The 62,988-nt window shown below is 41.3% G+C and overlaps 1 long non-coding RNA gene across 1 annotated transcript; it reads right to left on the bottom strand.

Annotated features, from left to right (window-relative positions):
• Positions 1-22,906: 22,906 nt before the first annotated feature.
• On the bottom strand, positions 22,907-60,617 carry LOC134737721 (uncharacterized). The gene is made up of 3 exons (XR_010122909.1): positions 60,162-60,617; positions 27,765-27,815; positions 22,907-27,245 (listed from the first exon to the last, which is right to left on the bottom strand). It is a non-coding gene; the product is annotated as an uncharacterized LOC134737721 (long non-coding RNA).
• Between the last annotated feature and the right edge of the window lie 2,371 nt (positions 60,618-62,988).

Genomic DNA, 62,988 nt, shown 5'->3' on the forward strand with positions numbered 1-62,988 from the left:
TTGGGACTCTGTCAAAGGGTTATACAAGCCAACTTGAAGGGATTTCTACAGGCCATGTAAAAATGAGACAGTTTGAGCATGAAATATTTGTATATGTGTCTATTTTTAACTCTTAATAACCTCATCACTGTACAAGAAAGGCAGGATGAGTGCTTGATTTCCCTTCCCTTTATTATCAGTTTTCAGGACAAATTGATATGCTACCAATCTCTAAAGCAACAAAAATTGAACCTGTAGGGTAGTCAAAAAGCTCATGCTGGAAAATTCCACCTAATAAAGATAAAAATTAGAAAAACAGTACTTGCAGCCCTTAATGAAACAAAGAAGGGATCATGGAAATATATATCAATGCTGTTGAGACCACAGGGTAAGAAAATGAGATTGAGCATGAAATATGTCCAGTACATCTATCAGCCTGTCTTTGTGCTCTGGCTATTTCTGAGCCAGCCATCTGCGTACAAGTGTAGCCTGACAGCACTCTGCTTCAGATCCATTGGATATCTCTAAAATTTGCTCTGGGACTTACCCTGGCACTACTATCAGGATGCTCTCACAAACCTGATTGGGCAGCCCTTCAGCAGTTGTGAACATGACATGGTGAATAAACACTCTCTTCCTTGTCTCAGGGCAGACTATTTCCAATGTGTTCTATGCCTAGATCCTCAAAAAGAACCCCCAAAAAATTGAGCTGTGGTGTCCCATGGTCATAAGCTCTCTAATGCAGCCTTCAATTGTTTTTTCCTCCTTCCTTGTTTTACTTTTCCTGGTTCCCTGTCTCTTGTTCCTGGAGATCAACAGAAGTGATATGTCTACATATCTTTACATACCTATGCTATTCTGCCTTGGGGCGGGGATCAGGGACCTAGTCAAATCAAAGGGAAGTGTGTAACACATGAATCAGACTGAAAGCACTTTAATTTTATATATATATGTACATATATATACGTATACGTATGTACATATATACGTATATGTATACGTATACATATATACGTATACATACATATATATACGTATATATATATACGTATATACGTATATATATTTAAAGCTTTAGATCTGCTACTTTACATTAAATGTGAGAATTAATGGAACAAGTTAAACATCCCACTAAGAAACAATCAGCCGGTTCCAGAATGTGGGAAATTTAACAGGATTAGTGAGTTTGCTTGAAAAATAAATGACAAAAAGTCAGGGGGTGGTGGTAAGTATGAAAATTTCTGTTCCTGGGTTGAAGTACCTTGAGGCCAACTCAGAATTGTGTCAATAACTGTAATAGGTGAATACCCACACTTATCCCTTGAGAGGCATCAGCCCCTAAATCAATGAGGAATGTGGAGCTAAGATTTGAGAGTACTGCAATGAGGTCATCTGCAGCAGCTCTTTGCGGGGTCAGTGGCAGGTGTTTGTTGTTTCCACTGGGCACAGCAAGATTCCAGCTTTGCCTGGTGAGGGGTCTGCTGCTGAATAACCTAACAACCTGTGGAATTTGGGCACTTTCAAAGGGCTGGGGTGATAACAATGGAGACTTGAGAGGGCTAAACCACACTGTTGACTCTTCAAAACATTTGGTAAACTTTTAAGCTGTCTAGGGTAGGAAACCAAAAAGCAAGTCAAAAACCTTTGAGAAACAATTCCGTTTTCCTGGAGTTTTGCTATGTCAGCGCTCCGTTAAACAAGGTTGTTGGGTGGGGGAAGGTGTTGGCTTATAAATATAAACCAGAAGTAGAATATTAGTAAAACTGCTCCTGGAAGACAGGTCAATATAAAATAAGCTGAAGTACAGAAATGAAACGGGAACTTAACTGGCAATTGTGTTAGAGACGTGGTACACAGCATAGCGATCTACCATTTATCTAATTGGAATCCAAGGAAGAGCGAGAATATAGAGTGGAAAAATAGAAGTACCAGCCCAGAATTTTCTGAAAGTGATGAAAGAAATCAATCCACAAATTCAAAAAGCTCAGAAAACCCCCACAGAGGATAAATGCAAAGAAAACCACACCCAGACAACAGTAGTAAAACTACTGAAAACCAGAGACAAAGAGAATATATTAAAAGCACAGAGGGAGGACCAGGGGGTCATTATCTTCAAAGAAGTAGTGGTAAAGCCGACAGTGAAATGGCATTTTTAACATGTTGAAAGAAAAAATCCTAACTGCTATATACAAAAGATCCTCTTTTAATATTCCCGTGTTCTTACATTTAAAAGTTGGAAAAAGATATACCATTGCAAATACTAACCAAAAGAAAGTTGGTGCATCTTTGATAGTAAGAGTTGGCCCTCCATATCTGTGGGTTCTACATCTGTGATTCAATCAACTGCAGCTCAAAAATATTTGAAATTTTTCTAAAGAAATACAGCATAACCATTATACATTGCATTGTATTAGGTATTAAATCTAAAGTATATGAGAGAATGTGTATACGTTATTTGCAAATACTGTGTTATATAAAGGACTCCCATCTACAGATTTTGTGTACTTGGCGGTCTTGAAGCCAAGTATATCCCCTGTGAATATCGAAGGGTGATTGTATTAGACAAAGTAGACCTCAAGGCAAGAAGCATTATTAGAGATAGAAAGTGATTTTTAATGAAAAAGGTTGCATATAGTTTCCTTCTGTAACAAATTACCACAAACTTAATGGCTTAAAACAACGCAGATGTATTATCTTACAGTTCTGCAGTTCAGAAATCTGAAATGGGTCTCACTGGGCTTATGTCAATAGGGCTGCATATTTTTCTGGAAGCTCTAGGGGACAAGCTGTTACCTTGCCCTTTCCAGCTTCTAGAGGCCGCCCACATTTCTTGGCTCATGCCCCTCTTTCTCCACCTTCAAAGCCAGCAACATTGGGTAGAGTTATTTTCACACTGCTCGCTCTCTGGTTCTCTCTCCTGCCTCCTTTTTTCCACTTTGAAGGACCCTTGTGATTATATTGGGCCCACCTGAAAACTCAGGATAATCAGTCTATTTTGAGGTGAGCTGATTAGCAATCTAGTTCTGTCTGCTATCTTAATTTCCTTTTCCCATGTAACCTGAAATTCTACAGATTCAAATATAGACATTTTTGGATGTCCATTATTCTACAGAGATCAGTCCAAAAGGCGACAGGAATATGTAGCAATTCTAATTTTATATTCAAAATATAATCAAGTGGAAGTTGACAGAACTAAAAGGAGAAAAGAGTCATCTATAATCATACTGGAAGACAATACACCTCTCATATTAGCTGATGGCATGAACAGACAATATCACGAAGAACATAGCAAAGGTGACAGACTTGATCTAATTGGGATACATGAAACACTAACCAACAATGACAAAATATAATTTCATTTTATGCTCTATAAACCATTTACCAAAATTGAACACATAAAGGACCATAAAGCCCTAATACATTACAAAGAGTAGAAATCAAAATGAGTGCATTCTCTGAAAACAGTGGGATTAAGCTAGAAATCAATAAAGCCATAAAGATTACTAGGAAATCTCTTAACTGCTTAGAAATCATGTAGTTGTCTGGGCATAGTGGCTCACACCTGTAATCCCAGCACTTTGTGAGGCTGAGGCAGGAAGATCACTCGAGCCCAGGAATTCAAGACCATCCTGGGCAAACTAGACCCCTGATTCTACAAAAGTATAATTTTAAAAAGTCAGCTGGGCATGGTGGTGCATGCCTGTGGTCCTTGCTGCTTGAGAGGCTGAGGCAGGCAGATCGCTTGAGCTTGGGAGGTCAAAGCTGCAGTGGGCCATGATTATGCCACTGCACTCCAGCCTGGACAACAGAGTAAGACCCTGTCTCAAAGAAAGAAATTATGTAGTATACTTCTCAATTACCTATGAGACACAAAAGAAAACGTAAATTAGAAATATTTAAGGAATTCATCCGAGGCTAAGATTGGAGATAATGTATAGAGTTAAAAGCAATTACTAGAAAAGAGGCTGAAAATCAATAATTACAAATCAAATACAAATAAAGTTGGAGGGAAACATTAACACCAAAAATCAATGAAATAGTAAATAAAAATACAATAGAAATAAGTCAACAAAACCACAGATTGGGGCTTTGAAAAGAAACAAAATTGTTAAGTCTCTAGCAAGAATAATAAGGAGAAAACACAAATTATACACAGCAGTAGTGAAAAAGCAAAAAAGTTGGTAATAGGGCTGGGTGTGGTGGCTCATGCCTGTAATCCCAGCACTTTAGGAGGCTGAGGTGGGTGGATCATCTGAGGCCTGGAGTTCAAGACCAGCCCCACCAACATGGCGAAACCCCATCTCTAATAAAAGAAAAAATACAAAATTAGCCGGGCATGCTGGCGTGTGCCTGTAGTCCCAGCTACTTGGGAGGCTGACAAGCTGAATTTAAAATTTATTGATGACTATAAGAGACCACAAATAGCCAAGGCAACCTTCACAAAGGATGTTAGATGACTTACATCACCAGAGATCAAGACTTTTAAAGCTACGTTAGTGAAGACATATGTAGGATAAACAAAGGGACCAGTGGAATATAGAAAGATCCAAACAGACCCCAAATAAAGTCACACCAGAATTGACCTTTGTTGTCAAAGGTAAAGTTGCAATACAGGGAGTAGGGAGGGACAAGATTATTTATGTTAATAAATTGTACTATTTAGTTAGGTATCTCTTAGAATAATACAGGTTTTTTTTTTTTTTTAACTCCGATGCATTATAGACATAAAATTATTAACACTTTAAGGAAAACATAGGAGAATATTCTTCCAAACTTAGGATAAATGCTAAAAACATTGACCATACAAGCAAAGATTAAATTAGCCTATATTAATCATAATAACTATTTATTGCACATGTACCCCTTAACCTAAAATAAAAGATGAAGAAGAAAATATAAAATAAAATTTGAAGAAAATGTTAAAACAAAAATGAAACCATACCAGTACTAGAAGAAAAATGGGTGAATTCCTCTTTAACCTAGGCAAAGGAAAGGCTTCTCTGGCTCCCAATCTGGATTTAATTAGTCCTAAAGTTTGTATGGAATCACAAAATACCTCAAATAGCCAAAACAATCCTGAGCAAAGAGAACAAAGCTGGAGATATCACACTACCAGATGTCAAAATATCCTGCAAGGCTGTAGTAACCAAAACAGCATTATACTGGCATAAAAATAGACACATAGGGCAATGGAACAGAATAGCGAACACAGAAATTAATCCAAATACCTATAACCAACTGATTTTTGACAAATGTGCCAACAACACTCTTTAGGAAAAGGATAGTCTCTTTAAAAAAATAGTTCTGTGTAAACTAGATTATCCATATGCAAAAGGCTGAAACTAGACCCACACCTCTCACCCTATGTAAAAATCAACTCAAAATGGATTAAGAACCTAAATGTAAGACCCCAAATGACAAAGCTAGGCAAAGAAAACATGAGGGAAAACACTTCAGGATATTGGTCTAGCAGAGTAAAACGTAGGATATAAGTCTGGGAAAACTGAATAACACCTCAAAAGCACAGGCATCAAAAGCAAAAGTAAATGGGATTGTATCTAACTAAAATGCTGTTGTACAGCAAAGAAAGCAATCAGTGGAGTGAAAAGACAACCCACAGAATGGGAAAAATATTTGCAAACTGGTCATCTGACAGGAGATTAATATCCAGAATATACAGGAAACTAAAACATCTCAATATCAAGAAAACAATCTGATTTTAAAATGGTCAAATAATCTGAACAGACATTTCTCACAAAGAGATTTAAATATGTCCAACAGATAAATAAAATGTTGGCCATCAATAATCTTTAAGGAAATGCAAATCAAAACCACAGGGAGTTATCATCTCACCCCAGTTAGGATGGCTCGTATCAGAAAGGTAAAAAATAAAAATGCTGGTGAGAATGCAGAGAAAAGGGAACTCTTATACACTGTTGGTAGGAATGCAAACTAGTACGACCACGGTGGAGAACAGTATAGAGGTCCCTCAGAAAACTAAAATAGAACTACCGTATGATTCAGCAATTCCACTACTGGATATTTATCCAAAGGAAAGGAAATTATTACATTGGAGAGACATCTGCACCCCCATGTTTATTGCAGCACTGTTCATAATAGCAAATATATGGAATCAACCTACATGTTCAACAACAGAAAATGTGGTATAGATATACTATGGAATATTATTCAGCCACAACAAAGAATGAAATCCTGTTATTCACAGCAACATAGATGGAACTGAAGGACATTATGTTATGTGAAGTAAACCAGGAACAGAAAGTTAATCACTCTATGTTCTCACTACTCTGTGGAAGCTAAAAAAAAAAAAAAAAGTTGATCTTATAGAAGTAAAAAAATAACAGAGGATACTAGAGGCTGGGAAGGGTAAGGGAAAGGGAGATATAAGGAGATATTTATAAAAGGACACAAAATTACAGCTAGATGGAATAAATTCTGGTGTTCTATATCACTGTAGGATGACTATAGTTAAAAACATATCGTATAGTTTCAGACAGCTAGAAGGAGTTTATTAAATGTTCCCAGTACAAAGAAATGATAAATGTGTGTTATGATGGAGATACTAATTACCCTGATCTGATTATCATACATTATATGTATTAAAACATCACTGTGTACCTCATGAATATGTATAATTATTATCTGTCAATTAAAAAATAAAATAAAATAAATTTTAAAAGAAGAATACATTTGACTAAATAAAAATAAATTTTGCATGGCCAAAAATACAAGCAATTTAAATAGAAATCTAGAAACTGAGAGAAAATGTTTACAACATAAAGGGCTAGTAATATTTCTAATATAAAAAGAAGTCAAAAACTGAGGGAATTAAAAAACAAAAACCAATGGAAAAAAATGACAAAAGATCTTAACAGATAATTCACTCACACACACACACAATACAGAAGTGGTCCTTAAACATAGAAAAAGATGTTCAACTTCATTTACAATAAAATAAGATAAATGCAAATGAAAAATACACTGAGTTAATATTTGTGATCCTGTGAACTGGCAAAACTAAGGAGTGTAACAATACATTCTTAGGCCAAACTCTGGGGAAATTGGTTCTCTTACACTTTACTGGTGGGAATGCAAGTTGTAACAATCCCTCTAAAAGGGAATTTGGCAATATTATAGAATTACATATGTGTTTACTTTTTATCCCAGCAATACAACTTTCAGGAATTTATCCTGAAAATACAACTCCCACAATATTAATGTACACATGCACTAGGTTATTTATTTCACTATTGTTTGCAGTTGTAAAATATTGGAAACAAATGTTTATCTATAAGAATGTCTGAAAAGTAAAGCAAGATAGTGGAGTAGGACTCTTCATTTATTCCCCACCCCCAACAGAGACATCAATTTGAACAACTATTCAACTATTCAAGCACAAAAATGACTTCTCAAGAGCCAAGAAAAACAGGTGGGAGATCATAGTATCTGGTTTTGACATAATAATAAGAAAACATACATTGAAGAGGGTAGAAAGGGCAGTTTCACATTGTCCACATTACTCCTACCACAGTCCCAGAAGCATGACATGGAGAGACACTGTCTACTTGAGGGAAAAAGAGAGAGGTAAGCATAAGACTTTGCCTTGGAACTCAGTATCAGGACTGCCACAGTAAAACACCCCCATGAGGGAGAACCTCATAGCCCCTGACTCCATGTCGGTGCTCATGGACAGAGCCTCTAGACCCTGCCTGGTGCCAGGTGGGAATCCATGTCCCCAACAAGATAGAATCAAGTTCTAGCCAATACCATCACTGGCTGACTACAGGGGCCTCAGGCTCTGAATAACCCTCAGACTTTAGGGTTAGTTGTATGCAGACTTTAGAAGCTGTGGACCTTGGGTGTACCCTAGTAATGCAGTCGGCTCAGCTGTTGAGGGCTTCTGGTGCCATCCAGCTCTGCATCAACCTTGGCAGCCATGGGATTCCAGCCATGGTAGTCCTGGTCTTAGGAAGCCTCCTAGCACTTCAACAGCTGAAGCAATCGTGGGCTTAAGGACCTCATTAATAGACCTGCCTTCTGTCTCTGGATAAGCTAACTGCTGAAGGACACTCTCAAAAACAAGTCCAGTTGCAAGGACTGCATTAGGTATCCACTTCAGTGTGAAAACATGAATGCACAGCCACAAGGAAGAAGAATCAAGGAAACGTGATGTCATTAAGTGGACAAAATAAGATGCCATTGACTGACCTTTAAGAGATGGAAATGGAAGAATTGCCTGATAAACAATTTAAAATAGTTGTTTTAAGGAAGCTTAGCAAACTTATAGAGAATACAGAGAAATCAGAAATGTATCAGAAAATCTTTACAGAGGGATTGGAATAATAAGAAATAAACAGCAATCTTGGAGTAAAAATATAATGCACAAAATGAAAAAGGCAATAGAGAGCATCAACAGCTTTGATGCAATAAAGAACATCTACAGGATTGATCAAGTAGAAGACAGGATCTGTTAATTCAAATACAGATTATTTGAATATATATAGTCAAAGGAGAGAAAAGAAAGAAGAATGAAGAACGCTTATGGAATAACATCAAAAGAGCAAGTGTATCAATGTTCAAGAGGTACTTCCTCAAACCTTGAAAAGGAGAAAGGGGTAGAAAACTTAAGTAAAAGCTGTCCTTCAGAAATGAGGGAGAAATGAAGACTCTTTCAGACAAACAATAGCTGAGGAAGTTTATCACCATTAGACCTATCTTACAAGAAATGCTAAAAAGAGTTCATCAAGCTGAAAGAAAAGGACATTAATGAGTATCACAGAAACATAACTGAAATTATATAACTCACTGGTAAAAGTAAGTACACAGTCAAATTCTGAATACTCTAATAATGTAATGGCAGTGTGTAAATCATTTATCTTTAGTATGAAGGTTAAAAGACAAATGTATTAATAATAACCACAATAATTTGTTAAGGAATATGCAATATTAAAAGATACATATTAACATCAAAAATTCAAAATATGAGGGCAGTGGAGTTAAAAGTGTAGAATTTTTTTCTTTTTAGTGATCAAAGTTATGTTGTTATTTATTTGAAAAACTTGTTATGTTTTTTGTAAGCCACATGATAACCACAGAGCAAAAACCTATAGTAGATACATTAAAAATAAAAACCAAGGAATCAAAACATACTACTAGAAAAAAATCACTTAGCCACAAAGGGAAACAGTAAGAGGAAAAGAAAGGAAGATAGTAGCTACAAAACAATAGATGACAATTAAAAAAATGTCAGTACTAAGTTCTTAACTATTAAAATTTCCTTGGATGTAGATAGATTATTCACCAATTAAAAGACAGAGTGGCTGAATGGATAAGAAAAAAGACCCAACTATATGCTGCCTACACATGACTCACTTCACGTGTAAGGACACACATAAACTGAAAATGAAGGGATGAAAAAAGATATTCCATGCAAATAGAAACCAGAAGAGAGAAGTAGCAGCTACATTTACATCAGATAAAATAGACTTTATGTCAAAAACTGTAAAAAGGGATAGAAGGTCATTGTATAATGAAAAAGGGGTTAATTCAGCAAGAGGCTGTAACAATTGTAAACATGCGTGCACCCAACATGGGAGCACAAAAATATATAAAGCAAATATAAATAGATGCAAAGAGATAGACTGTAATACTGTAATAATAGGGGATTTCAACACTCCTCTTTTCACAATGGACAGGCCATTCAGACAGAAAATCAACAAAGAAACATTAGATTTAAATTGCACTCTCAAGCAGATGGACCAAATAGGCATTTACAGAGCATTCCATTCAGCAGCTACAGAATACACCTTCTTTTAACTGCACATGAAAGATTCTCCAGGAAAGATCATGGGGTATGCCAAAAGTCTTAACAAACTTAAGAAGATTGAAATCGTGGCAAATGTCTTTTCTGACCACAGTGGTTTAGAACTAGAAATCAATAACAGGAGAATCCTCAGAAATTTTACAAATACATGGAGATTAAACAGCATGTTCCTCAACAGCCAATGGGTCAATGAAGAAATTAAAAGGGAAATTATTTATTTATTTTATTATTATTATTATTATTATTATTTTGAGAGGGAGTCTCGCTCTGTCGCCCAGGCTGGAGTGCAGTGGTGCAATCTTGGCTCACTGCAACCTCTGCCTCTAAAAGGGAAATTTAAAAATGTCTAAACGTAAATGAAAATGAAAACAGAACATACCAAAGCCTATGGGACTCTGCAAAAGCAGTTCTAAGCGGGAAGTTTATAGCAGTAAATACCTACACCAAAAAAAAGCAAGGTCTCAAGTAAACAATCTAACATTGCACCTCAAGGAACTAGAAAAACAAGAACAAACTAAGCCCAAAATTAGCAGAAAAAAGGAATAACAAAGATCAGAGCAGAAATAGAGGTTAAAAAATACAAAAGCAACAAAATGAAGAGTTTTTTTAAAAGATAAAACTGACAAAACTTTAACTAGACTAAGAAAGAGAGAATACCCAACTAAACAAAATCAGAGATTACAAAAAGGAGGCATAACAACTGATGTCACAGAAATACAAAGAATTATAAGAGACTAGTATGAACAATTATCTATCAACCAACTGGAAAGCCCAGAAGAAATGGATAATTTCCTGGACACATAACAACCTACCAAGATTGAACATGAAGAAACAGAAAATCTGAACAGACCAATAGCGAGTAAAGAGATTGCATAAAAAGTCTCCCATCAAAGAAAAGCATTTGCTGCTGAATTCTACCAAACATTTAAACAAAAATTAGTACCAATTGTACTCAAACTATTTCACACAATTGAAGAGGAAAAACTTCTTTCGAACTCATTCTATTAAGGCCAGCATTGTCCCGATACCAAAATCAGACAAGGATAGAATAAAAAAAGAAAACTACAGGTCAATATCCTGATGAACACTGACGCAAAAATTCCCAACAAAATACTGGCAAACCAAATTCAAAAGCACATTAAAAAGATCATGATCAAGTAAGATTCATGCAAGAGAGATGCAAAGATGGTTTAACATATGCAAATCAATAAATATGATACATCGCATTAAAAGATTGAAGGTCAAAATCTACATGATCATTTCAATAGATGCAGAAAAAGCGTGCAAAATTTAACATTCCTTCATGATAAAAACTCTCAACAAATTAGGTATAGAAGAATGTACCTCATCACAATAAAGGTCATATACCACAAACCTACAGCTAACAGCATACTGAATGGGAAAAGTTTAAAATGTTTCCTCTAAGATCTAGAAGAAGACAAAAATACGTACTTTCACTACTTCTATTCATCATAATACTGGAAATCCTAGCCAGAGTAATTAGGCAAGAGAAAGCAATAAAGGCACCAAAATTGCAAAGAAGGAAATTAAGTTGTCCCTGTTTGCAGATGACATGATCTCATATATAGAAAACCCTAAATATTTCACTTAAAAAAACTGTTAGAACTAACAAATTCAGTAAAGTCACATGATACAAAATCAACTTACAAAAATCAGTAGTATTTCTGTGCACTATTAGTGAGCCATCTGAAAAAGAAATCAAGAAAACAATCCCATTTATAATAGCTACAAAAGTGCTTAGGAATAAATTTAACCAAGGAAGTGAAAGACCTCTACAATAAAAACTACAGAACATTGATTAAAGAAATTGAAGAAGACACAAATATGTGAAAGATATACTGTGTTTAATGAATTGGAATAACTAATATTGTTGAATTGTTCATACTACCCAAAGTGACCTACAGACTCAGTGCAATCCCTGTCAAAATACCAATGACATTCTTCACAGAAATAGAAAAATCAATCCAAAAATTGATGTGGAACCACAATAGACCTTAAATAGCCAAAGCATCTTGACAGAAAAAAAAAAAAAAGCTGGAGGCATCACACTATCTTACTTCAAAGTATATTACAAAGCTATAATAGCCAAAAACTCATGGTACTGGCATAAAAACAGACACACAGAACAGAGAGCCCAGCCAACTGATTTTTGGCAAAGATTCTAAGAACACAACTTGGAGAAGGGACGTTCTCTTCAATAAATGGGGTTGGGAAAACTGGATATTCACATGTGGAAGATGAAATGAGACCCTTATCTCCACCGTATAAAAAATAAAAAATGGATTAAAGACTTACATGTCAGATCTAAAATTATGAAACTATTAGAAGAAAACACAGGGGAAATTCCTTATGACATTGGTCTGTGCAAGGATGTTTCGGATAAGACCTTAAAAGCACAGGCAATGAAAGCAAAAATAGACAAATGGGCTTACATCAAACTAAAAAGCTTCTGTATAGCAAAGGATACAATCAACAGAGTTCAGAGACAACCTGTGGAAATGGGAGAAAATACTTATAAACTATACATATGACAAGTGGCTAATATTCAAAATACACAAAGATCTCAACAACAAAAAACAAATAGCCCATTTAAAAAATGGGCAAAGGATCTGAATAAACATTTCTCAAAGAAGACATACAAGGTCCAACAGATGTATGAAAAAATACTCAGCATCACTAATTATCAAATTATCAGGGAAATGCAAATCAAAACCACAAAGTGATATCACCTCACCCCAATTAAAATGACCATTATCAAAAAGACAAAGGATAACAAGTGTTGATGAGGATGAGGAGAAAAGTGACTGCTTAAAAACAGTTAGTGGGAGTGTAAAACGGTACAGCTTTATGTAAAATAGTATGTATGTTCATATCCAAAGGAGACGAAATCAGTATGTTAAAAAAATCTGCCCTTCTTGTTGATCACAGCATTGTTCACGATAGCCAAGATATGGAATTAACCTAAGTGCCCATCAGTGGATGCATGGATAAAGAAAATGTGGTATATATGTGGAATGGAATACTATTTAGCCATAAAAACTGAAATTTATGACAACATGGATAAACCTGGTAGACATCAAGTTAAGTGAAATAACAAGCACAGGAAGACAAATACCTCATAATTTTGTTCATATGTGGAATCTAAAAATGGTGATCTCATAGAAGTAGAGAGTAAAATGGCAGTTACCAGAGCCTGGGGAAGTTAGGGTAAGGTAGTTTGGGGACATGTTGGTCAAAGGATACATAATTACAATTAGATAGAAGGAATAAATATCAAGAGCTCTGTCGTACAGCAAGGTATATTGTATTCTTGAAAAATGTAAAGAGAGCAATGTTATGTGCTATCACCACAAAAATGATGACCGTGTAGCAAAAAGCACACCTAACCCTCAGATCCTTGCTTCTAGAAGCATTTTCCACTAAAAGGAATTAGATACTTCCACTTTGGCTCTGACGGACTAATAGGATTCAGAATTATCCTCCCATCGTAAATTTTAAAAATGCATGCAGTATAGGAAATGATTATTTTCTGACATTAGACAACTGGAAATACTAGATGTAATTCTGGAGAGAGGAGGAACAAAGAAGGTAAGCCTTAAAGTCTACTATGCTTTCTGCCTGGGGGCAAATAACACTGCAGCTCAGTAAAGTGGAGCTCAAATAGAGCCTGACAATCTTACTAATTGAAGAGCATAGATTCAAAAGGCTGAGGGAGCTAAAATTTGTAGGGTGGAGTTTGATAAAGGGTGGGGGACTAGTCAGAGAAATAGTTGTATATATTTGCATAGGCATCTGCTTGAGTCTTTGGTTGAGTACCAGTCTGCTCATGTGTAGGGTGAAATCCCATGAGGTGGGCAGGAATAGCTTCCAAGGAAAGAACAATCACTGGAAAACTATGAGAAAAAAAAATTAACAAAGAGCTAGAAATCATTCAAGATCCCTTCATCTATAGTAAGAAGACCTCATTGACTAAATGGAGTGTTCACTAGAGACTCCAGAAGGGCCACACCTTAGCAGTGGGGCTAAATTAGCCCTAAATTAAAGGTAAATATACATCTTCTGTACAAAAGGTTAAAAGAGCTTCAAAACAGCTAAATCCACAAGTTACATAATTGGTTGCCAGAAAAAGTACAACACTCTTTGAAGACGTACTTCAAAATTCAGCACTCTACAACCTAACCTTACAATGTTCAACAACAAATAAAAAGTTATTAGCCATTATGTGAATAAGAAAAATGTTATAACCAGGAGAAAAATCACTTACTAGAAACAGACACAAAAATGAAAGGAATGATGGAAATAGCAAACAGAGATGATAAAACAGATGTGATAAATATACTTTAACTGTTTAAGGATATAAAGGAAAACATAAACACAATGAGTAGAGAAATAGAAGAGATATAAAAGACCAAGGTGAAACTTTTACAGATTAAAAAAAATACAAGATCTGAAATGAAAATTTCTCTGGATTGTTTTAATGTCAGAATAGACCCTACAAAAGAAAATATCAATGAATTATAAGGAACAGGATATATCTAAAATCAAGTTTAGAGGAAAAGAAAAATGAGTGGGCTTGTAGATTAATATCAAGAGGTCTAATACAAGAGTGGAGTCCCCACAAGCTAAGATGAAGTAAAGCTTTTTGAAGAATTGGCCAAAAATTTCTCAAATTTGATGAATAGTACATAATCTCACAGATCCAAGAAGTTCAATCAACCCTAACTAGAATAAACACACACATATGTTGCACAAAAGTACATCATAAAATTGCTGGATGACCAAAAAAGAAAAAAATTTTTTTAAATTTTAAAGCAGTTGCTGTATCTTAGAGTAGGCGGAGACACATTACATAAAAAGAAAGATAAGAATTTACAGCAATGAGATAATGAAATGACATGTTTAAAGGCCTAAAGGAAAACAACTGTCAAACTAGAATTCTAAAGCCAGTAAAAATGTCCTGAAAAATTAAGGTCAAAGGAAAAAAAAACTCTTTTTTTTTTGACAAACAAAAACTTAAAGAGTTCATCAACGAGATCTGCACTGAAATACATGTTAAAGGAAGTTCTTCCAACTGAAATAAAATCATATCAGATCAGATACATTTAGATCTATATGAAGGTATAAAGAACATCAGAAATAGTAAATATGTGGGTAAAATGTCTTTATTTTTTCATTGCTTTAAAAGATAGCTATTTGAAGCAAAAATAATGTAGGATTTTTAATAGGTAAAGGTAAAATATATGACAACAATAGTGCGAAGAATTGAAAAGGGAAATGGATATATACTTTTGTAATGGTCTTATATAGTAAGTGGTAAAATACAGTAAAGTTAAATTATAATAAGGAAAAGATATTGAAGCCTAGTGTGAAATGTCCAATATGGTGGCCAGTAGCCACAACTGACTAAATTTAAATTTTAATTAATGAAAATGAAATAAAATTAATTATTCACTTTTTCAGTTGCACCAACTACATATCAAATGCTCAGTAGTCACATGTGGCTACCATATTTGAGAGCATAAATATAGAACATTTCCATCATTACTGAAAATTCTACTGGACCTCACTGCTCTTGAATAACTACCAATAAAGAAAACATAACAAATAAGTCCAATAGTTGACTATTGGATATAGATGAAATAATAATTTAAAAAACATTCCATTCAAAATAAGGCAAGAAGTGAGGAGGAAAGGAACTAAGATGAAACAAACAGAAAACAAATAGCATGATGAGAGATTTAAAACTATCATATGAGTAATTACAAACACTCTAACCAAAAAGAGGTTGTCATACTGACTAAAAATGCAAGACCCAATTATATTCTGTGTACAAGAAACCTATTATACTTAAAAAGAGGTTAAAAGTAAAATAAATGAAATTATATGTCATAGAAACACTAAACAGAAGAAATATGGAGTGGCTATGTTGATTTCAGATGAAGTCAATATTGGGACAAGGAATGTTACAAAGGATAAAGAGAGACCTTTCAAAATGATAAAGTGGTCTGTTTATCAGGAAGACATAATAATCTGGAATGTATAAGCCCCCAACAACAGAGCCTCAAATATACATGAATCTAAAGCTGATAGAACTGAAAAGAGAAACCAACAAAGCCACAATTACAGTTGGATATTTTAATACTTCTTTTTCAGCAATTAACAGAACATTAGAAAATACATAAGGATATAGAGGACATGATCGACGCTATTACCATGCAAACCTAATTGACACTCCACCCAACAACAGCAGAATACACATTCACAAAGATAAACCATATGCTGGGCCACAGAGCAAGTGTCAATACATTTAAAAGGTTAGAAATCATGCATTATGTGTTCTCTGATTGTAACAGTATTAAATTAGAAATCAATAGCAGAAGATATATTTAAAATCCCCAAATATTCAATAATTTTAAGATGTACTTCTAAATAACCCATGGGTGAAAGAAGAAATTACAAGGACAACTAGGAAATATTTTGAAATGAATGAAAATCAAAACAGCCATAACAAAATTTGTGGGATTACAGCCCTACTTGGAGTGAAATTCATGTTTTAAAATGCTTATTTTATTAAAATAAAATCTAAAATCAGTTATCTAAGCTTCTATCTTAAGAACTTAGAAAAAGAAGAGCAAATTAAGCCCCAGATAAATGAAGAGAACAGAAATAAACAACACAACAACACAAAAACCTTACAATTAATAAAGAAAATCAATGAAACCAAGGCTATTTCTTTAAAAGGACACAGGACTCCTTGGAGAAATAGTTGGTTTCAGGTCTGTAAGTAGAGAACCGCTTAAAACAGCTTGTGCCAGAAAGCAAGGAGGAACTTAAAGAATTGGAAGACATACTAACAGGACACTAGAGCCAGCTTGAAAGGGGATCCGTCTGGCCGAATTAGGGACAGATTGAGCATCAAAATAAATGATAGTTAAGGATTATAACCTCAATTACATAAGAATTCATTATTCCATATGGATATAAACAAATAAATAGCGCTGAAGGACAGTTCCAACTAACAGATGTAGAATGAATGGACTTGTAATATCACCACTGGGAAACCATCAAGATAATAATTAATACAGGAAAGGTTCATCAATGGACGTTAAACTAGTGGGTTAAAGCTTGGGAATTAAGAATATTTGCAGACCCAAACTCCTTTCCCACAAGTATTTTCTAAAGAAGAATATAGTACAATTTTAGTGGATGACCCTTTTAACCAAGTTAACTTTACCAGTAATGAGTCACTTCAGCGTCATGTGCTTTCTACTACAAACCACTGAAGAGAACACATCAATTCTGTGGTATCCATGTCCAAAATGTAAATCCTGAACCTAATAATGAAGAAACATCACACAAACCCAAAATGAGGGATAATTTACAAAACAACTATCTTGCATTCTTCAAGAATGTCAATTTCATGACATACAAAGAAAGATTGAAAAACTATCCAGATCAAAGGAAACCAAAGAGGCACAACTCAACGCAATGCTATAACGCACATGATTGGGAAATTAGCAAAATCAGAATTAACTCTGTAGATTAGATCAGGAGTTGGCAAACTATAGCTTGTGGGACCAAACCAGGTCAATGCTTGTTTTTGCAAATGTTTTTTTTGGAACACAGCCACACCCATTGATTTATGCATCATCTGTGGCTACTTTCACACTACAACAGTAGAATTCAGTAGTTGTAACACAAACTGTATGTACTTTAAAAGCTAAAATATTTACTATTTGACCCTATGTAGAAAGTTTTCCAGCCTTTGGATGAGATCATTTTATAGTACACTGATTTTCCTGATTTTGTTGATTTTACTGTGGTTATAAAAGAAAGTTTCCTTTTAAGAACATAAACTAAATTTAGAATATATACATATATATAGTTTTGTGTATATATTTATATATTTTTGTTGGATGTATAGGTCAGTAATAAATATTAGAGCCAATTTTATAAGAAGATGATTTCATCAATGAGAACACTGAATTCTTTACATTGTTTGGCCTTCATATTATTAATATATATGACACATTCATTCATATAGTAACACTTGAAAAAGTCTTCTGAAGATTTTCATCGTCCCTACCCTTGATTGAGAATTAGTAAATTAGAACCATTTAAAAACAAGATGCCTCCAAACTTGTAACTGTTATTGTCCAGTATGTTAATCCTAAATCTTTGAAATGTTCATGTAGGGGGAAAGATACAAATTAATTTTAGACTTTAAGTTAAATGTGCATGCTAAAATATAAGGTAAACATCTGTTTCTGCTAATATAGTTAATTAAATGTCTGGAGAAAACCTCCCAGTCTAGAACAAATAAAATGCTATTTAAAGTATTAAAGTTATTTTTAAATATACATCGATGAGCTGACAGTAAAATAGGAATATTCTCAAAGGCCAGAAACAAATATACTCTAGCACTGGAGCCATCAATCTTGATGGCCTAGAACCTCTGTTATTTGAGGCCACTGATATGAAGGGAGCAGGAGACAAAACCTTATGTTTGATGAGGTAAGTAAGATCACTCAACTCACATACAGTAGGACATCTTAAAGATAATGCCCTGGAAAGATGAACTAGAGAAGAATCCTTCCCCTCTAGAAGATTCTGCAGTAGGGGAGCAAGTAAGAAGTAATGGGAAGGGGATATGAGTACACAAGTCTGTCTTCAGAAGATTGGCTGGAAACAAAAGCAAATATCTGGCAATATACTTAGCTCAATGCCTGAATGAATTGCCATAGATAGGGTTCCAAGAAAGATGAGTTCACAATCCAAAACTAAACAGTGCATAATAAATAAGCCATTATGAATAGGAATCAGCATAAATTAAAAGCCATAGAATTAAAGCCTCAAAGACACTGGGTGTGAAATTATAATTATAAAATGAAAATGTTTTATATGTTTAAGTATGTTAAAACATGTTTAACAACATGTTTATTTTACGAAACTATTTAAATCTATGTTTAAATAATTTTTTTAAATATTTTTAAAAGTCAAGACATTAAAATATGAAGAGTGAGCAAGAGACATCAAAACATATCTGGCATATATGAAAAAGAATTAACTAGAATTTCTCCAAAATAAAAACAAAATTAGGATTTCAGTGGGTGGGCTGTAACTGGCTATTTTCAGATTTAAAAGTTTGTGGGTACAGCAGAAATTTATTGGTCGGTGAAAATGGTAAATTTGATAGCAGATCCAAGCATGTACAATTACAAACAGCTAATCAGGTGACCTAGACTTTCATAGCTCTTACCTCTGTTGTACCAACACCGATCTCTCAACTCACATGTATAGTTTTATCGGAGGTTTCTTCTGACTTGCTGATGGAGGAAGCAAAAACCCAGGCCTGATTCACAAACAGGTCAGCTTGACACATTGATACAAGCCTAAAAATGCACTGCTGCCGTATTTCAAGCCCACTCGGTGGTGGACATAAAGGATAGCAGTGAGGGAAAATACTCCAAGTGGACAGATTTTTGAGCTCTGCATTTGGCCATTCACTTTGAACAGAGATAGTAGCAGCCAACAGAATGAACTTTAAGACAGTGGCAAGTGGCTAGGCTAGTGGATCAGAGGCCTGAAAGGAGAAAGATCAGAAAATTGGAGACAAAGAGGTCTGGGAAAGAGATCACAAATGGACTTGTAGGAGTGGGCACACAGTAAGTAAATCTATGTGTTTCACATTAATGCCCACCAGAGAACACTCACCAGACAGGAAAAAGTCATCTATCAAGTGGACAAGTTACCTTGTCTTTTGCCTGTGGGCCAGGCTGTCTTCACTCATCCCTGTGTTGGCACAGTGTGTCCATAAATAGAGACATAATAGTAGCAGGAATGGGGTTTACACATGGGCCAGGCAGCGTGAGTTCTCCATCACCAAGGCTGATCTTGCTTCTTCCTCTGTGGCCCTGGAGTCAGTGCAGAGTGATGTGAAGCCGTCAACTATGACTGTTCCAGAAAGAAACTAGATACCACTTGGCAGCACTGAAGATACCATTAGTTGGTTATATTGGCCCCTTCTACCATGGGAAGAACAGCGTCACATCCTTACTGGAAATGGCACCTACTCCAAGTATGGGTTTGCCTTACATGCACTGTGAGTGCCTTCTCCAGCACCACCTTCTAAGAACATACAAAAGTCTCATCTATTAACAATAAATCCTACAGAGCATCACCTCAGTCCAAGAGACCCATTTTATGAACAGGGAGATGTGACAATGGGTGCATGACCATTTCATTGGTTTTAAGTTCTCCTTACACAGAAGTATCTAGCTTAATAGAATGGTGGAATGGCCTATTCAAGGCTCAGCAATTGTACTAGCATGACGGGCTGGGATGCTTTCTTCCAAGAGGTGGAATATGCACTAAACTGAGCCACAACCAATATGGAGTTTGGTCCCCAACAGCTAGATGCAGGGGCATGAGAAGAAGCTCAGTTTAATGTCCTCACATAATTCCCAGAAATCTATTTGCAGAATTTTTGCCTTTCATCTCAGGTTATAAGAACATTTCTCACCCTCTACTTTCTGCAAGTTAAATTCGGAGCAACTACCCGTAACTGATAAGGAACCAGATGTTTTATAGCCCTGTAAAATCAAAGTTACACTCCCTGAGAGAGCTCGATGAAGGTCAACTGGGCTTATTAAAGAAATTGTTCAGAAAGATAACAATCATTTTGACATTTTCCAAGTTTTGGATAAATAATTTTTAACACATGTCATAGAAGGAGTGTTTGCAAAAGGAAAGGCTATTCAGCATGAGAAGAAAAGATTGGTGGGGATGATGATTGTCTTAAGATATTGGACTAACTGTCATGTGGAAGAATTTTGTTTATTGCTTCAGAAGGCAAAATCAAGAAGGTTAAAAAGGCCAGTTTTGACTCAACACAAAGAAGAGCTATTTAACTGCCTAGACCAGCACTGTCTAACGGAGTTAGAAGACACACCTCACATATGTAACTTTAAATTTTCTGGTAGCCACAGTAAAAAGGTGAAAAAGAAAAACAGATAAAATTAATTTTAACAACAATCTTATTTAGCCAATCAAAAATATTATTAGTTCAACATGTCATTAATACAAAAATATTAATGAGATATTTTACATTCTTTTCTTTATACTACATCTTTGAAATCCTATGTGTATTTTACATTTGTGGCACAGCCCAATTTGGACTTCCACATTCCAAGTGCTCAGTAGTCACATGACTTGTGCATATCAGTTGGTGGTGGTCTAGATGGTCTCAGATAGCATGAGGATCCCATCAGTCAGATACCGTTGAAGCCAAGTTCAATAACCACTGATCAAGGCTGTTTTGAAGGAATGTTCAGGCACTGGTTAGTTAGGACAGTTACCAGGACTCCCCTCCCCTTACCCATCTCCACCTTTTATAGCAAAAGCAGGAAGAACATAATTCCACCTGATAGCATCCATCCCTTCGGCCCCCATCCACCCAAATGATAGCAGCAAGGGCGAATACACCTCCTGGAGAGATTAGCAGTTTTCCAGGAGTCTTCTAGCTTTTAGTGTGTCTGGGGGATTTTTACAACAACCCACAATTAAACTCTGCATTGAAAAGCAGGGGGAAGAAAGGCATCTATTGCCTCTTAGCTGAGCAGCCTATGAAGTGAAGTACCTCCTTGTTAACAAATGCCATGCCTGGATTTCCTCTCACCTGAGAACGCTTGCTATCACTGCAGTTGGAGAAAGGTAAGGGTTTGCCATTTTGCTAGAGTCAATAACTTTGAGTAATCTGCATCACATTTGTGGTTGAGCAAAGTAGTAACCTTCCTCTGAATTTGTTGCTTCTCTAAGTAAAAGAAGCTTTCAAAATTAGTGGAAAAGATTGTGTAGTTTTATCCAAATATCTAAAGACAAGCTAAAACCAGGGTGGACATTTTATTTCATGTAAATGATTGATGACATTCTTCTGGGTCAATTGAGCTAGTGGGAAGCCAGGTGTCTTGGACATCTTTTTAAGAAATGAGTGGACTTGAATGAGCATGTTGTGTGCACCCACCTGACCAGCATATGTGCATCCTGAATGTGAATCATGATTTTTTCTCCTGGGTGGAGCTGCAGGAAAAGATTTCATTCTGAATGAAAGAGGAACTGGACCATTTTTAACTTGTGAGTCACATGATGAGAGGAATTGCCAAAAACAGTTTTGATTGAATAATGTTCTCCTAATTGTGCACCTGCACCTGATCTCTAAGAAGAGCAATTCAGGACAAAGGGCAAAATGCCCAATGCAAAATAATGCATAAGGTAATAAGAACCTCTTCATGGCTATCCTGTGTCGGTTAAATAACATGGTTTGAAAACTGAATTAGGTTGTTTGTGAGGTTGGGCAGTGAATGAGGTCAATCGAGTAAGGTCCAAAAAATTCCAAATCCATTTGGGAGCCTTAAGCCTGTTGGATGCCTCCCCTTATAACCCTGATTTTTAGCAGACTGGTGAACAGGATTTTCAATGTATTTCTGTCATAAAACACAAAGAATGTAAATGGAAATATGGGAGTGTGGCCTCAACTGCTTTAACTTTGCCTGAGGCAATTTAATATGGACCAACTTCAAAAGATTAGGAAGCTTTAGTTTTCAACATTATCTTACATTGTCAACATTATCTTGGCTAAATGTTTTGATGCTGCGTCTGGTGTCTTTCATGTGACTGGAGCTGTGGATGTAGATGCAGCAATCTGTGCAGGGCAGCTTTTCTGTATTTCCACCCATCCCTTCCTCAAGATAGCAGGAGGGCTCTGACAAGGAAAACCAAACACGTGGGGTTGACGCTGTGTTTGAAAACCCTCTTGAGTTGAGATGTGTAAAGCATGTGCTTAGCCAGAGCCAAACATCTGCTTGATTCTCACTCCTCGCTGTCACCCGGTGTCTTGTTTACAATGTGCTGCCATAACTCACTTGGTGTGTAGGGTCATTCCTACCACTTCATTCCTTGCATGTCCGATCACCATCACTGCTGGCTGAAACATAGTCCCTGCAAAGGCTTAAATAAGTCTTTTCTAAGGGCTGAAGAAGTGCTCTTGAGTTATTAGATATTTTTGAAGAGAGGTTTTCTTCATGTTCTTGCTGTTTAAATTGTTTGGCCCTTGAGTCATCAGTTCTTTTGTCATATGAGTGGAATGGATAAGTTTACTAAGACTTGGCAAGGAAGAAAACCTGTGGGGAATTAGAGGCTGAATTCCTAATAATTAAGAACAATTTTTAACGTTTATTTTAAGTTGAGGGGTACATGTACAGGTTTGTTACATAGGTAAGCTTGTGTCATGTGGGTTTCTTGTACAGATTATTTCATCACCCAGGTATTAAGCGTAGTACCCATTAGTTATTTTGTGAGGATGAAGAGAACAAAAATTATTTAAAAGACCCAGCCAAGGCATTATTTTAGGGGCTTGTCACACACTTGTCACTCACTAGTTTAGATGATCAAATCCACGTTTGCTAAATTTAAGCAAAAATTAAAATATACAAAATCTAACAAAATTATCCTGGACATTGACTAAGAATAAAAGCCGGTCACCTGCAGTGTTGGCATAAGGGAATGGTTGGGGGGTGAGCAGCGCTATGGCCCCTCTCCTTGGAGAAGTGCAGTGGCTTTAGCTGCAAGCTCCAGCCCTGGTCCAGCCTGTTAATATCATCAGAGACCGTTAGGTTGGCCCTGCACATTCAAACCATGTGGCCCCGCCTTTGACTGCTTCATAGAATATGAGACCACCCAGCTCTCATCAGAAAATTAACCCCAAGCACTCTGGTATCCAGGTTTTATGAAAGGTTCAGTTGTGAAAAATATTCTCAAAGTGTGCTTCCTGGACCACAAGTTGGGCATCGCCTGGAAGACCCAGTCCAGACACACTGAATCAAATCTGCGTTTAACAAGACCCCAGTGATTCTTGAGCACCGTGATGCTTGGGGCAGAAGCTCTGAGGATTTACAGTCCTCCATTTCAACCCTCACTGTGCACTTGCTTGGGGCCTGTGCCTCTGGGGAGGCAGTATGAGAAGGAAGCAGAGAAAACGACCCATGTATTCTGTTGAAATATGGAAAGGGCTGTGCCCTGTATCACCAAGTAATGTTTTAAGTGAGAAATTGCTCTCTGATATGGGTGTCAAGAGAGGGCCTTGTGGATACTGTGTATCTTACAATTGGTTACTTCCATCATTTTGCCTTGGCTTGTAGAGAGCTCAAACTGAATACAGAGCCCAGCAGCTGTTCACAGGCACGTGACATTCATTTTCCTTCTTGTTCAACTTGCCAGCTCCCCTTTCCCTCTATTTACTGCCCACACACCCAGCTCTTGTACTTAATTCTCTTTCTCCTTAATGTTTTTCGGTAACTACCTTCCATATTTTTTGTAAAGCAAGTGGGGAAATATATTAATATATTAATGCCATTAATGAAAACTAGTGGTCGTCTCTGATGGTGATGATGGTGATGTGTCCTCAAGTGATAAAAGAAGCTTTTGTGAGATTTCTCAAAGAACCACATGCTAAATTTCTCAGCCCCAGCCTTTGGCCTTCACGTCCACCCTGACAGCAGCTGCTGGGAGTCAGGTGTGAATATGCCATGTGCACCAGTAGGTTGTGGTCATTAGTCCTTTTGTCATCAGAAGGGGAAGAGAGACTCCAACTCTGAGAGCTGGTGGTTTTTGCCTGTGTATGTATTGCTTGAATTAAGTTCTTTATTTTAGTTTAGTACACTGCTGTGTTCTCAATATATGTGACTTCATCCTCGCAAAACTGTGGGGCTGTGTGTCTCCATTTTGTAAATGGCGGAAGTGAGGTGTTTGCTTGCCCAGGTTCCCGCAGTGGCATGGTGGATGCATCAAGGCAAAGCCAGTGACCTTAGTGATCTTAGTTCTCTCACTGAACTGACACAGAGGAAAGAGATCAGAGAGCTTCCTTGAGCCTGAGGCCATGGATAATAATGATCAATTAGACATGAAGTTTCAGAAAGAAAACAGAGACATCTTGAAATCCTTAGTATCAAACGTTCAGATGAAATGAGCATATTAAATGCCTCAAGAATCCCATTCACTGGGCCCAGGATTTTTTCTCTTAGTCATCTTTCTAAAGAAGTAATCTAAAATGTGACAAAAAATTTTGGGAACAGGAATAATCATTGCTGTGCTACTTAAAAAATTAAAATAACATTTGTAAAGGAGGCAAAACTCAATGGCTTACAACAAAAAGCTTTATTCTCATGCTCATGGGTGAGCACAAGAGCCATGGCTTGGCTGATGGGGCAGGATGTGGATGGCTCAACTTCAGCCTAACCTTCAGCTGGACTTGACTCTGAGCTCAATTCTGGGTTCAGTTTTGCTCCACAGCTGTCTGGCCACATTCTTCTCCCAGTGGATCAGCCATGCACTGGAGGGCAAGCTAAACCTCACAGCCCTGTGCCAATCCTCCCCTCACAAGACTGCTGACATCCCATGCTCTTTGTAAGCACAGGAACAAGGGAAAAACCCACAGGGCAGGGAAGTAGACTCCACTCATAATGGGAGACAGAGGCAAGTATATATTTGATGAGTGATCATAGAAATAACAACTGTGATCTAGATTTGCTTTGCATTGGCACACATTGTTCTTCAGTAGAGTACCGTGGAAGGGGCTTATTGGTACAACAGCATGGCACACGATTTTGCAATCAGGCAGCCCAGACTTTGAGTTCTTGCTCTGCTATTAATATTGACTAGCTGTGCTCATATGTATGTTCCTTACCTGCCACTAAGTCATAGTTTCCTCAGTTGCTAAATTGAGTTGTTGTGAGGATTAAATGAGAAAACATGTGGAGCTCTTAGCAAAATGATGGGTTCTTAGGAAGCAGCCAATAAGTAATCATAACAGTTAATATTAGTGGTAGCTGTTGGAAAGATATTTGAGATTCAGGGACGAATGAAAATCACTGTAAATCGAGAACCCTACCCTTATTTAAACTATCAATCTCTTTTTATTGAACAGTTTCAAATTTATTTTTGATAAACAATTTTAATATAGTCAAACATTTATTAGAAGCAGAAAAATCATTGTAGAGCACTTGAATTATATTTAAAAGTTTAGTGGTCTAAACTAGCAATCTAAGATGATTGTGAAATAAAGGCATTTAAAATCCTCCTACTTGCTTATGGGAACTACCATACCAGTCAGGATAAGCTAAGCCACGCTGAGCTAACAAATGGCCTGCAGATCTTGGTGCTTTACACTACTAGCAAATGCTTCTTTTACGCTTCTGCTGCCTGTCCACTGGGGGTCAGCAGAGGCTGTCTTCTCTGTCAGCATCACTCTAGGATGCCGGCCACCCAGCAGCCTCTCTGTGCCACTCAGCAGAGGGAGAAGAGACCTAGGGAGCCATGTGCTGGCTCTTGATGCTTCTCTTTGGAAGTGACACCATCACTTTCACAGATGTTTCATTGGCCAGAGAAAGTCAGCTATGGCTGGCTCAATAGAGCCAGTAAGTCTAATCCTCCTGAAGCAGAAGCTCTGCAGAGAGAGGAACCAAATATGCTGAACATAATACAGTAGACAAGAGAATGTGTGTGACTCTGAAACCATTAAGGGAGTAAAAGGAAAAAAGAAGGAAAGAAAAAAATGTGGAAAAAGAAACATGGCCATTAGAAATCACAACTTAAGGAAGTATCAAGTAATCAAAGCTAATGAGCACTCAATAAATATAAAGAAACTAAACTCACAAAACAGACTTTTATATTGGATGATAAAACAAAATTCAAATATATATACACTTTACAACAGAAACACATAACATGAAATGACAAGAAAATTTGAACATTAAAAGAAGAAATGTATACATCCCAGATCAAGAATCAGCAAAAAGGAAGTGTTACTGTATTACCAATTAAAATAAGCAACCAGCTTTTTCCCAAGAAAATACACACTTCACCTATATTCTCAAAATTGTTGGCAAAAAGTTAATCATAGTTGTGGTAGGCAGAATAATGATCCCTAAAAGGATGCTGACACCATAATCCCCAGCAAAGAAGCCCACGGCATCAGGACTAAATAAAAATGTTAGCCAGGAAGACATGGGAATTTAAAATGCGCATTATCATACAGTATATTATGAAATAAATGAAGGAAAAAACTCAGAATTACAAAGAGGCACTGACAAATATGCAATCATAGTTGAAATACTTGTCTCACATTGATCTAAAGTCAACCCTTTGTGATGTTAATTTCCCCAGCATCTGTGGACTGTACAGATGTGGGGCTGAGTGAGTCCAAAGGCCTCTTCTGCCTCAGGAGCAACAGGGAAGCCAGGGCAGGTCTGGGCAGTATGAACAGAACATAAGGAAGGTTCTGTGGAGTTGGTCCAAGTTCCTGCAGATAATCCATCTTGGCGGCAGGGACAGATGAGGCCAGGAGAATCTGAAATGGGTACAAGAACTGTGTAAATCATGAACGCGCACAGAGAAACAGCAAACTGGGGACAAACAGAAGGACCCCTGCCAACAGGGACTCTGAGATCTGTGTCTGAGTCCAGTCCCTGAAATCTCTGACCTCGGAACCTATGGTTAACTGAACAGTGGCCCACCAAGATGTCCGTATCCTAATCCTGGAACCTGTAACTATGAGACCTTACACGGCAAAACAGACTTTACAGATGTGATTAAGTTAAGGATCTGCCATGGCCTGGATGTGCCCCCTCAACAGTCATATGTTGAAGCTTAATTACCAATGTGACAACATTAAGAGATGGGGTCTTTAGGAGGTGATTAAGTCATGGAGCAGAGCCCCTCATGAATGGGTCAATGCCCTTACAAAAGTGCCTTTCCATCTCTTCTGCCACTTGAGGACACAGTGTTTGTCCCTCTTTCCCTTCCACCATCTGCCAAGTGAGAATACAGAAGCAAGATGCCATATTGGAAGCAAAGAGGGAGTTCTTACCAGACACCGAATCTGCCAGCACCTTGATCTTGGACTTCCCAGTCTTCAGAACTGTGAGAAATACATTTCTATTATTTATAAATTACCTAGTTAGTGGCATTTTGTTATAGCAGCACAAATGGACTACGATAGGGTCTTAAAAAAAGGAAGACCCTGGGCTATCCAGGTGGGTCATCTGCATAATCACAGAGTTCTTTATGAGAGGTGGCAGGAGGAGGAAGAGAGAAATGAGAATGCCACGTGATGATGGGAGCAGAGTAGAGGTCAGAGCAATGCACTTCAAAGACAGAAAAGGGGCCAGGGGCCAAGGAATACAGGCATCCTCTCGAAACCATGGTAGATAAAGAAGCTGATTCTCCCCTGAAGCCTCCAGAAGGAAATGTCCCTGCTGGCACCTTGACTTTAGCCCATTGAGACTGATTTTTGAATTCTCTCCTTTAGAACTGTAAGTGAATAAATGTGATATTGTCAAGCTGCTGCATTTGTAGTAGCTGTTACAGCAGCACTGGAAGCTCATGCAGAGCCCTTTCTTTGATTCTGGGAGCTACATCTGTACCCCTCCTTCTTACTTAATAGCAAGTCAGTTCGTTTTTTCTTTGTGTTGTTTGCATTGGAGAGAAGGGAGAAGTCCTGAACTATAATCAGTCTGGACTCTGGAAAGTGACAGAGGCAATGTCCGATGTCTCAGGAGCTGCTGCTGAGGGCAGGGCTGCACCACAGGCTGCCCAGGGAGCCAGTGCAGAAAAAGGGCAGCCCTTTGGTTGCCTCCTCTGCATCTCATGGTCTTGCTTCCACTCATGCAGGTGACCCTCACTGGTATGTCTGGGAGAAAATGTACTCCCAGGAGCAGCTGCTGCTCTTGTGAAAAATATTCCCGGAGGAGTCGACACAGGTGGAGTGGATCTTGGAGGGATGGACCCGACCCAGCCTCCCTCAGTGTGTGAGGATGACATGAGTGGGGGCTCTTCTTCCTCTGGAGAGGGTTTCAGGGTGAGAAAGATGAGCAGGGACTGAACTAGTTTCTGGTCTTCAGGTTCCAAAATAAACCTCTGAGATAAACCATTTAGGGTCGTTGCTGCAGGTTTGTTCCCGAGAATGTGGGGACATTCAGAGTGGGAAGAGTTGGCTTTCTGGTGTGGGGACATCAGGTCCTCTGACTCCTGTTGTGTGTATGACAGACCTAAAAATCAATGTGCATATGTTTATAAAATGATGCAGAAAAATTACAGTGTCTTCTAGTCTCTGAAGCATGGCTTCTAACAGCCTTGGCTGGTTTATACTTCAACTTCCAAAACCATCTTTGGGAACCCAAGTCTTTATGGTTTTAGAAAAACAGCCTCAGACACCCGATGACTCCTCGCATGATTTTCCATCCATACTCCCCCAGAGCCCTGATTCCCCAACCAGTTCCAGACGTCTGAAAAGAGACAGCCATGCTTTGATGGTGCACTTCTCCAGTTGAATTTGTTCTTTGGTGTTTAACTTAGAGTAGGAAGAAAGATATCTAGAAAGGAAACCCATTGTTTTAAATGTCTTTAAAGCAAAAGAATCACTATCTGAACTATCTTGCCTGCCATCATCTTAATCTTAATTGCCCTTCCATCTCTACACATTTTGTATATAACAGATCACTCTTGCCTCCAGAGCTACCTTGAACTGCTCTAACTAAGCCAGCCTGCTGTAAGCACAGCACCCCGACAGAGGTCTCCCAGTGGTGTCTGGAGCACCACCTGCTGCCCTGCTGTCCTGACATGAAACCATGCTCCTCCGTGAAGCTGTGCTCCCTCAGTGACATTGGTCCTGCCATCACCCTGGCCTTGGCAGATACATTGATCTACCTCATCTCCTGTTTCCCAAATCCAACATAGTACAGCAGAAACCAGTCTACATATTTTAATACAATTTTGTTGAGAGTTCAGGGATAATGGTAGAAAAATTCAACCCAGAGTTTTCCTTACACTGATGTAAGGGACCTTTTCTCCAGATCCTTTCAAAGGCCATCTGGCTACCTAAAAACATTTCACAAGGTCTCAGACGTTCAACCTGAGACAGCGGCTGGGCCAGGGGAGCTCTGCCCAGCTCCGTGCTATTGTTTTTCAGGCTCTCCCCACCCACAATCCGAAGGTCTTGGGTCCTGCACCACAGAGCCGCTCTGCCCCTTCAGAGACCAATGCATGCATAGAAAACCAAAGAACATTTCCTCCAAGCTCCTGCCTCATTCCTGGACTTTCAGGAAACCCAGAGCTGTGGAGAGCACATTTAGAAAGCTACTGGCTATTTACTTGAAGCTATATTCTCCCTCCAAAGGTACACTGGGTTTGCTTTCATATCTTCAGCCAAAACAGCACATTTGGTGAGCATCTTCTCTTTTGCTAAGAGGCCCATGAGCAACTTTTCTGCCTGCTGAGGAGACTTGCAGGCTGTTCTGTGTCTTCTACTTTGGGCAGGTGCTTGGCCTGGCTGTGGAAGGCCCCTGGAGTCCCCCGGCTGCTGGCTCCGACAGGACCAGCCACACGCCCCTTACATTTGCTTATACCAAGGCTCAGCAGTGAGGCTGAGAGGCTATTCTAGCCCTTTCTTGGCCCTGTCTCCACAGACCCTCACCAGGGGCTGGCAGAGTCCCTGGGCTTGCCCCATGCACATTGGCAAGGCTGAAGGCTCGGACAGGAGATATCCTTTCAGAGTCACTGACGGTTACGTGCCAGCCATGCACACTCCGACCCCTCCTGTGCTGTCACCCAAGCACCCTTGTCTGTGTGTCTTCTCAGAGGACAGGAAAGAAGGGAGGTGCCTGCTTGGAATGAGAGCATAGACTTTTTCCATCTAAGTAAAAGTGCTGGGATGCTGGATCCACAGGTCTGTTTATGGGCATAGAAATGCTTTGCAAACAGAGCTGGTGTGTTGAATCAGTTGTTCGGGGAATCCGTGCTCCTTTTCCTATCTCCAGGGGTCTGCATTTTATGGAATTTGGCTAACACCAACCTGAATATGATCTGCCTAAATCACAGCCCGGCTCCCGCCACAGCACTTTCCTTTCTTTCTCTCTGTAACTCAGATGTGCAAACATTGGTAAGAGAAACCAGAACTCAGGGACAATGAGAGCAAATGGCTGTGCATAGATGCCAGCATTTGTCACCCCTAAGGCAAGGGTCGTCTTTCTCCCTCTACTCCTTTTGCCAGGGGAGCAAAAGTTTTATTGGAGAAACTAATCATTGAATTAACTTCAAAATACATTCAGAACCTTTGCCATTTACAAACCCATCCTGTAATTAAAAACACAAATAACTGAAGGTTTTTCCATTGTTCAAAAGTATTGGTTAATTGAATTATTTTGTTGCCATTTTTTGTGTCTAGTTTGGTCTAGACAAATATTGGGAGGGGCACTAAGTACTTCATCTGTTTTCTAGCTTCATAATAGAATTGAAGAACCATTGCATATGTGAATTCTGACACTCCACATATCCTTAATGTCAATCCCTGAAAAGAAATTTGCTGCACTTGGGAAAATTGAAAATTAAAAATGCCCAAGTCTCAAAATGGATTTATTCAGCATTACAAGAAAAAAAAATAGAACTGGTGTTTTTGTTTAATTGGCTAAATTCTTCTAGCCAAAAAAAGATTTGTTTCTTTCAAGTTTGGAGTGCAAGCCTTGAGCCACTCTGGTGTCATCCAAATTCTAAATGTGCTCATATTCAAATAAATCAAGACCTACGTACATATACCTGTTCACACATCTGTGTATGGAAGCACTGACTGCATGGCAGAAATCATGAATCAAATCTTCTTTCCCTCCCCTGTCTTCTTTCTCTCCCTACAGGATCTTTTCGTCCTGTTGTACCCTTGCTGTCTGTGCATTAAAGCACAACCCGAAGCTGCACCCTCTCTGGGACAGCAGCCCCCTCAGCAGGCCTGGTGCAGGTGTGAATCAGCATTGGGAGCTGCTGAAGCCCACCTGAAAGCCTCGTGGCCTCAGTTTCACTTTTAAGGCAGATAAAGGGTTTGTGTGGGCACCAGGCTTGAACTAGCTTCTTGTTTTATTTGGGGCCAGGACCCCTATTTAGTGCAGCCTCACACTCCTGTGTGAGTGGCAGCCCTTCTCCAGTCCTGGATGTAGGAGGCCCCATCGGGGCCCTGAGGGCTGCGACATGGGCCCTGTATGCCCAAGTCCCACGCACAACACGGGGACACAAGCTCCCCACGGACGCTCCTTGCACACCCTCCCTGCATTCCCGTCTCTACGTCACTAGTAGAGAGGACCCTGCTTTCCACCCCTTTCCCCTGCATGCCCCCTGCTGCCTGAGAAAGCCCCTGGAAGAAACCCAGCTTCTTGAAGTGGTTAAATAAACAGGAGGCTGTGATTCATTCAGCATGGGGTGGCGGGAGGGGGAGGGACCTTGCCAGATCCGTCATGTGGTGCCTCTTCCTTCTGAGCCTCTGAGTCACAGGGCAGCAGGGGTGGCGTCCTCAGGGATGAAAACTGAGGAGGCTGTGAGCGAGTGAGTGCATGTGAGTCTGTGAGTGTGCATGTGATGTGTGTGTGTGAGTGCATATGAGTCTGATGTGTGTGAGCAAGTGTGAGTGCATATGAGTCTGATGTGTGTGAGCAAGTGTGAGTGCATGAGTCTGTGTGTGATTTGTGTGAACAAATTTGTGAGTGCATGTGTGGGTGTAAGCAAGTTTGTGAGCATGTGTGTGATGAGTGTGAGTGCATGTGTGTGACATTTGTGAGTGTAAGCAAGTTTGTGAGTGCATGTGAGTCTCTGTGAGCAAGTGTGTGAGTGCATGTGAGTGTGATATTTGGGAGAGTGAGCATGAGGGTGCATGTGACATGAGTGAATATATGTGAGCGTGTGTGTGTTAAGTGTGAGTGCATGTGAGTGTGCATGGCATGTGTGAACAAATGTGTGAGTATATGTGAATCTGAGTGGGTGTGAGTGTGTGTAAGCGAGTGTGTGAGTGCATGTGAGTCTGAGTATGCATGTGGTGTGTAAGGAAGTTTGTGAATGCATGTGTGTGATGCACGTGTGAGTTTGTGAGTGCATGCGTATGTGAGTGTGCAGGTGATGTGTGAGCATGAGTGCATGTGTCTGAGTGTGCATGTGATGCGTGTGTGAGTGCATGTGTCGGAGTGTTCATGTGAGTGCATGGGAGTCTGAGTGTGCATGTGATTTTTGTGAGTGTAAGCAAATTTGTGAGTGCATGTGTCTGTGATGTGTGAGCTAGAGCATGTGTGAATGCATGTGGTTTGTAAGTGTAAGCAAGCATGAGTACACGAGTCTGTGAGTGTGCATGTGATGTGTGTAAGCAATTTTTTGAGTGCATGTGTCTGTGTGATGTGAGCAAGTGTGAGTGTGAGTCTGTGTGATGTGTGTAAGCACATGAGTCTGCATGTGATGTGCAAGTGTGAGTGCATGTGAGTCCGAGTGTGTGTGATGTGAGTGGAAGCAAGTTTCTGAGTGCATGTGTCTGAGTGTGCATGTGATGTGAGTGTGAGTGCATGAGTCTGAGTGTGTGATGTGTTTGAGTGTGACTGTGTGAGTGCATGCATGTCTGAATGTGCATGTGATGTCTGTGAGTGCCTGTGTCTGAGTGTGCAAGTAATCTGTGTGAGTGCATGTGATGTGTGTATGTGAGTGCATGTGAGTCTGAGGGTGTGATGTGTGTGAGTGTATGTGCATCTGAGTGTGCATGTGATGTGTGTGAGCAAGCATGTGAGTGCATGTGAGTCTGTCAATGTGATCTGTGTGTGTGAGTACATGTGGGTCTGTGATGTGTGTGAGCTAGCGAGTGCATGTGTCTGAGTGTGGGTGTGATGTACATATAAGCAAGTTGTGAGCACATGTGAGTGTGTGTGATGTGTATGAGTGGGTGAGTGCATGTCAGTGTGCATGTGATGTGTGTGTATGACTGTGAGTGCATGTGCATCTGAGTGTGTGAGTGTGCATGTGATATATGTAAGCGAGTGTGTGAGTGCATGTGGGTGTGCATGTGATGTGTCTGTGAGTGCATGAGCCTGTGTGACAGTGCATGTGTCTGAGTGTGCATGCAGAGTGTGTGTGGGTGCATGAGTCTGTGTGTGCATGTGATGTGTGTGAGTGCATGCCTGTGTGTGATGTGTTTTAGTGAGTGTGTGAGTGCATGTGAGTCTGTGCATGTAATGCGCATGAGTAATTCTGTGACCGCACGTGAGTCTGTGACTGCATGTGATATGTGTGCGCAAGTGTGAATTGTGTGTGGTGTGTGTGTAAGTGAGCATGAGTGCACGAGTCTGCAGGTGATGTGTGAGTGTAAGCAAGTATGAGTACATGAGTCAGTGTGCATGTGATGTGTGTGAGCAAGTGCATGTGAGTCTCTGTGTTTGATGTGTGTTTAAGTGAACATGTTTCAGTATGTGTGAGAGCAAGTGTGTGAGTGCATGAGTGTTCGTGTGTATGTGATGTGTGTGTAAGTGACTGCATGTACGTCTGAGTATGCATGTGTTGTGTGAGTTTAAATGAGTGCATGTGAGTGTGATGTTTGTAAGTGTAAGCAAGTTTCTGAGTGCATGTTCGTGAGCATGAGTGGTTTGTGAATGTAAGCAAGTGTATGAGTGCATAAGTGAATGTGCATGTGATGTGTCAGTGATTGTGAATGCATGTGAGTCTGTGAGTGTCCATGTGATATGTTATTGTAATTGTGTGAGTACGTGTGTGCCTGTGATTTGTGTGAATGAGAGTGTGTGTGCACGTGAGTCTGCATGTGCCTGTGATGTGCAAGTGTGTGGGAGCCCATGAGTCTGAGTGTGCGTGTGATGTGCAAGTGTCAGTGTTTGAGTGCCTGTGAGTCTGAGTGTGCATGCAATGTTTGTGTGTAAGCTAGTTTGCGAGTGCATGTGAGTCTGTGTGCATGTGATGTGTTTGTGTTCCTGTCTTAGTGTGCATGTGATGTTTGTGAGTGTAAGCATGTGAAGACACATGAGTCTGAGTGTGCATGTGATGTGTGTGGGCGAGTGTGAGTGCATGTGAGTCTGTGAGTGTGCATATGTGAGTGTAATTGTGTGCATGTATGTCTGAGTGTGCACGTGATATGTGAACAAGTGAATGTGAGTCTGTGCGTGTGCATGTGATATGCAAGTGTGTGAATGCATGAGTCTGAGTGTGCATATGATGTGCGAGTGTCAGTGTGTGCTTGTAAGTCTGAGTGTGCATGTGATATTTGTGAGTGCGTGTGTGAGTGCATGTGAGTCTAAGTGTGTATGTGATGTGTGAGCGAATGCACGAGTGAGTCTGTGAGTGTATGATTCTGAGTATGCATGTGATGTGTGTGAATGCATGTCTGTGTGTGATGTATGCGCAAGTATGTGAGTGCATGCGAATCTGTGTGTGATGTGATGTGTGTGAGTGTGAGTGAACATGCTTGTGTGATAGTGCATGAAAGAGTTTGTGAGAGTGATGGGTGTACGTGTGCATATGAGTGTGTGTGTGTGCATATGTGCATTTATGTGTGCAGATATGTATGCATGTATATGGGTGTCAAAGGGTCTGCGTGAGCAAGTGTGCATGAAAATCAGTGAGAATTTATGTGTAAGAGCCTACGTACATGAGTGTAAGAGTATGTGTGCCTGTGTGCACGTGTGAGAGTATGAACAGATGTGTTAGCATGTGTGTGTCTGTGAGAGTCTGTGTGCGTGTATGTCTGTGTGCATGTGTACATGTGTGTATGTACACACACATGCTTCCTTCTGTTTCCTCTACCTTCTCCCAAACTACTTTCTCAGGGAGAGGCTTTGAAACAAGACTGTTTCACCTTGCTCCCAATTTCCATCAGTTCTACAGAATCAGTGGTCACCTTGGCCCTGCTCCCTTCCCCACCCTCAGCCCTGCCTCCTCTGCCAGCCTGGTCCGAGTGGGTTGTGAGACTCCACAAAACCGTCTTTTTTTTCAGGGGACCACACCTACTTGTTTGTCAGGGGTTATTCCTTGTTAATTCCGGAGATGTTTATAAAAGTCTCAAGTTCTATTTTCCAGTTGGGTGAAGCTGTCATTTCTGCCTTGGTCAGGAGGACTAACGATTTCATTGCCCGGGAGGTGATGTTTCTCATCTACCATGGTAAGGCAGAGAGATGGACACACAAAATGAAGAACAGAGGGCAAGAAGAAACCCCACACCCTAAACTAGGAAAAGGTGTTTAGTGAAGGCATTACTGAATGCTTCCAAGTGTTCTGTCATTGAGTCCTCCAAGAAGCCCACGGCTTAGGTATTCTTTTACAGGCGGAGGAAGCTGCCTCCACCCCTGTCGCCACCCCTAGAAGTCAGGAATTCGACCTCACACAGCTGGGGAACAGTGCGGCCAGGATTGTAAACTCCCCCTGTCATATCCTGGTACATTCTCTTTCCCTAATACCAAGTGGTTTCAAATATATTTAAAGTATTAATTAAGAAAATATATAGCTTTATCTTTTTCATAAATTTTACAGGAAAAACTACCTTTAGCACTAAGGCATGACCCGAAGCTTATCTGGTGAAATAGCCTTGGGCTATGGAAGCAGTTATAGGAAGGTCGACCTGAAATCCTCATTTTGCCTGCCCTCATTGTTGCTCAGCCCCTTATTACAGAACAGATCCAATGAAATTCTGCAATATCATAACGAAAGTTTATTTGTCCAAAGCCTTGTGATCTCTCCACCAGTGGGAACAATGTCTTTAAATCAGTGGTTCTCAACTAGAAGCAATTTTGTCCTCCAAGGGACATTTAGCAATTTCTGGAGACATTTTAGGTTGTCCCAGTTGGAGGTGGAGGGTGCTACTGGCATCTAGAGGGTAGAGGCCAGGGATGCTGCTGAGTGTGCAGGACAGACCCTGCCACAAAGAATTATCTGGCTCAAAATAGCACTAGGGCAGTTCCTTTCTTTGTCTGTTGGTTGGCTGGCACGGGAGCCTCAACTTGGGTGGAACTCTTACAGTGCCCTCTAGTGGAAGCAGAACCTCCAGTCCAGTAGAGACTGATGTTGCAACTCTACAGGAAACGCAAATTCCCTGAGTGGTGGCGAGAAGGACAAAGGCCAAGGACATGGAATGGGATTTCAGCTGTAGGCTTGGCCCATATGGGGTTGCCAGGGAGGCAGAGCCTGCGTGTACCATCTTTTTCCTCCCAAGAACCCGAGTGACACTAAGCCAAACTTCTCACTGAGCTGTTCCCAAGGCACAGAGCACCGGAATACATTTCTGTTAAACAGCAGGAAGAGGCCAGATCTGGGATTCCAAATCCTTGATCTAAGGGTTGCCATCCCACTATGGAAGTTTTCCAAAGTGGTTTTACCAATCTACATTCTCATGAGCAATGGATGAAAGTTATACTTGGTCTACATCCTTGTCAACATTTAGTATTGTCTATTTGGTTTTCTAAATTTTATTCATTCTGAGGGATGTACAGTGTAACATCACAATGATTTTCATTTGCATCACTCTAACAACTAATAAATTGGAGCATCTTTTCAAATGTTTATTGCCATTGCACACTCTCTTTTGTAAAATCTCTTGCCCATTTTACTGTTGGATTGGTTTCTAGCATTTTATTATTATTGATTCTTCAGAGCTCTACATAAGCTCTAGATAATATTTTTTGTCAGATATATGGAATGCAAATATCCTTTCCCACCCTGTGGGTTGCTTTTTTACTCTTCATATGTCGTTCATCTAAATGCTTACATGCTGGAGTTTCTTTTCATTGCATTTCTGATTTATCTCCATTGATTCTTGAATTTGATGTCTTCCTTTTCCCTAGCTTCCTCTTTTTTTTGCAGGAATTTTTGCTAACCATGTTTTTCTCTTCTCATGATTTACATATAGAAGACAATATTCTGATTTTTTGACTGTTAACAGGTCTTTATTTTGCCTTCCTCCTTTATTGGTAGTTTAGTTGGGTATGCAATACTTTAGGAATTCTCTTTTTTTCAGACAGTCATGAAGAAAGAATAGTATCTCCTCAAATCTCATTTAGAATATATAGTTCAAATTTCTTAACCTTGATTTCTTTTCTGTAAGTTTTCTTTTGTTTCTTGAAAGAGCTCTGTATCACATAGGTTCAAATTTCCCGAATGGGCTGTTTGCCATCGTTCCATCTGCCAAAACTGATGAGTTTTCAATGCTTCTTTTAGCCTTACAAAGGGAAATTCATCTCAGGTGAAAGAATAAGAAGCTTCAAAAATTCTTGACCTCTCGTTTTGGTATATTTAATGCAATTTGATGTGCAAGGTGGGAACTGCAATTAGTCAGCAGGAGCAAGGACTTGGAAGTCTTGTGCCAGAACAGTTTCCTCTCTGGTTGCCATTGGCCCTGGACTTCTGTAGCCAGCTGGGGTGATGAGCCTTTATCTCCCATTGCCAGCTGACCTGGTCGGGGCAGACTTCAGCCACAGCTGACACAACAGATTTGCTGTGCTCCACTTGAGGCACCCTCCCCACCTTTCTCTACAGGTGGTTATTATAGGCTGAGGTTGCCTCAGGCCTGGGGCTGCAGTTGAACAGAAATTCGTCCCCATTAACTGAACCACAGTAATCTGCAGCACCCCTAGAGAGTGTAAATGGTGGGAGAATCCACCTTTCTCTCATCCCCCTTTTTTTTTCTGGCACCATTTCTTACTGCAAATCATCATGAATTAGGAATGTGGATGGCTTTTTTCCCCTGCTTCTCAGTGCTCACAGAGTATTTTCCCTGTTCCTCCGTTAGGTCATGCTAGTGGGAATTTGATAGAATAATAAATATCAAAACTATAAAAGGTAAGGATGTCATCTGGAGCAAGAAAATTAAGTGGAAACTCAGTGATAGAAATCATCTGTAGTTTTAAGTGTATGCCAAACAGTAAATTCAGAGATTAGGGACTAAACGCAATTAAAATCCAACTTGACATCTAGACTTTTGCTCATTGCTTCATCTTATGATAAAACCCGTAGCCAGTTGGAGCTTCTCCCTTATTAGCTCATTCTCTCAAATTGTCTGTACTTTATATTTTACTCAAGTGATCCAACAGCCCTGGCTTAATTGCTCATGACACTGAAGCTGACCTTCGGCTGGGAGAACTAATTGACCAGCTCCTAATTTAGCTGTAGGAACTCAAAGACAAATCTCTGAAAATGTCTTTATTGCACACTCTTGTGAGATTCCAGACTAACTTTCCTAAGTGTGCCTATAAATGCTAGCTTAAGTTCTTTTTTAATCAAGACAGCATGTCAAGGATTTATATAATTAGATCAGTTTGACCTTTCTCTAGTTAATCCTGTTGACTTTAGATGACTATTAGTTCTAAGGCTCACCACTAAAATGTAGTCCCTCCAAGCTGAGTTTACCCCGAGAAAAATGTAGTCCCTCCAAGCTAAGTTTACCCCGAGAAAAATATAGTCTCTTCAAGCTAAGTTTACTCTCGAGATTTTAAAATAAACTCCATTTTGTTAGTTTTTAAGGAAGAGACCAACCCACGTGACCTGAGGAAGGACAAAGTATTGTTAACATATCAATTTTCTCAAAGTGATTAACAAAAGCAGATTCCCAGTGGAAAAAAATTGAAACTACAAAGTCATGTCAGTATTTATCTTTAGGAAAGAAAAGATAAAAATAGTCAAGAAAGTGATATTTTATCAAATTATAATGGAGGGATATTGGCATTGTCAATTACTGAACTATATATATCAAAGGTATACTGATTAAAATATAGTGATACTGGTGCAAAAAAAAAACGAGAAAAAGAAGAGAAAAATCTAAAATCAAGTACACATATGTATTTAGGACAAGACAGAAATAATAGTTTAAATTAGTGGAGAAAAGAAATACTATTCAATAAAGGGTGCTTGGTAAATTGTTAAATAACATAGCTATAGCAAATAAATTTGACAAGGATTTAAAATAGTAATTAATTTGGTGAAGGTACCAAGAATGAAGACTCAAAAAAGACCATCTTTCTGAAGGGTGTTGATATCCTAAACAAGTAAATATTTATTAATACTATAATTACAACTATAAGACTCCATCTAAATAGAGATGTGAAAATATCTACAAACCAGAAACAGTCATTTTAGCATGTTATCTGTAGTAGGAAAAGATTTCTAACAATTTAAATGTTCAGCAATAGAAGTTGGAGTAAGTCAAGTTGTCAATCCGTAAAATGGAACAATATGCAACCATTAAAGTCACGTTGTAGATTAATGACGTGGGGATACGTTTTCAATAAAGTATTGCTATGGATGTCTCCAAGGGAAACAGTACAGGGGATTTTAATTTTCTTCTTTGTGCTTTTCTGTGTTTTTGAAACATTATGCAGTGAATATTGTTTGCTCCAATGACATTTTTGAGAAAGAAAAAGAACCATGTTTATAGACAGATAGAACATTAATTGATTGACGCAAAACCAAACAAGTGAAGAAATTTCTGAAAAAAAAAAGGAGACAGTTCTTTTTACAGGTGGAGATAATTTGGAATTTGTGATTTTTATACAAAGTTAAAAACGAAGGAACAAATAAGCACATTATTTGTTAAGCAGGTAAAAGATCTTGGCAGTCAGAAAAACCGACTGACCACTATAGTGCTGCCCACCAGGGCCCTGGGAGGGCACAGGACTTCCTTAAATGCCCGTCCAAAATATGTGCCTTAAAAACTTGTCGCCTCTTCAAGATAGACATGGAGAGAAAGGAAAACAGCCAATTTCTGTAGGCCATAGCCTTGTGAGGAATGATGTCTTTGATGGTTTTCGTTGATAAATGTCTTTAATACATAATTTATTGAAAAAAATATTATCTTGTAAAAGGGAGGGGAAGAAGTAAAGCTAAACACAATATTTGGTTGTGGCAGCAATTAATTGCTTCTATCACTTTTTGTTATCTTTTTTGGCTTTTTATTTTGAAATAATTTTAGACTTACAAGACAATTGCAAAAATAGTACAAAAATTGTATTATACTCTTCTGCCAGCTTCCCCAAATGTTAATACCAAGATAACCAATAGTTCAATTATTAACATGAGATTAACGCTGATAAAACACTGTTAACTAATCTGCAGGCCTCATTCCGATTTCATCAGTGTCCTTCCTGTGGCCTTTTGCTGGTCCCAGATCCAATCCAGAAACCCACGTTTAGTTGTCAGATCTCCCTGGTCCTCTCTAATCTGGAACAGTTCTCAGTCTTTGTCTTTTATAATCTTCACACCAATGATGAAAGCCCATCTGTTATTTTGCGGATATTTTTTTTGTGACACTGAAATTATGCATTTTTGCCAAGGGTACCCCAGGAGCAACGCTGTGCCCTTCTCAGTGCATTGTGCTTGGTGGGTACATGAGGTCAATATGTCTTATTACCAGTAATGGTAACTTGATTTGGTTCAAGTGATGTCCGCTAGGTTTCTCCATTGTAAAGTTTCTGTTCTTCCCTTTGTAATCAGTAAGTATCTGCTTGGGGGATACTCAGAGGCTGTATAAATACTCTGTTCTTCATCAGTCTTTCACTCACTAATTTTAGCATCCATCAAACGACCTTTGCCTGCAATAATGAGTACTACGGTGTTTGCCGAGTAATGATTTTTCTATTTCCATCATTCTTTCTACTAGAATGCTACTGGAAGTTAGAGCTGAACTTCCCCTCCTGTTTATTTATTCAGTTATTCTTTGTATCCATGTGGACTCAGTGGTGTTTTCTAGATTCTAGGAATTGTCATCTGTTGCCATCATTATATATTTTGTTGCTCTGCGTATCCCAGGCTCAGTCACTGAGGGAGCCTTCCGGTTGACCCCTGTTCTGGCATGGCCCTGTCATTTTTGGATCCCTTTCTTACTCTCTAGCACCACGGAATGTTCCTAGCTAATCTTGCTTATTCCCAGTGTCAGCCCTGGTGTCAGCCATTTCTCCCAGGAGCCCTGGTTCCTTTAACTAGAGACCGTTATTTAGAGTCCAAGGCCCGGGTACTAGGTGCGTTCACTGCTGCCAGGGCGTCACTGTTCCTCGGCCCTCCCCTTTGTCCCTGAGGTCCATTTGTCACTGTGTGTTCTGCCTTGGAACCCTCAACATTCTGCCTTTGCGGAAAAGGCGAGACACGCACCAGTCCCTTTACCAAAGCTGTGTTTTACCTCCGTCCACTGTAGTCAGAGTCCAGTAGTGCCACCCCTCCTGCCCCTATTCCCCACTTTCTTGCGTTCCTGCCACTATAGGTCCAGAGTACAAAGTACACTTGACAAATCTCATGCAGCACGTGGGAGCTGAGTGGGGCCGTGGTCCCAGTGACAGGCTGCCCCCAGCCTGGGGTTGCCCGTCGACCACAGGTCGTGGCCTGAGAGCCCAGCAGACGGCCACCTGCCCCTGTGCCTGCGGCTCAGCACCAGCCTCAGACACAGCTCTAGGGAAGGGAAACGATTCTTCATGCTGAGGGAAAGCTGTCCTAATCCATAGGCTTTAGGATGGCTCAACTATCAGTGAGCCTTAGGTTTTTTGTTTCTCTGATTTGCTTCAGTTCACCTGATTAAACAACTATAAACCTTGGGCTTGGGAAGGAGATTTCCTGTTGAAATATGTGGGTGGTTACTCCCATCACACCGTGCATCTTGTTGTGTGGAATTGTTTTAAAATAGCAGCTTGTTTTTTCTTTTCTTCCCACTGTGCTTAGGTGAGATTGCCCAAAGCTAGTGAGGGCGTATACAATAGGCACCTTCATACATTGTTGAAGGGAAAAGAAATCTCTTCAACATTTTTGGAAATACATTTTGCAGCATGTTTTATGAGATTAAAAATGTTCATATGCTTTCACTCATTAATTTCTTCTCTTGGAATCTATTCTGAAAACTAAACCAAAAATATGAAAAAATAGGCAAAGTTTTATTTCACCATTTTTATAATAATCAACTTGAGTGGGAAAACCCTGAAATAGTCAGTCATAGGAAAGGTGAAAAATTATTACAAATGCACTTGATAGAATATTATTATAGAGTCATTAAACAGTTTTCCCAATAAATAATATTAGTAACATGGAAAAGCACTTATATTAAATTTAAAAAGGAAGATACCAGGTTAGTTGTACATTTGGACAACACACACGCACACACACACATTTATGAATACATAAAAGACCAAGGGGGAAAGAACCAAAGTATAAACAGTAGTTATGTTATGGTGTTTTGTGTATTTTTCTTTTCCTTCTACATTTTGTATCTTGTAAATCTTCTTGAAGGAGCCCAAACTACTTTGATAACAGAGTGAATAAAGTAAGGTTTTTCATTTCTTGTAAGAATAGATGTCTTGGGATATTAAAGATTAGATTTAATATTGAATTTTAAAATAATTGTTCTCAGCCGAAATGCCATCTGTCTAGCAGAATTATCTGGAAAACCTTTCCAAAATACGTATCTGCATATCCAGCCCCCATGTGCACCCAATACACATGCACGTGCACATGCATACACGCACGTGCACATGCACATGCACACATATGCATGCACACACACATGCACACACGCACACACATGCACATGCATGCACACATGCACACACATGCACATATGCACATATATGAACACATACACGCACACATGTGCAAACGCGTGCACACGTGCGCACTTATGCACACACAAACATGCACACAAGCACACATGATCACACACATGCACACACGCACACATGATCGCACACATGCACACATGTGCACGCACACACGCACACATGTGCACGCACACACATCGCACACATGCACACATGTTCACACACGCACACACATGCACACGTACACACATGTGCACATGCACACACACGCACAAAGGCACATGCGCACACACACACAAAGGCACATGCACACACACACACAGTCACTGGGACTAAGACCCACAGTGCTTGTTCCTCGCTGCAAGGTTGTATCACCAAGGAGTTGGGGAACTCAGCTGAGAGGGTGACCTTCCTCCCAGGGTAGAGGGGACACAGAGACAGACCAGGGCTTATGCAGGCCTTTACTAATAATCCTACCACATTTGTTTAAAAAATATAAAGGAATATTTGGAAACAAAAGAAAAGAAGTTACTTAGAGTCCTACCTGTCTAGAAGGGCCAGTTTACATTTTTGTGTATTTTATAGCAGTGTTTTTGAAAAAAATATATCCTAGCCCTTAAAACAAACCCCCTCCCCATTCCTTCCTGTGCTTGTGAGTAATGTGGTATGGTGCTTTGGTTGTGGCCCCATGCGCTGCTGGGGCTGGGTCCAGTCCTGACATTTTTTAGGTGTGTGAATTTGGACATATTCCTTAGCCTCTTTCAGGTTACTTGTCACTATTTTTTTGGAATAAAATATGATGATAATAGTTTCTATAGACCTCATAATATTGTAGTGAGGTTGAAAACAGATACCCATGTAAGACACTTAGAATAATGTCTGGCCCATGGTGAACACTCAATAACTTTTATTATTAACATCATCCCTTCCATTATTATTACTAAACAAATGGCTGTACTCCTAGTAGAGGTCACAAATGGTGGTCCTGGGTTAGGTTCGCAGATATGTTTTGGTTGGCTGTCACCGTGTTTTGTTTTGTTTTGTTTTGTTTTTTGAGTCTCACTCTGTCACCCAGGCTGGAGTGCAATGGTGCGATCTTGGCGCACTGCAACCTCGGCCTCCTGGATTCAAGTGATTCTCCTGCCTCAGCCTCCTGAGTAGCTAGGATTACAGGTGTGCACCACCATGCTCAGCTAATTTTTTTGTATTTTTAGTAGAGACAGGGTTTCATCATGTTGGTCAGGCTGGTCTTGAACTCCTGGCCTCAGGTAATCCACTGGCCTTGGCCTCCCAAAGTGTTGGGATTACAGGAGTGAGCCACCACGCCTGCGCCTCTCACCGTGTTTTAAAATATTAATGAATTAACAACTAAAAAGCAGGAGACTTCACAGAAAATTCCAGATTTCTCATGGCTTTTGAAATACTGTGAGCATCTGACGATCCTGAGCCTGTTTTCCTGTTTGGTGGAAACCCGCAGGAGCTGGGCTGCCCTCCCACTGCCGTCATTGCTATTGATGGCCTGTGTCTGTGGGACATTTATAAATGTTCACCATCATCCCTTTACCAAAAGATGCTCTTTGATTTGTAAAAACCAGGGAAGGTCTAGTCTGGAAGGTCAGACAGCTGCACAATGTCAGGTTAGTGCTGAGTGTGGACAGCCAAGGATGCTATTAACTGAGGGAGCAACAGTGGAGATACTGGTTGAGAAGTGCGTCTCAGATTGGGAGCTGAGTGTGAGAGGACAGGGCTGGGTTGGGGCCACAGGCAAGGCCAGAGCAGGTCCCAGGTCCAGCCCACCAATCCAAGTGGACCTGGGAGAAGCCTGACTTGTAGGGGATGGTCCCCAATAGAGGTCTCCAGGACTCCTTGGACAGGCTCTGGAATTCCTAGTTCTGAGAGAAGGGCCAGGAAGTATGGGCTCAGCTTCAAGGCTTACAAACTAGTCATTTGTCCAAAATGGTCATTAGAAAGACCTCCAGTGATCCTACTCATCTTTAAGCCAGAGGGCTATGGAGGCCAGACCTACTCTGCCTCTTTGAGCTGGCCCCAGTGGTGATGGGGTCTCCTTGCATGGTTGAGAAGACCATGGGCTGGGGGAGGCAACAGATGATTAGGCCAGTAGTGCATGGCCGTTGGGGTGGGGATACAGTACAGCCTCCAGTCACAGATCAGGGAAGAGTGAACTAGCTGGTGTAGGGATTGAGCCTGAGACTAGTCTCATTCACATCAAGACTTCCCAGAGCAGACCATGACTCCCAGAATGTCACTCTAGTTCCTTAGAGACCTATGTGCTCTTCCATAAATGCTGTATCATTGTGGGTTTCCTGACACACAGGTTCCAGTAGATTGAGGTGGGAGGGAAAACAGGCTGAGTGATCCTAACTGGAGCCCTCTCCAAGGCCAAGGCCACTGACTCATGTTCCCACAGGCCATCTTTTCCTTGGTTTCAGGGAACTGCTGTTGGCTAGTAGCCCTTAGCTGTGGGCGGGAAAATTGCATCTTCAGGACATAGAATACTTAGTACTCTTTATTTATGTATCCTTTCTAACCACAGTGAAAGGCAAAACCATCTAGAGAGCTAGAGTTTCCAACCATGGCCACACCCCAAGTCTTTGCCCCCAGGTCCTCATGTTCTCTTGGAAGAGCTGCTACTTTGCAACCAAGTGGAAAATTGGTGTGAGGTCAGAAAGGCCCTGGGCAGGGGCACTCCCAGCTTCTCTTCTCTGTGCCAGGCTGCCCAAAATCCTGGTCTCCATCCCAAATTAACTTACTCATCAAAGGAGATACTTTTACCATTAAAAATCTACAATTCATGGTTCAAGATGGCAAGCCCATAAGTCAAACTTTCTCTCTCCAAAATTCCTACATGAACAAGTGTAGGAAGAGGGCTGAAAAGTGAATTAGTGCTGAGAAACAGAGAAGGTTGATCTCCACAGGCAAGAAACTTTAGAAAGTGTCTTCAACATACTGCATAGATGGATTGGATGGAAGGGAGGATGTACCAACTCGTGCATATTGGGCATGTATTGGAAAACCCCTCCTGAGAAGAAAATGGAGGCCCCAAAGAGCCTCGAGCTTGGAATGCTAGGTTCCTAAGGGCATGGGACTGTGGAACAATTTTGGAAAGGGCAGTGGGGTTTAGCACATGGGTGGGTGGAAGCTGTGGGTGCTCTGAGTGGCTCAGCTTACATCAGCTAAAGTACAAATCACCAATGGGGGACCCTGAGAGCTGTGTTCTGTTTCCTACTGCATGATGCTCCCTATAGGAGCTGTCCCCTTCTTCCCACAGTCTACCTTCTTAATTCAGACACAGACAACACCCTCAAAGGCACAGCAACATAGAGGTGGACTGGCAGTGGGGCAGTTAGTTGACAGGGCAAGGGCAAAGGTGGCAAGTTATCCAGAAGCTCATAGGATAATCCCCCTTAGTTGGTGACATGCCATCCTTCACCTGTATGTATCCTGAGCTGGGACAGATTGTGGTAAGAAGACTGAGGAATGGGAAAGGATATCTTTAGATCCTGAAGATCATCTTAGATGTGACTCAGAGATAGCAATGCATCCGTTCTTGTGCCAGGCCAGCCACTTACCAGCTGTGTGACTTTTGCACTTCAGTTTCCTCATCTGTAAAAATAGGTCTAATCTCAGCACCTGCTGCATAAGATTTCTGTGAGGATTACATGTGATGTGTGTACGGCACCGTAGCTTAGTGATTTCAGGATTACTACTTCAAACTAGCTCCCCTAGATTCAGTGCTAGGCACTGAGAACCCAGGCAGAGGTCAATGTTTAAATAGTATTTGTTAAATTTGTTATTATTATTCATTTCAGTTATCTGATGCTACAAAACAAATCCTAGTGACTTACCCCAAAACATAGGGGCTTAGAACAACAAAATATAATTATTACCACAAATGGTTTCTTGTGGATCTGGAATCCCGGGCACCTTGGCTGGGTGGCTCTGGCCTGAGCTTTCTGAGGAAGGTTTAGTAAAATGTCAGCCAGGATTGCTTGCAGTCATCAAAGGCTAGAGTGGGGCTGGAGGAGTCACCTTCAAGGTGGCTCATTTGTGTAGTTAGCTAATTGGTGCTGCCTGTTGGCAAAGGCCTTGTTCCTCCGTGTGGGTCTCTCCATGTGGCTTGGGCTTCCTCACATAATAGTGTCTTGGTTCCAAAGGTGAGCATCCTGACACCCAGAGAGAGAAAGAGAGAGAGAGAACCAGCAGGAACATCAAACTTCTGCCATACTCCATTAGTCAGGCAATCACAGTCCGTGCCCAGATTTGAGTGGGGGAAACTAGACCCCACATCCCATTGGGAGGGATGAAATGGGATAAATACATGTGAGTACAAATATGTGTCCTTGGAACATAAAATCTGACACATTATTGTTCTTCTTATTATTAGAATTTGAGAGAGAAGCTTCATACACATCTTTTGTAAAAGTTACTGGCAGTCAGAAACTGGTCTTGTCTGTCCCATGTGTGAACAGAGGTGGACCTTTCTTGCCAAGCTCCTGGATTGATAAACAACGTCTGGAAATTTTTTTTTTTAATGAAAATCTTGGCTGGGTTAGTGACGGAGCATGAGAAATGGAACACAAAGAACTGTTCAATGATTCATCAAATTTATATCATATTGCAAAATTCTTGCACTTAAAAAAACTGGCTGTGAAAATCAGTGTCATAGTTACCCATGATATGTGGTTTTAAAGGAGAACAGAGGTGGAAGCACAGACTTTAGAGTGTCTGGAGGGAATCTCCCTCACTTGGCTTTATGGTCTCCAGTCTACTCCATCCTCTGACCCTGTTCAACCCCTTACTCTCAACGTATGACCTTGCATCCTTCTCAGAGAAGATAAGAACCATCGCATGGAGCACTCTCACCTTTGCACCACCAAATCTGCACTCCCCCTTGTGTCTTTTTTAAAATCTCATCTTCCTTTTCCCCATTACAATGAAAGAGTGGTCCGTCTTCTGACTGCGGCTAGCTCCTCTTTGCCTGCTCTGGATCCCATCCCACTTCTTCATTCCAAGGACCACTAACATGTCTACCCCCACCCCTGTGTGTCTTTGACATTTTGCTTCTATTTTCCCCTTTTCAACAGTTCACGCCATTCCCATATTTAAAAGCACCCATGAAATCCCCATCAACAACACCAATCAAAACTACCACCAACACCAGTACAAATAATCCTCTACACAGGCTGTACCCCCCACCACTCCCATCTCATTCCCTGCAGATACTGTCCTGTCTTCCTGCTCCCTTCACAGATAAACTTGCCCCTAACAATTGTCTTCACTTACAGTCCCCACGTTCTCACATCTCACTCCTTCCTCAGTTCACTTCAATCTAGTATTTGCCTACATAACTTCACTGGAATTGCTCCCACTGTTGTCCTCAGTCAATCCAGTGGACACCTGTGGTCCTTCTCATCATGCTGGGTCTCTCTGTGGCAGTCTGTGCTACTGACTACACTCTTGTGTGTAGAAACCATCTCTTATCTAGGCTTCTGGAACTAAACACTCTTGGTTTGCCTTTTAGACAGACTCCTCCCTCCTCTGCTTAACCATTAAGCTTTGCAGTTTCTCAGGCACCCTCTTAATGGAATCTTCTCCTCTCACTTCGAATAGTCTGAGGAGAGATGGATTGAAAAAAAATGAATCCAAGAAGTTCAGACCCCAACAGTATTCCTCTCTTTGGGGCACCTCCTCCTATGGACATTCTCCTCCTCTACTCACCCTTCACCAGCTCTTCCTGAGTTGGCTGAATGGGAGCATTTGAGGGGGATAGTAGGAGTACATATTAGGGATCCCTATTGTGGGCACAGATTGAGTCAGCCTTTCCAGTTTTATCAATAATAAAACATATTTTTTTATTTCCACCTGACACCTGTGCCTTATCTCTTAAATTTTAAAGGAGAAGAATGAGTTATTGTTTATGGTTGTATTCAAATTCCAACATATGTAATTACTGTCTGGTTGCCCTGCCAGGCAGTCAACTCCATGAGGTCAGAGACTATCTCTGTATTGTCCACTCTGATTCCTCAGCACCCAGCATAGCCCCCAACACATTTAAGACAGTAACACTTGTATAGAATATTTCAATTTTTAAAACATATTTGCATAAATATTGCATGTAATTTTTACCATAATAGTATTCTTCACTCCCATCTTCCCCAGACCCGCTTTCAAAGTTAGGGATTAAAGTCTGAGAGAGATTAAACAATGGAGATTGAGAGCCATTGAACTAATAAATTTTCCAGGATGTAAAGAGAAGTTTTTCTAAAATTAATAACAATTTTTCTAAGTCCTGGTGTTTCAATAATTGTTATACATCTTGGGTATGCAAGTGAATCTATATGAAATATTTTAAAATAAATCTACGATTAAGAGATTTGCCAATGTGCTCAGTAATTTTCAGATTTGTCAGCCTCTTCATTTCCAGAATGGCAGAATGAGGAGATTGTCAAATCCTCTCCCCAAAAAGTAATAAAACTGGACAAAATTATCAAAAACAACCATCTCAGGACTGAAAATTGACCAAAGCCATACAACAAATTGAGAAGCATTTACTCAAGATAAACTACTGAACCTCAGGTAAGAAAAATAGTGTGTGGTATTTTTAAGCCTGGAGCTACTTCATTTTCCCATCCCCCAGCTTAGTCAATGCAGTAATTCTACCAGGGAAAGCATATCTTAAAAACCAGCACCTCGCCTGCTAGAGATGGCTTATTTGTTTAAAAGCTGTGCACAGAAAGACCCCATGCTCAGATGTATTGCTGAAAATAAGTAGAAATCTCAGTGGCAAATGAACAAGAAAGGAAATGTCATGGCTAGCTCAAAGTTTAGATACTGCTTGAAGCAAGCAAGACTGGCAGACTTTTAAGCCAGAAATTTAACAGGGAGGTCCAAGTCATGAGATATTCATAGTGGACTTTGATAAGCTTTTCCATATACCTGAAAGTATGGAAGATTGTACACATGTGCAAAGGTATGAGCATGTTCAGGAAAGAACAGAGAGGGCCCTAGCTATCTACACATCCTTGGTTGAACAAGAAGCTGGAACACATACAGACAGAACATGAGATGGTCCTGAGGAAAGTAACCACCAAGAAAACATGTAAACTGCCTGAACTTTGAGTGCATCTGAAACCCATAAACAGATCTGTCAACAAAGGTTGGAAAGCTTAGTGGATCAAGACGTTTGAGTGCAAACTCTGACCAATAATTACATGATCACTGTGCTCTGCTGAACAAGGGATGACTCTGAGGAAGTCAGGCTTCAAAATAAAAACAACAACAATAATTTTTTAAAAATTGAGCAGAGACATTAGCAGCCACACTCATGGGGAGACAAACTAAAGGATTAGTCCAGGAAAACAACTAAACAAAAAAACAAAGACAGTACCAAGAACAATACCCAAGATTGTGGGAAAACCAGAATCCAAAGTTGCTACAATATATTATTTAAAATACCCAGTTTTCCACAAAAATATGAGAGTTGCAAAGAAACAGAAAAATGTGATGCACATATAAGATAAAAAGCAGTCAGTAGAAACTATCTCTTGAGGTGCCCAGGTGTTGGAGTTAGCAGATAAGGACCTCAAGACAGCTATTATACCTATGTTCGAGTAATTTAAAGTAAACCATATTTAAAGAATTAAAGGAAAGTATGATGACAATGACTCATCAAATACAGATTATCAATAAAGAGACAGAAATTTTTAAAAAGAGGTACATAGAAATTATAGAGTTGGAAAGGTCAGTATCTATTATTAAAAATGTACTAGGGGAGCTCAACAGCAGAGATGAGATAATATAAGAAGAAAGAATCACCAAACTTGAAGATGGATCAATAGAAATTATCCAATAAAAAGTAATAAAGAAAAATGAAAAGAGTCTCAGTGACCTATGGGACACCATCAAGTGTACTAACATACACACAATGGGAATTCTACAAGAAAAGCAGAGAGAGAAAGGTGCAGAAAAATATTTGAAGAAATAATGGTCTAAAGCTTTCTAATTTTATGAAAAACCTTAATCTACCTAGAGAGGCTCAATGAACTTCAAGTAAGATAAACACAAAGTTCCCCAACTAGACATATAGTCAAACTTTTGAATGCCAGTGTCAAAGAGAAAATCTTGAAAACAGAAAGAGAAAACTGACTCGTCATGTGTAGAAAAATTATAAGATTATCAGCAGATTTCTCATTTGAAACAATGGAGACCACAGGGTAATGGGATGACAGGTCCAAAAGATTGACACACAAAGCCTGTCAACTAAGAATTCTGTATCCAGCAAAACTATCCTTTTCACTCTGTTGCAATTGTCCTTTGTTACACTAAAGATTTTAATTTTGATAAAATCCAAATTATTTTTATTTTTATTTTTTGGTCTGTACTTTTGATGTCATATTCAAGTAACCATTGCCAAATCTTATGTCGTGAAGCTTTTCCCCTATGTTTTTCTCTAAGAGTTCAAGAGGTCCTTGGTTAAGGACCTATGGGGTCCTAAGGAACTATGGGGAATACTGAGTTAAATATAACTTAAAAGACTCTTTACTGTCCTTCTTCTCAGCCTCATTAATATACATGTTAGAGCACTGGAAATATTAGAGAGGGGTCTATATTATCAGCTGATTACAGGGCCACAGAGGAGAGGGATGATAAATCAGTGCTCCATGAAATTTCAGCCCAAGAAGCACTGCACCATGTTGCCCTCTGGATAATTCTTACATTAAAACTGTACAACCTTAAGAGGGAGCTGCTGTTGTTATCTCTAATTGAGGAAGAGGGAGCTGAGTCTTCTAGAGATTAGTGATTTGCTCACTGTCACCACTAAGTGCAGTAGCCTGGCTCCAAAGTCCAAGGCCCTAAACTCTATTCCTGCAGATTCTCCTCTCCCACCTCAGTGTAGGGCTTCTGGCTATTCTTCTCCCAAGACCACTAATCAGGACCCTCTAGGTGGTCCCAAGGAGCAGGCTGAGCCTCCTATCTCCTTACAGATCTTGTCTCCTTTATAGTCCATCTCTGGAAACCACTTTGCTCCACCAAACTGACTGCAGAAAGGAAAGCAGACTCCCTATCCACTAAAGAGAAATGAACAAAAGTCTACTTTGTACTAAGGCTTTATTGTCATGAACAGCCGATGTCAGTGAAGCATTTACTATGAACCTGGCACAGTGCTAAGCCCCATGGGTTATGACATCTGCAGTTCTGCTGTGAGGTATGTGAGGGGCAGGGAAGTGTCTCAGCTCATGGGGCAGCCCAGCTCTACCATCCATTACCTTAACCCCATGTGTAGTGAAGCAAGGTCTCAATCTTCCTGATCAGATGTTCCTTTGTGCAGATGGGTGGGTTCAGCCAGGCCAGCCAGCATGTACTCCTACAACACACACAGGGAGGCCTTCCTGGGAGCACACTTGCGCTTCCTGCAACCCATACCCTTTCTTTTGTTAACAACTCCCTACTTTTCCTTTGGGAAGCTCTCCTATGCCATGTGCTTCTGGAGAGACTGTCCCTGTGTGCCATCTGTACTTCCTGCCACACCCGGGGTCCAATCACATTATCCTTTCTGAGGGTTTGACATTGAGCAGAAGCACAGGGTCAGGGTGGGGAGCTCACTTCTCTGACAGCAGCACCTGTAAGTCTGTGACCTGGCCCCTATTGAGGCCACTTTTCACATTTCTATTAATATTATTATTATTTGTTAATCAGCTAAGCTGAATGGCTATTTAATAGTAGTTGGCATTGTAGGAAAGTTCCAGAATAAATATAAGTGGAATAAATCATTGAGTTCACTGACTTGTGGAGGAAGGGACTGTGCAGATTTCATCTTTCTTGAGCTGCTTCCATGTCTTCCCCATCCTCCATACCAACTTCCATGGGCTGGTCACCAGCCCACCATGACTCAATGGGAACAGAAGAGCCTTCTCAGACTGCATGGGGAGACTCAGGTAGAAGCATTTGAGCTTATTACTAGGCCTCCAGTGTCTGACAGGGTAAGAGAAATGGAAAAGAGTGTTCCTTAGTAGCTGACACTGACTTCTGGGCAAGTCTGACTTAAACAAACAGAGTTGAGGAGCAAGAAGGTAGCAAGTTTCACTCCTCTTCTCCCAACATAAATACATGCATTTAGCTCCTCTCCTTGTCCTCACCATTTTGAAAGAACAAGTTGATTTATGAGAGCACTGGAAAGTAGGCAGATTTGCTCTGAGTGTTTGCTGAGGTGGGTGTGGAAATTCTTGAGAAGAGAGAGAGTGTGTGGCTGGTGTGGGTAAGACTCTGAGGTGTCTGGGGACAGTGGGTTAGAATGTCTGAATCAGACTGAGCCACAGCATGGCTTCTGCAGTGAGCAGTGGGGCTGGGTGCTGGGCCCCACCCTTTGCTGGCATCCCTAAGAGGGCCATGTTTGTGTGTGTGTGTGTGTGTGTGTGTGTGTGTGTGTGCACACACATGCATGCCATGCCTTACCCGGCTGCTCCTCACTGTGGGAGGGGGAGGGAGCGAAAGAAATACCCCCAACCCCAAGAATCACTCCTTCAAGGCAGTGCTCACCTTCTCCTGAGAGCCCATTCAGGCAGGCTGTCAATGCGGGTCTATGCAGGAAGATGTTTCTGTTTGGTTTTATTTGGTATTGTTTCCAGAGCACTTCCTAATTTCAGAGCAAACGTCTTCTCCACCACCATTGTGTGGCCTGTATTTCCCAGACTAGTTCTCTAAGAGGAACTTTAGAAAATGTATTTAGGAAGTGTGTGTTGGGGCAGGAAACTCAGGGGACAGACTGAAAAGCTGAGCCAATTGGAAAGGAAATCCTTCTCCCATCCTGGGAGTCCTGTGACTGGCTGGGAGGAAGAGGAGTAACACTTTCACATATGCATGTCTCAGGGCTGTGGTCACCATCCAACCTGCATGTGGCCCCTGCCAGGGATGCCTCACTTGTCCATAGCCTCTCCTCCCAGGGTTAGAGACCCCAATGGGCTCCCGCCAACGACTGAACACAGGGTAGACACTGGGGCAAGGGCAGCCCATCCATGGACAGGCCAGTGACCTGACCCTGTCCCGGCTCCTAGGCCTGAGCTGGCCAACAAGTGCTTCCCTTCAAATGTGAATTAGAGAAGCCTGGGGTATGAGACTGGATCATGGGCACCTCAGGAAAGGGCTGTGAGTCCAGGCCTGGAGGCCCAGTCCAGGTACGTATGATCCTGAGAAAACCAGGGATATGGGGGTACAAGGGCCGTCTGGGAAAAAGAGGAGAATGGAAGAGAGGCTGGGAAACAGAGGCTGTGACCATGTTGCGTGAGAACCAGAAGGACAAATGGACAGGTAACTCCGGATCCATGCGCCAGGACCCAGCAGTCTTGGGCTGTGTCCGTGCATGTTGGGGAGATGCCCCGGGTTCCTGAGTTAGCTTGCAACCTAAAGAGCCCTCGTCCAAAGCACAGTATTTTTCTTTTATTCTCACAACCGCCTGGTAGGCAGTGCTTATGACTCCCATTTTGTACATGAGTAAGCTGAGTCCAGGAGAGGGGAAGGTACTTGCGGGAGGCCACAGAGCCAGTGAGTGGCACCACCAGGAACTGACTCTGTGTCTGGCCAACCTTATAGCATAAGGCCCATTCTCATCTCTCCATTCCACCTTCCATAATCACCTCTCTTCCACTGAAACTCAACTGGTGGGGGTGGGGAGTGCAATTAGACACTCTTGGATTCTACAGGGTTTGCCTTGCTCTTCTGTCCCCAGTTCCAGTTTGGACAGGTAGCCCAGTGACTCTTGCATCCTTAATTACAATGACAGGCAGAAAGTTGCCCAGAAAGCTTGTTGCTGTGAGCTTCAGAGCACACGCTTTTGTTACAGGTACTTAACCTGCTCTCGGCACAAAAGCCATGCAGTAGCAGCTGCCAGGCAGAGTGGCTGTCCCTGAGTGCTCCAGCCTGGTGCTAAGGGGAGTCCGAGCTTCAGAGCAGGGTGGCCAGGGCAGGGCAGAGAGGCTGCAACCGCCACCCACCATGGTGGGTGGGCACCTTCTCTCAGGGAAGAGCTGGGAGACCTGGCTGGACTCCCAGGGATTCTCCAGAACTGAGAGGGCTCCCAGGCTGGAATCACTAGCTCTTCCCTTTTTTCTTTCCACCCCACCCTCACCCCTGGATGTGGCTCATTTCAGGACCCTACACAACTTATTTGGGAGCACCGAGATTGCTCATATTCTGTGCCAGCAACCTCTAGGCTCCCAGAGGATTCCACCCTCCTAAGAACCTTCTCCCCAGGCTCACAGATCCTTTGAATCTCCACAGTTCTCTGATCACAGCCTGCTTGCCCCACCTTTCCATAGCTCACCCTCCTGAAAATACTCCCTTCGCTGGCTCCTCCTTATTTGTCCTCCCTTAAATGTCTACCCAGTTTTTCTCTACCTTCTCCTGGTCTATCCCTTTTCTCAGTCAGATGCAACGTGGCCTTGTGAATTAGTCCCCAGCCCCAGGGCCCGAGACTCCCCACCGCCTACAGACTCTGAGACCTTGGGCCTGACCTTGGTGTGCCTCCATGCCCTCCTTTCTAACTACCCTGCAAAGACTTTCTGAAGTCCAAATCTTGTGATTGAATCCCATTGGGAAGATGAGAAAGGAAATGGAGTTGGGGTGGGGCTCAGAGAGCTAAACCCTTATCTTTCATTCTAGACACTCGGTGGAAAGATGATGTCTAGTGTTGTTACCCAAGAGATACCAAAGTGAGCAAATTATTTGGAAATTTAAGAATAGAAGTGTTAAAAGGTTTGGGTGATTGGATGCTTAGTTTTCAAACCTTGTAGAACTTCCCGGCGTCTCTAAATTCTGTGCATGTGCCATATTGACCAGAATTCAAATTAATTCTTGAAGTGAATTGGAAGAGAAGAGGGTTTAGAAGAAGGTTCTGGCCGGTCAAAGCCAGATGCTGCCACGTGGAAACATGGGCCTTGGATAGACAAAGACAAGCCAAAAATTCTGATTTACACATGAAACATCATGATTTTTAAATGGTGGCCAATAATTCAACAGAGACTTTAAAATAATGTGAAGGCCACAAACAAACACACCAGGTCTGCAGGCCATATGCCCCTCAGGGTGCCAGGGTAACGCCTCTAATAGTCATGCTGAGACAACATCCACATTAGTTTCCTGGGGCTGCTGCAACAAATTACCACAAACTTGGTGGCTGAAAATAACACAGATCGAATCACTTGTTCTGCTGGCCCAAAGTCCAAAACCAGTTTTGTCAAGGCATTGAACCAGAACGACTCCATCTTGAAGAGGGGCTGGGTGAAATGAGGCTGAGATCCGCTTGAGGCTGAGATCTGTTCTGCCGCACTCCCAGGAAGTTAGGGATTCTTAGCCACAGGATGTTTATGGTTAAGGGAACAAGTTAATGATGTTTAACCAGCAGACCCAGGACTTCACAGACCCAGGAACTGCCCCAATGGCCCGATATCTTAAGTACAAAAGCATTCTTAGTTTAAGAATAAGTTTACTTTAGGGGTTGGGGATGGATAGCATTTGGAGATATACCTAATGTTAAATGACAAGTTACTGGGTGCAGCACACCAACATGGCACATGTATACATATGTAACTAACCTGCACGTTGTGCACATGTACCCTAAAACTTGAAGTATGATAAAAAAAGAATAAGTTTACTTGAAAGATATTAATATAGATTCTTGCAGACGACAATAGTTACACAAAGACGAACAATCCTTTGTCACAAACTCTTGTAGTAGAGCACATCGCCCCATGATTTCCTTGGCTTTGTTGTCTTGTGTATAAACAAGCACTGTACCTAAGCTGGGCGCCTTCCTCCTGTTGCTTTCAGGAATGCCCTGGTCTGTCTAGGGAGTAGACATTCTTTTATTCTCTTACTTTCTTAATAAACTTGCTTTCATTTTACTTTGTGGACTCGCCCTGAATTCTTTCTTGAGTGAGATCCAGGAACCCTCTCTGGGGGTCTGGATCCGGACCCCTTTCCGGTAACAGTTTGACTGGGCTGAAGTCCAGGTGTCGACAGGATTGATTTCTTCCGGGGGCTCTAGGGAGGATTCATTTCCTTGCCTTTTCCAGCTTCTGGGGGCCACCTGTGTTCCTTGGCTTGTGGCCCCTTCTTCATCTTCAAAGAGCATCGCTCCAATGTCTGCTCCAGTGGTCCCATTTTCCCTCTGACTCTGACCCTCTGGCTTCCCCGTTTATAAGGACCCTGTGATGACATAGGGCCCATTTAGATATTCTAGGACAATCTCTTCATTTCAAGAGCCTTAACTTAATCACATCTGCAAAGTATTTCTTCCATATAAGGTGACATTCAGATTCTGGGATTAGGATGTAGACATCACTGGCTGGGGGGTCATTATTCAGCCTTTCAAACCATGGGTCTTGACTGCTAATGGGTCATGAGAGCAATTTAATGGATCATAAATAGCATTTTTTTAAAAAATGTGATAGAATAGAATAATAGAATAATCAGAAGCACCACATTTGATACAGGTAAGTGCTGCCTTGTGAAATTTATCTCAGGAGTACTCATCTACAGGTCTACATACCCAAGCAAATGTGTCTACAGGGTTCCAGAGCTAAAGGTTGGGCAAAAGTTGGAAAAACATGGCTGTAGAATATCTGTCGAATCACATTGCCTAGAGTGACCCAGTGAAGACAGAAGAGAACTTGGAGTGAGGCAATTGACCATGTCTTCCCTCTGCTGTGTGACCTTCAGTAAGTCAATTAACCTCTCTGAGTTTGTTTACTGGGCTGTAAAACAGGGTTATTGTAATGATCAAATGAGAAAAAAATTGTGAAAGTTCTTTGGAGACATAAGAATGTCAGGCAAGGTGGTTAGTGTGGTTAGTCTTCGAGAAGAAGTGGATTGCCTTGAATGAAAGGGGTCTTATATTTGCTGTTCCCCTCACCTTCCACACGATGGCATCCTTGAAACACAGGGAGGTGGCTGGAGGTGGCCTGTTGTGGCAGCTAGAAAAAGGCGCTGAGGATGTGGGGACATGTATTTCAAACTTTAAAGGGCCAAGGTCTCCGCATGAAGGGTCCTCTGGTGAAAAGACTATATTGATCTGATTTCCTTTTCCCTTCCAGTGGCAAATCCCCTCCTGACAGGCAAGCTCTTTGCCAAAGAGGCGTTTTCTAGTCCTCAGAGCAGCTGCACATCATTATAAACAGTCCCTAAATAAAGGATTGGATTTGCCCTGGACCCTGTTGGGTCAATTAGCCCCTTTCTCACCTGGTTCTTTCCACCAAATTTCCAAAACGTTCAGTCTCCCACCACCCAAAACAAACAAAGAAAACCCTGGTCCCTGCACTCAGAGTTACTACCTTTTATTTTATTTTTTTTTGAGATGGGGTCTCACTATGTTGCCCAAGCTGGACTCAAACGCTTGGGCTCAAGCAATCCTCCAGCCTCAGCCTCCCAAATAGTTCGGATTACAGGCACCCGCTACTGCACCTGACTTTAAAATCGCTACCTCTCTTCCTTCCCTCTGCCACCAGATTTCTAGAAAGAGCAGGACACTCTTGCCTCTGCTTCTGCTATTTATTGACTCTGACTTTCAACCCACAATTCCACACACTGAAGCTCCTTTTCTTCATGGCCTCCTAATTGCAAATTCCACATTTTCATTCCAGTTTCTTCCTGTGACTTCTCTGCTGTGCATGGTGTTGACGACTTTCTCAGAAATTCTGGGTCTTCCCAGCTTCATCTGGCCTCAGGTCCTGGCTCCTTGCTATATCCGCTCACATCTGGCCTCTCCCCATCAGTCCCTCAGCTCCATCCTCCCTCCACTAGCTGCCAATCATGTGTCCCTGGGTTCTGTTCCCCACACAGGTGCCCCAGGCAATGGGACTTGCAGACCCACACTCTGCCCCAGCCTCTTGACATGCCCATCAGAGTCCTCATCTGCCTTTTGAGAGACAGGGACCCTGGCTCAGATCACAGTATCTCCATGTACCCAGACAGCAGGATCCTAGCAAGAGGGGCTGTCTGCTCAAGGTCATGAGAAAGTGACAAGCAAAAGAGAAGGGTCGCCTTCCTCGGGATGGGCCAGCCTGAAGGAGTCACAAGAGCAGGGAGGTATGAGGAGCTCTATCCTGGGGCTGCAGCCAGGAAGTGTGACATGAACAGTTCAGGCTGTGCACAAAGACGGGGAGAATGCTGGAGGTTTCTTATGGCGATGAGAGTTTCACACACCTGCCTTATTGCTTAGCCTTTGTATTTCCCCTCAGGGATTAGCAATGCAATTCACAAATAAAACTCTCTGTGTGGCTGTTGGAGGGGGTAGCACACAGGCTGCCTCACAGCTAGCACAGGCGAGAAAGTCCCCCCAGGACTCAACAGCAATGGATTTGCAGCGGTGGGTGGTGTTTCCTCTGCCTTTACCCTGGGCTGGCCCCTGTGAAGTGCTTTCTGAGGACTGTCTCAGTCAGTCTTTCCAGCAACCTCAGGAGGCATCATTACCCTCCCCATTTTACCATGAAGGAAACCGAGGCTCAGAGAAGCAAGGAAGTTCCCTAAGGTCACACAGCCGGCCCAGAGGATCAGAACACAAGCCCAGGGGATGCAGCCCCAGGAGCTAATGAGAAAAGTGCCTCTGACTCGGCTTCAGGTCATACTGAGCACTTCTGTAGGCCATGCAAACACATACTTTTTTTTTTTTTTTTTCCTAATGCAGGTTAGGGCTTAACTGGAACTTAACTGGAAAGTTCTGTGCACATCTGCAGACACAGAAAAATGAAAACTTTAGCAACCAGCTGCATGTCCCAGAGAACAATTTTCCAAAGATAAAAGATACTCAGTGACTTCACAAGCACGGCACTGTAATGTCCCCTCCCTCCCCCTTTCGTGAAATTCAGATGTCATTAGAGAAGGCTCCTAACCGTCCTTACCACATCAGCCATAGGATGCCTCACTGAGGGGATGCGGTCAATCATGAAGAGCACGCGGTGGTTTGTGTGCAGAGGGAACTACCCAAGGGAACAAAAAATAAGAAAAGACCTAAAAGTGGCCCCTGCCCCTGCCCACAGACAGGGAACCGGGTCTTTGTTTTGCTTCCTACGGGGAAGCATGCCCTGGGCAGTGGGTCTGGGGTGTGAAGACAGCCGCCTCCCCACTCCAGCGTCTGCGGCTGCAGGTAGGGGAGGAGGCTGAGAGGAGGCCCTTCCGCACTTCCAAGCTGATCAGCGCAGCGTGAGCGCCAGCGTGCGAGTGGGCGCCGCGTCCAGACGGTTTCCATTTCCCCGGATAACCACGGAAAACATGAATCAGGACGGCCCAGCGCTGGCCCAGCTGCAGTGTGGGGGCACACGCCGGTGAGTCACAGGCTGTGCTGCCAGCGCTGTTTTTCACATTTCTGTCCAGGGAACAGTTTCTCACTGGACGTTCGGTTTCTTCAGTCCTCTTCCCCCAGGACGTTGCTCAGACTGCGTCCAAGGGCTCCCTGTGCCCGCAGTGAGATGACAGCTTTCCTGCTGCTGGTAACACTGAAGAAGGCTGATTGAGCACAGCTTAGGGGACAAGGTCCCTGCAAATCAGGGGCACGGAGTAACTCCTGGTCCTCAGCACAGCCCCTAGAAGAGGGCGCCTTGCAGACCCATTTCACACATGAAGGAAGCAAGGTCAAAGCTCTGGCCCGGCCGCTCATCAGCTTCCAGGGCTCCGCCCTCGGAGTCCATGCTCTTAAGCAGGGTCGCATCAGGCATCGCATCCCCAGCTCACCGACCACAGTTCCCAAACGGCCGTATGCCGCACACGTCCCAGCTTCTTCCGGTGGCGATGGCCACAGAGATGCGAGTGTTGTCACTGCTGAATGCAGCAGAAGGGCTAAGTGCCCACTCAGCCCAGGGCAGAGGAGCACAAGGTTCCTCCAACCTCGAACAGGCTTCATAGTGTTCCCAGACCAACGTGCCCTCCTTAGAGAGGGAAGGATGCCACCTCCCTCAGGAGCCACTGCCAGGTCTGTGTCTGTACTTTGCACATATTGTCACCTCCGGTCCTACAACACCCCTTGGCGATGGGCAAGCTCGCTATCCCCACTTTACAGGTGGGGAGTCTGAGGATCAGAAAGGATAAGTGAGCAGGCCGTGATCACTCAGCTACTGAGCAGCAGGGCCAGGATCTGAACAGAGGGCTGGTGGCTCCAGGATCCGCGGTCCTGCTGAATTCTGGCGTTCCTCCCTCCTCTGACCCTCCAAGGCTGCCTGCACCTGTGGCAGAGAACACTGAGCTGCCTTTGCATAAATGCGCTCTCACACCATGCTCTGCTTTTCCACGGGGCTGTTCCTTGCTTGACTTGGCACAATTGACAGTCACGTGCCACACAATGACAGACCACATGTACGGAGGTGGTCCCATAGATTATAGTGGAACTAAAACAGTTCTATTGCCAGGCCTCCTGGGGCTTTCTGAGTACAAGAAGGCTATTTTTTTTTTTAAATCAGAGCCATTGTAACATTGTAGCACAATTACTGTATTTTTTTAAATTAATTTAACCTAAGTGCACAGTGGTTGGGTTAAAATCTACAGTAGTGTACAGTCATCCCCAAGGCCCTCCCATTCACCAGCCCCTCACTCACTCACTCACCCAGGGCAATATCCAGTCCTGCAAGCTCCACTCATGGTAAGTGTATACCATTTTTTATCTTCTATACCATATTTTTATAGTACTTTTTCCACATTTGGATATGTTTAGATGCACACACACAGCACTGAGCTACAGTTGCCTACAGTATTTAGTACAGTAACATGCTATAGGACTTTGCAGCGTAGGAGCAATAGATAGCCTGGATATGCTGTAGCCTACACCACTTTTTGGCACCAGGGACCAGTTTTGTGAAAAACAATTTTTCCAAGGCCCAGGGCAGGTGTGGGGGAATGCTTTTGGGATGAAACTGTTTCACCTCAGATCATCAGGCATTAGATTCCCATAAGGAGTGCACAACCTAGATCCGTTGTATGCACAGTTCACAATAGGGTTCATGCTCCTGTGAGAATCTAATGCTGCCGCTGATCTGATAGGTGGTAGAGCTCAAGAGGTACTGCTGCTCACCCCCTGCTCACCTCCTGCTGTGCAGCCCAGTTACTAACAGGCCACAGACTGGTACCAACCCCCGGGTTGCAGACCCTGAGCCATTCCACCTAGGTTTGTGTAAGTACACTCTGGTGTTCACACAATGATGAAATTACCTAAAATGCATTTCTCAGGACACATCCCTGTCTATTATTTATGTATTAAATCTGAACGCTGAAATGCTATATAATGGTGTGATACGGTGTGTCTCTTCCCAACAGTGTGTCAATGATACACATTGGTAGCTTAAAATCAGCCATGGTGGAGGTATTTACACCATGGAAATTCGCAAACACTACAAATCAGGTGGGTTTTTTTTCCATTTTTCCTGGAGAGCTGGTTATTAAACATTTATTAGCACCCTGATGGACATAACATGCACGCAGTGTCTTTTGTATTCAAAACAGCATTTACAATATCATCCATGTAAGTAAACACGGATAGAAAGATGACTCTTAAATCTAGAAATCTAGACTTTTGGAAAGTCTAACTGAAGATTATAGAATTATAATTGAAGATTGGGAAAATAAATAATCCTCACAGCATTCCTACAATTAACCTTGGGCAGTGAATGAGAAAAGAAAAGAACTTTTATCTGAGGAGTGAGAGTCCTCTTAAATTATCAGACCCAGAGAGACATTAAGATG

The sequence above is a fragment of the Pongo pygmaeus genome, chromosome 11 (assembly GCF_028885625.2).
Source record: "Pongo pygmaeus isolate AG05252 chromosome 11, NHGRI_mPonPyg2-v2.0_pri, whole genome shotgun sequence".
Lineage (NCBI taxonomy): Eukaryota > Metazoa > Chordata > Mammalia > Primates > Hominidae > Pongo > Pongo pygmaeus.